Source organism: Chenopodium quinoa, unplaced genomic scaffold (assembly GCF_001683475.1).
Source record: "Chenopodium quinoa cultivar QQ74 unplaced genomic scaffold, ASM168347v1, whole genome shotgun sequence".
In the NCBI taxonomy this organism is placed as follows: domain Eukaryota; kingdom Viridiplantae; phylum Streptophyta; class Magnoliopsida; order Caryophyllales; family Amaranthaceae; genus Chenopodium; species Chenopodium quinoa.
Window position 1 is genome coordinate 491,400 of NW_018745240.1, and position 72,089 is coordinate 563,488.

The window sequence follows — 72,089 nt, forward strand, 5'->3', positions numbered from 1 at the left end:
CATGCGATTTATGGAAATATTCAAAACAGGGTATCAAGACCATGTCTTGGATAAAGAAACACTTGTTAAGTGAACATTGAATATTTAAATCGAAAATTATCCCTAATCGAGGTCATTTAACTGATGGACGATTAATGACCACTGGAGATTAGTGTGTAATATGATTTACAGCGTCATTTCTTATGCTGCAAGGACATAATAGTCATAAATCATTTGCACAGGTGCCAGTTTGGAACTGCACCGGATAGACCTATGAGAGTACTTTAAGAGATTCAAAATTGTCATAAGTAAATTTCTCATTATAGCTATCGGAACTTATTTCCTCGACCATGAGTATTGTGAAGTTTTCTTGTTTGAGTACTAGTCTGTTTGATGTTACCTAACGTCTGCTGTAACTGGGGATCATAACGGGAACACTCGGGAGATTAGGTCCTCTTAGTAAGAAAAACTTACAGTACAAGACTGGGAATGTCCCTCTATTAACAATAGGGAACATGTCTTTGTTGTTTACAAGGCCGCTCGAAGAGTGAAACTGTGAAAATGCATGGTCGTGCTCAGATGGATTTTAGAAATCATTTGCTTATTGACAATCAAACTCGGAGATCGAGAAACACTTCTGAACGTAATAAGGATGACGATGAATCTTACCTTCTAGCTCACAAAGAGACATTAAGCGACATAGGAAATGGGCTATACACCATATGCACACTTGTCCGGAAGGACAAGTGGGAGATTGAAAGGAACGGTGTCCTTCCAACAAGTGTATTATTCTAATAGAGGATTCAGAATTATTATTACAGAGCTAATTCTTCAGTAAGGTCAAGTGATCGGAATGCCTAAGTGGAGGCCGCTTCCTATCAGTAATATTATGGTATAATTAATATTACAGCTTAATCTTAACTGAACCCTTCGGGTCGAACCCAATCGAACAACCGATCAAAGACGACGAATTAATCCGAAGGATTCAATGAGTCGTCGGAGTTTTACGGACACAGACGTCGGATATCGAGCCTAGGGCGTCGAGACAGAGCGTGGAAAAATCACAGGCAACAAGTACGAGCATAGCCATAACATCACATTGGCCTAGCCATGTGAGTGCTAGGCTAGGCTAGTTCATCGCAAGCCTAGGCGCACCATGTGTGTGCTAGGCGCGCCATGTGTGCTAGGCGCACAAGGCAGCCCATCGCAGCAGCATGCTTGCGTGTGTGTGTTCCTTCGCATGGCACAACACCACCGCAACATGTGTGCTTGGGTGCCTAGATGTCATCGCAGCCTTCGCATGGCATAGCATCACTATCGCAGCCCATCGCACAAGCACAGCACCATCGCAGTGCTAGGCACTTGCGTGTGTGTGCGTGTGTGTATGCCTAGGGCTGTCGCACCATCGCAGCACACAACATAGCACTATCGCATGGCTAGGCCTATGCGTGTGTGTGTGTGCATGCATGGCATCGCAACGTGTAGCGTGCTGGCAGCCTTGCACATCAGCACCATGCCACGCATCGCCTAGTGCGTGTGCGTGTGCGATGTCTAGGGAGCAGCAGCACTAGCAACGCCCAGCGCTTATCAGCCCAGCAGCACGCAACACGCATGTGCTGGCTGGGGGCTATGCGTGCTAGCTAGGCCAGCTGGTGCGTGCTGGCATGCTGGATGGCTGCTAGCCCAGCTTCCTTGGTGATGCCGGTTTTTGAGAGGTGGCGACCAATGCTTGGAGCATGCCTTAGGAAGCAAGGCAATGGTCCCCCCCGAGGGACATGGTCCTCACTCAAACCTCTCTACCCTTTTGCCACTTGTTGCATTGTGATTGCATTTGATTAATTATTTAATTTAGAATTAAATAAATTTATGCATTTGCACATGATCCTACATTGATCATGAACAAGGGGTTTAAGTCCCCATTCCCTATAAATACCCCTTGAGTGGGATTTTGGGAATACACACTTGAGTGGAACTATATAGGCATCTCTATTGTTGAGAATACCTTAAGTTCGTAAAACTCCAAAGTTTATATTTTGTCCGGGTCCTGACTAACCTTCGGGGCTTAGGACGATCGGGTCGGGTTCGAGGGTACGAACCGTCGGAGGCCTTGCATTTGCGAGGTTGAAGTAAGAGCTCTATTAGCGAGCGAAGCACGTTCTAGGGTATAATTCTTTATCCCTTATTCTTTTAATTACGTGTTAATTATGTTTTGTATGCTTTAATTGCTTTAGTTATCGGAGCGGGTCTTGGGGGGTTTCTTTCCGCGTAGTGAGGGTCACTACAAAACCCTACATGATACACAAAAGCCCGAGTGCAGATCCTCTAGAACTTCTCTCCCCCTTTCTAAGGTAACACATTTTAGCAGCGGCTGGAGGTAGCCCTTCCTGAAGAGTTCTCCATTAAGGATCTTAAAACTTACGGCTCGCTTCTTCAATGTAGCCGCTTCCGAAGGTGTATTCGGCAAAGTGTCGTATGCCAGATAAGCCCGGATGGCATCCCTTCAAGTTGAGCTTTGGTCAAGAACTCCGATGGGGTCATGTTTAATGCTTCTTTTTTCCATGACTTCCCAAAAGACTGACCTAGGCGTATCACAAGAGGCGGATGATACCAACTTAGATAGTGCATCTGCCTGATTATTTTCTAACCTGGGCACCTGACTTAAATGAAATTCGTCAAGTGTCTCGGCCTTATCTTTAACAACCTGCAGGTGTTTGATCATTGCCGGATGGGTGGCCTCATAGTCACCATGGTATTGGCTAACAATTAGTTGTGAATTAGAGCAGGCGTCAACTTTTCTTGCCCCTGCCGCCTTACACATGCAGATACCGGCTAGCAGGGCCTCATACTCCGCCTCATTATTCGAGGCTTAGAACTTGAACCGTAGTGCATATTCATACTTGTCCCCTTCCGGAGACTTGCAAGTTACGCCTGCACCACAGCCGTTCATAGTAGAGCTCCCGTCTACATATACCTTCCAAACCTGATCAACATTGTCCGGCTGAGCCAGCCTTGTCATTTCTACAATGAAATCGGCGAACGCCTGTCCCTTCACTACCTTTCTAGGTTCGAAGGTAATTTCCAGACTTTGCATTTCAATAGCCCATTTGAGCATTCTGCCGGATGACTCAAAGGTTGTCATTGGCCGCTTGAGGGGTTGGTCCATGTAGACCACCACCGGATATGCCAAGAAGCAAGGCTTTAACTTCTTGATTGCCATGAAAAGGGCAAGGACAAATTTTTCTACCAAGGGATATCGTAGCTCAGCATTTCGAAGAACATGGCTTATGAAATAGACCGGGAGCTGTATGCCGTCTCTCTCAGCTAGGAGAACGGCACTGAGGGCATGATCTGAGACAGCAAAATACATATAGAGAACCTCTTCTGCTAGAAGGCTAACCATCCATGGCAATGATTGGAGGTGCTCTTTCAATTTCTAGAATGCCACCTCAGCATTTTCCCCCCATTCGAATCTAGTCTTCTTTTTGATTGCCTGAAAGAATTAGAGGCACTTGTCACCCGACCGGCTGAGGAATCTCCCCAATGCTGCCAGACAACCGGTAAGTTTTTAAACTTCCTTGACAGTGCAGGGTGACTTCATGTCAATTACCGCCTGTACCTTTTCCGGGTGTGCCTCTATCCCCCTTTGATCAATAAAAAATCCGAGAAACTTCCCAGACACAACACCAAAGACACACTTATTGGGATTAAGCATGACCTTGTGCCGCCTAAGGGTGGTGAATGTTTCTCGGAGGTCGGCATGGTGATCCGTCTGTAGCTTAGATTTGAATATCATGTCATCAATGTACGCCTCCACAATCCTCCCAATTTGATTAATGAAGACTGTATTAATCATTCGTTGGAAGGTAGCAGGCGCATTCTTCAGCCCAAACGGCATCACCGTATAACTGAATAACCCTTGATCAGTGACGAATGTCGTCATCTCTTGATCTTTCTTCCACAAGGGTATCTGATGGAAGCCTGAATAGGCGTCCATAAAGCTCATCAAGGCATGACCGGCTGTAGAGTCGACTAGACTGTCGATCTTTGAAAGTGGATAGCTATCCTTCGGACATGCCTTGTTCAGATCTGTGTAATCAACACACATCCGCTAGGTACCATTCGACTTTTTAACAAGGATAACGTTTGCTACCCAATCCGGGTAGTAGCATTGCCGAATGAACCCAGCATCCATCAGCTTCTTGACCTCGATGGCTGCCGCCTGAGATCTTTCCTCGCCGTGGTTCCTTTTATTTTTCCTAACCGGCTTCTTTTTTGGATCCACGGTGAGTTTATGGATAGCAAGATCCGGGTTGACGCATGGCATCTCTTCCACTTCAAAGGAAAAAATGTCTTTGAATTCTTTCAACAGTTGGTGCAAATCTGCGCCCAACTTGGAAAAAGCAACCGTCCTTACTTTAACGGTTCGTTTCGGATGGTTGTTGTCAAGAACAATGTCAATATTTTCACCAGACGGCTGGGGAAGGAGATCATTTGACCGTTCCTTGATTAGTGATTGCTATTGTTTCTCTTTTTTTACGGCCACCAGGTGGTCCGCCTTTCTCTTTTTGCCGACTGCTTTGGGAGCAGGCGCAGCTTCCTTGAAGTCATCAAGGTTAACAGGTTCCTCGCCTTGGTCGGCTGCGGCCACAGTAGGCCTGACGTCTGAGAGATAGCACTCCCTTGCCGTCTTCTGATCCCCATTCAGGGAACCCACTGACCCATCATCCCTCTCAAATTTGATCAGCATGAGGGATGGGATGATGACTGCCTTGGACTCGTTGAGGGTTGGAGGGCCCAAAATTAAAATATAGGCGGTCAATTCCTTGACCACCAAGAACTTGACAACCATGTGTCGTCCCTCCCCCTTTTCTCCTAGCCAGATGGGTAGGTCGATCCTTCCCATCGGATACACTACCCCTCCCCCAAAGCCAACTAAGGGGCGAGAGACTTTGTGCATGCTGCTAGGTTTTTACTTGAGCTTCGCCAAGCATCGATAGCTGATAAGGTCAGACGAGCTCCCGGTATCAATAAGGATTCGGCCCACTCGTTAGTTGGCAACCTTGCATTCGATGACTATAGGGTCATCATGAGGCCGCTTGACCTTGTCCCGATCCTTCTCAGAGATGATGACCTCAGGGAAGGTGTCTTTTGACGCCTGACCCTCATCCACTAAGTTGACCTCCAGCTTTCTGATGTTGTCCTTGGTACCCAGGATGGTAGGACCCCCTCTCGCAAAGCCACCTGCTATAATAAAGATTTTCTCTTCGTCAGTGTCAGAGCTTATAGCAAGGTTGTCAGGCTTCTTGGACGGTTGTCCACTGTTTATTCTGGGGTTACCCTTGGATTTCAGAATATAGGACTTCAAAGCCCCCTTACCAGCTAGACGGTCCAGTACACGCCTGAGGCTATAGCAGTCATTGGTGTCATGGTCTATATTTTCATGGAAATGACAATACTTGCTCTTGTCCTGGCTTTTGATAGGACTTTTCATTGCAGTCGGTTTTTCAATAGTCAACCGGTCTTTAATCTCCATGAGGATGGAAGAACAGTCCTTGTTGAATTCGTACTTGGGGACGTATAACTTCAACTCTTTCTTTTTCTTCTAGGACGGCTGACCAGAATGATCTGCCACCCAGAATTCTTTTCTTTTCTTGCTCTCTTCTATTTTGGCCGGCTGAGCTAACCGACTCTCTTTTTTGTCGGACTTTTTAGGATCTGACGACTGCTTGATGGCACAAAGCTCCGTCACCTGTATATAAGCTTCGACTTCCATCAGAGCTTCTTGTAGGGTAGCCACCCTCTTTCTGACTAAGTCAAATTTGAAAGTCGACCTATCTTTCAGACCCTTGAAGAAGTCTGTGTAGGCAAATTCGCCAGATAGCCCTTGAATCTGAATTCTCATCAGATTGAACCGCCTGACATAGGACCTTATCCCTTCTCTATCTCCCTACCGAATAGCTCCCAAGTCAAGACTTGTCTTTTTGGCTGGGATGTTTATAGAGAAGTTGGACGCGAACAGGTATGCCAGCGTCTTGAAGTTGTTGATGCACCCGGCTGGTAGATTGTCAAACCATCGTAAGGCTATGCCCTTTAATGTAGCCGGGAAGCATTGACACCAGGCGGCGTCATCCAACCCCTGTAAGTACATGAGGTTGGTATAAGCCATTAGGTGGTCTTCCGGGTTGGTGGTACCGTCATGGGTACCAACCAACACGTTCTTAACCTTGGTCGACTGAGCCACCTCGGTTATCTCCCTAGAGAACGCCGACGGCTGTTCCCCAAGGTTTAGCAGCCGGAGCTGCCAGTCCATGGGCTGGACGTTTTGTGCCGCCTGACCCCCAAAGAGGGTCGGCTGCATGGTATGGTGATCCATACGGCATGTATGGCTGTTGGGGCATATACGGAGCCGGCTGGATAATCTGAGGGCAAGTACATGCAGACATGCCGCGTGATTAACTCTCTCGGTTTGTTTCCGAATACTTTATTGAAGTATTCTGGAAACTGTCTGGGTAAGTCGACGTTGAGGCCGACTCAGACAATTGCTGACTTCTCTTTTGCTGGATTAACATTCGGGCATCTGAGTAAGTCCTTTTTTATCCATCCGGCTGAACTTGCCGGATGACCTTCCTTTTCCCTGATTTAGGGAAACAGAGCTTTGAAAGGTCGATCATGGACCCATCCGCCCCCTTTGGTTTAGGGTGAGGAGTAGGCACACGATCCTTCACATGCTTCTTCCTTGAGGGAGAAGACATCTCGGCCGACTGACCCCTGTTGGTGCCAGTTGACTTGTTTTAAGGTCCTTGATTTCCCCTTTGAAACTCGTCATGGATTTCATGAGTTCGTCTCTTGTAACGGGGGTGGTACCCTCTGCCGCCTGGGGTGTCCCAACCGACTTGACGGTTGGGCTGCTTGGACTAGCTTTGTCTTCGCCCCGTTCCCTTGTTTCCTTGGAACGGGTGCGTCTTGTTCTGAATGACTCATCTGGAGCCACATAGGTATCGACTTCAAGGTTGTCACTACTATCTTGGTACGTGTGGACCTGGGCTTCGACCGTAGGCCATTTTCCTTCAGCAGGCGGTACAGCCTCTGATGCCATCTCAGAAGTACTCTCCCCACAGACGGCGCCAAATGTTTCGGGGTTTTTGGAGTCCCTCGGAGAGTTACAATTCCAAGAAGGCGCGTCGCCCGTCTGTACCTGCAAAACCACGGAAACTCCGGTTGGGTGGAGTTCTGCCTCCGACGATCAAGTTAGAACGTGTCCGGATGTATAAAAGTGCGGAATGTAAAGGTTTTTCTCTTGGATTCCGGGAGAATTTTGCAATTAATATTGCTCGGGTTTTGTGTGTATAGTATATTTATGAATGTGTAATAAATGAAGATTTTCCTCTATTTATAGTGAGAGGGGATCAGTTCCCCTTTCACAGGTTAGAGTGCCACATGTCGCCAGAGGATTGGTTCTCTCAGAACCCCTCTGATGCTGACACGTGTCTGCACACAATTGGTCCACGTGGACAGAGGTATTTTTACCCTAAACAAATATGATTTATATTTTAGTTTTCAATATACTACAATCAAATAAAAAGTATTCCCTATGTTTTATGAAGTATAATGTATATGTATAATCTATTTGTCAAAGTTTTATATAATAAGTGTTGGATATAAGAAACTAATTATCACATGCGATTTTTTTTGTATACATTTCAATGTAATTTTTTTTTTGTATACATTTCAATGTAATTTTTCATAAATATTGTTACTAATATAAAACTAAGTAAATGAATGGTCAAATACGAGCATTGGAAAGCAAGCTATGCATGGAAATGGAAAGAACTCTATGAATGGAGGGAGTATTCTAGGTTTGAAAGCTAGTTTTCCTCTTAATAAAATATAATAAAAATATTAAAATTGCTGCCAAGTGGATTCGATACCCTGACCTGCACACACATGCAACAATTATCTTTACAACCTCCTACACCACCGGAGCAACGCTGATTACATTAAATTTATATGCAAGGTGTAATAATTATATAAAAACATTTCTGTAGCATTTTTACAGTTTTTTTTTTTGAGGGGTAGCACGTGCTACCCTTGCTCCAACGTAGGTAATCATGCTCATTGCTGATTCTTATACTAGATAATCATGCCTAGATGTTGTAAATATATTAGGGTTTGGTTCCATAAATTATTGTTGTGCTTTGGTGGTTTTGAAGCATGATATACACCCTAATGCTCATCGAAATTGCTGCTGTAATCGTTGTCGTTGTGCTGTGGGCTTGCAGCCCTATTTTCCTAGTTTTAGGTTGCTTTTGTACCTAAGGTGGTGTAGCATCATGTTAGGTATGTTCCTAAATAGTTTACTCATGTTTTTATGGAAGATATGTTCCTAGTTTTAGGTTGATTTTAACCACTAGAATGCTCTAATTGCTACTGCTATAACCACTGATGTTGCCATGTACTTGTACAGCCCTTAAGCATGTTATTTGCTTGGTTTCTAGGCCTTTCTTGTTGACTTATGATCGGGTATCATGTTAGGAATATCCCTATGTTTTTGGGTAAGTTTTGATGTGATTATATGCCTAAAACTAAGCAAAGGTGCTGCTGCCAGGTCAGTTTGTTAGCTGTGTGAATTGAGTGGTTTTAAGTGATGTATTGCACAATTTTTATGCCTAATCTTGTACCTATCCCGACCTATGATGTTTTTAGAGGTGTATGATAATGGGCTAAGTTTAATTGGGAGTTTGAGGTTGGTTTTGGGTGAATTTATTTTGCAATGTGCTGCTGTAATTCTAATTAAGGGCTGCTGCATTGTCATGTTGTTTTTTAGCATGTTAAAGTCATGAATTTAACCCCATATTGAATGTATATATTTTCTAATATGTGGATTAATACGTCATAATTTTATTTTATCATTTTGGCATGATTTGAGTGTGTTTATGAAGTGTTAATGAAGTGCTATAGCTGCTGCCCTTTTTTTTTTTTTTTTTTGCGGCGTCGTTGTGCTTCAAAGTAAAATTTAGCACCGCTTCACCAAGGGTTGTGTACGGAGAGTATTGTATATTTTGTTATAATTAGCTTCGTACCCAAATCCAGACAATAAGAGTGACACCTTGTTATGATATACAAGTTGTTTTGTATATTTTGAAGAATTTTGAAGTTAAACTCTTCTGTAGGATTTTTGTTGAATTTTGGTCTTAGAAGTAAAGACTTGTAATATTTTAAATTGGGGTTGATGATCCCTAAATGTGTTTGGATGATTTTGAAGATGTATTTTTACAGTTTTATATGATTCGTGAGTGTAAAATAATCATTGGGATGTGGAATTCAATGGTTGGAACATGCCAACATCTTGGGCTGCGGAATTCGAGATGTAATTTCATTCCTAGGTTAATTGTTGTCGTCCGCAACTACTCGGGCTGCGGAATTCGAGTAGAAAAACCGGGAGTTTGGCCATTCTTAGACGCAGACAGCTGTGGAATCATCTGTAGGTTCGGCCTAACAAACCTTTGGTGGTGGGCTGCGGGATTCACCGGCGTTCATATTTTATATGCTTGCCTCACTATGAATCAGTTTTCGAAAAGTTAAAATTCCTTGTTTTAAAATTCTTACTACTTTGAGAAGATGTTCTCAAGTCAAGTCAAGAATTTTTCTTAATCTCTTTAAAGAACCTTTATAGGTGTTAATTAATGTTGATATGAGTTTATCGCTCTAATTTAATTTTTATTTTTTTAATTTTTTTTATTTTTTATTTTTTATTTTTATTTTTTGTTTTTTGTGTGTGTTGTTATTCTTACTCTGAAATTTTGTGGTAAAATATTTATGTTGTTTAATATGCTTGTTTTGTATTATAATCATGTTGCATATTTTGAACTGTACCTCATCTTGTTTATCTTGTATATGTTATTAAGTTATTGTTTGACTTGTATGTTGTATTGCTTATATGCTTTACCCTATGCCTAGCTTTGTGTTTCTACAAGTTTTGGGAGAACTGCTAGTTGCTTTCCACTGATTGTGGAACCTAAATGTCATTTGCAGGTGAAGAGTAGCGTAAGTTGAATTTGGGCTGAGAGCAGAGTGTTTAGTTTGTTTCTTAACAGTTTTATAGACTTCCTTATGTTATCTTTAGCCCTTATGTTTTGGGATAATCGGATTTGAGTATGTAATACCCCTCAAGATTGCTTTAAAGGGATTTAAATACTACTTATATCAACAAGATGCATCTTTTTTTTAGGGGAGCTCATATGCTAAGATACTTCTCATTTAAGCGTGCTTGGCTGGGAGTAGTTTTGGGATAGGTGACCTCCTGGAAGTTTTCCCAGGGTGCGCATGAGTGGGGACAAAATGCGTCGGAAGAACTTGTGTTGGCCTGTGAGGACAATTGTTGACCCTTGATGCGCATTTCGTGACAATAGGCCCCTCCCTAATTTGTTTGGGGTCGGAGTGTTACAAATGGTATTAGAGCAAACCTGTGAGCACATGTTGATTGTGGATAATTAATCTTATGTCAATCGCCTAGCAGGGGAGAATTCTGGGGCTATATGGCCATATCCAGACTAGATGTAACACTTTGGCTACCCAGTTGCCATTAGGCGTAATACTGGAGTCCTCAGGATTCCAGCGCAACGAGGGCGTTGCCGTTCTCAAGTGGGGTGTATGTAATACCCCTCAAGATTGCTTTAAAGGGATATAATATACTACTCATATCAACATGATGCATCTTCTTTTTAGGGGAGCTCATATGCTAAGATACTTCTCAGTTAAGCCTGTTTGGCTGGGAGTAGTCTTGGGATGAGTGACCTCTTGGGATCTTTTGATAAAACAATAGATAGATTAAGAGTCGGTATTTGTATATTAAATGATTATTGAAGTGTCTAATAATAATCAATTATGTAATATTAATATTAAGGAATGAGATCATATTAGCAATGCTAACGACATGGAAAAAGATGATGATAAAACGAAGCTTAGTTTTAAAATCTTCTTACAAGAAATAAACAAAGTATAAATTTTTTTTTATGTTTTATTATAAATATGTTATAAATTTTTTATTTAAGTTTTTTTTTTTTTTTTTTTTTTTTTGAAGATTTAATATAATTATGTGATTTATATCTTAGTCTCTTAAAAATTAGGATAAATTAGACTTTAATCCTCTTAGGTAACATTATTAGAGTACAAAGAATATCATTTAGGAATGAAAAAAAAGTTATCGTTCTCTTCTCTTTATCTTTCTTACAAAACAATGTATTGCAGATATGTTAACGTGTATAATTAAACAAATTTAACATGATTCATGACTATATATTGAGTACTAGTTTTGTGCCATCGCCCAAATTGTTGATAATATTTCAAATAAAAACTTTTTTGCTTGAATGTTAAATACGGTCCTATAATCTTTTGATAATTTAGGATATTTAGATATATAATGTCATATCGCTTATTTAATTAAATAATAGTGTACTTTTGAACCTTTTTTTTTTTTTACTAATTCTCTATTTTTTTTTTAGAAAATAAAATTAAATATAGTATAAATGGATCTTATTTTAAAGAACTTTTTAAAACAAATTTGATGATGAAAATAGAACAGGGTTATGGAATATTTATTTAAAGTTATGATTAATTTTGTATATAAGAAATATTAGAATTCTATCGATAATAAAACTCTATACAACAATTTCATCTTAAAAAAGCTATCCAAAAAATTGTTTATGTGGATACAACAATTTTATCTATAGCATCATATGTGTCACAATAATACCTATTTTTCACCTACGTGGCCCGACACTTGGCGAAAAAGTAGAATGCCAAGTGTCGCTGTCTCGTGACCTGGTTGGAAGACCAACTTTATATATTAGTGACTAGTTTTGTGCCCCGGCGATGCCCAGATGGTTGATAAAAGTTTATGATAAACATTTTGGATTGAATGTTAAATACGATCATATAATCCCTTTTTTGATAATGCAGGATATTTAGACATACTGAATTGAAATATATTTTATTGAACTAAAAGTATATTTACTAAAACAAAAATTATTTTTCATGATTAAAACTTATTTTCACTAATTATCTATTGTTTTTGTAAATAATTAAATATACTATAAATGGATCTTATTTTAAAGAACTTTTTAAAACGAATTTTTTGATGGAAATAGTACTAAATTATAAGATATTTATTAAAAGTTAAGATTAATTTTGATATATGAAATATTAGAAGTTTATCGATAATAAAACTCTATACAACTTTTTTATCTTTAAAAATCTATCCAAATTTCGCTTACTTTTCATCATATGTGTCACAATAATACCTATTAATTTTGATACGTGACACTTGGCGAAAAATTGGAATATCAAGTGTCGCTGTCTCATGGACTGACTGCGTGCGAGACCGGCTTTATTAATTAGTGATATGATATGATGGCGATGCCCAGGTGGATGATAAAATATTAGAATAAACTTTTTGGCTTGAATGTTCATTAATACGATAATGTAATTCCTATCACGTATAATTATATAATAGTATATTTCTGTAGTTTTGTTTGTAAATAGATATCGATGTTATTATTGACTTGAAATTATTGTTATTGAACTTAAATTATTTTTACTGAACCGAAAGTATTTTTACCAAACTAAAATTATTTTTACTGATTCTTTATTAAAATTTAATATATTATAAATGGATCTTATTTTAAAGAACGTGCAATGCCCGGGTTGTTTGTTAAATTTTTTTATTTTTTTTTATCTATATGCTAAATTTTAAAACATATCATTAATATAAACTTTTTATCTATCCAAATAAATCATGTGTTTCAATAATGGTTATTTGTTACCTACGTGCACCACACTTACGAAAAGTTAGAATGACATATCTCGTCCCCTGCTGGCTAATCGAACCGCTTAAGTTTTGTTATATCGCGTGACTTTGATTAATCGTATATCTTTATATATTTATTAATGACTAACTTAATTTTTATGTCAATTAACAAAATATATCATAAATAGATTTATTTTGAAGTATTTATTTTTTTTTAAAGGAAATTTTGAAGTATTCTTTATCACAAATATTATGATAAAAAAAAAATTAAGGATAATCATAGAGAGTTATAATCTAATTATTAATTTGAATAAAATTATATTTTAATTTATAACATTGGTATTTTATCGAAAATAAAACTTTAAACCAATAATTTTATCCTAAATTTTATCCAAATTTTATTGAAATTAAAACTATAAACTAACTTTTTTATCGTACAAAATCTATCCAATTTTTTTTATTAAAAAATATATTCAAATAAGTCATATGTGTCAAGATAATTATCCTTATATGGCGCCTATGTGGCTCGACACTTGGCAAAAAGTTAAAATGCCTAGTGTCGTTGTCTCGTGGCAAGGCTAAAAGTTCCGCTTTATATATTAGTTATAGTTTTGTGCCCGGGTGATGCCTGAATTGTTTATAAAAATTTATGATAAACCTTTTTGCTTGAATGTTAATTACGATCATATAATCACTTTGGATGGTGCAGAATATTTAGAGAAACTATGTCATATCGCTTATTTATATAATAGTGTACTTGAGTTTTGTTTGTAAATAGATATTTATGTTATTATTAACTTGAAATTATTTTTATTTATTGAAATCAAATTATTTTTACTGAACTAAAAGTATTACTACCAAACTAAAATTATTTTTAATAATTAAAAATTAAAGATATTATAAATGGATCTTATTTTAAAGAACTTTTTAAAATGAACTTTACGATGGAAATATAATTGAGTTATGAGATATTTTTTAGAAGTTATAATAATTTTGTATATATGAAATATTAGAAGTATATTGACAATAAAACTCTATACAACAATTTTTTCTTAAATAATCTATCCATACTTAGCATCATATGTGTCACAATAATACATAATTGTCGCCTACGTGGCGCAACACTTGGCGAATAACTGGAATGCCAAGTGTCGCTGTTTCGTGGCTTGGCTGCCAGACCGGCTTTATATATTAGTGATATGATATGGTATGATTTGTGAATGATAGAAAAAATTTAAACCTTGTGATTGGGTTTTTATAAGCTAAGTTCCCATGGTTGTTGAGTTTCTAAGTTGTGCACATGCTTTTTCAAAATTACAAGATGTGTCCTCCAACATAAGGTGTTTATGCAATCGTACCCTTTGATGTTAACCCAACGTTAGTAGCTGTATTAATTGTAAGTACCCCACTTTGGAGATAAATTTCACGTCCAAATTGGGTTAGAGTTAAGTAAGGGGATTAACATTAAACAATTTTTTCGCATTTTCTCATCTACTTTTTCTTCTTTTTTCTTAAAGCAATTGATGATATATCAAGATCTCGGTGTACTTCTTTTTTCTCATTCGTTTCTTACTATTTCTAGTTTTTATACAATTACTAACGTTGAGTTAACGTCAAAGGGAACGGTTGATTAAACAACTAAAATTGGAGGGCACAACTAGTAATTCTAAAAAAGCATGGACACATCTTAGAAACTCAACAACCTTAAGGGCATAGTTTAGAAAAAAAAAAAAAAAAAAAAAAAAAAAAAAAAAAAAAAAAAAGAATTATACAAGTATAACATGTCTCTTCAATCGGATTCATAACCAAAAAAAAAAAAAATTATTAATTAACCTTTTCTTTAATTTTTATTTTAGGATAAAAATCAAATTAAGATCAATCGTTACTCGTTAAACCTTCTTAAATCTTAATGTACTTCTCAAAGAAGAAAAAAAATATATATTTTATATTTTCTAAGAATAATACCGAGCACTTGTATGTTACTAATAAAAAATACAGTATTCATGATTGCTTAAGTTTTATTGATTTTCTTGATAGCCTACAAAACCTAAATAATATAAAACTCTACTATAAGTAATTTTTCTTATTCCTAGACAATATCAAATTACATATTAAATTACTATAAATAAATTTTCCAAATCCTAAACAATATCAAATTACCATAAATCTCCCGTCAAAAAAAAAAAATTTACCATAAATCTTTTGTAAAAAAAAAAAAAAAATTAACATAAATCTATCGTCTATCTTAGAATATCCATAGATCCTAAGATCTATATGACTTTCCTTTATTCCTAAGTTAATTTTGCATATAAATAAGACCATCATGCATCATCAAGGACATCAACCCCACAAACAAAAAAAAAAAAATCTCAATTCTCTTTCTCTTCTATAATGAAGAAAGACGCAGACTTGAGGGTTTCCTGTAAAATTTCTGGTGCAAGTGAAGAGCAAGAAATGGAAGATGATATGCCTGAGAATAGAGCTTCTGACAGAACAGTTTCTGAATCAGAGAAGGTTGGTACTGGTAAGAAACAACGGTACAGGAGGAAGACTGAAATTCTTGCCGAGGATGAGGATGAGGATGATGATGAGTCAGAGGAAGAAATACTAAATGATCAGAGAGAGGGAAGAATTAGAGACATATCAGAGAACGGGATGCTGCTCGAACAAGGAAGTTAAAATTATGGAAATTGGAAAAGAGGGAAGAGGAAGGTGAAGTTGGTGCACATAGGATTGTTTCAAGACAAAGAGTACTTGAAGAAAAGGGTGGAAAAGAAAGTGGAAGAGCTTGCAGATGAGATAGAAGATGAACAGAACATGTTTGATAGTGTTGAGCAGACTGAATCAGAGCATCGTGAATTAAGGTTCAAGAAGGAGCTTTATCAGCTTATTGTCTCTATAAGGATGATAGATGATGGTACCGAGAGAAGGGAGTATATAATCCTGGATACATATGATCAAGAAGTGAACCAGAAGAAAAGGTTTGCTGTAGCTTTACAGAATTCCAGAGACGGTGAATCCAAGGTTAAGAAGGTAAATCCATTTGCTGAAAAAGAACTGTGGGAGAAGCACCAGATGGGAAAAGCAACCCTTAACTTTGGTTCTAAAGACAAAAGCATGAATTCAAACAGCTACGAATATGTCTTCGAAGATCCTACTGAAATCATAAATACAAAGTCACACAAGCACTCAAAATATTTCTTTCAAGATCAGATCGAGTTGAAACAAACAGATGTAGTGGATGGAGATAAATTTGAATCTGATTTGGAGAATATTGAGTCACAGGAGCTCAGGGAAGAGCAGAAAACCCTGCTAATCTATAGCTATAGCGAAGATTAATTTAATGCTATCAGAGATCACCAGAAGCTCATAATTGTTGGACAGACGGGGTGTGGAAAGACAACTCAAATACCACAGTATCTCCATGAAGCTGGATATACAAAAGTTGGAAAGATTGGATGTACTCAGCCTAGGAGAGTTGCTGCCATGAGTGTTGCTGCTCTTGTTTCCAAAGAAATGGGTGTGAAACTTGGACAAGAGGTAGGCTATTCCATTCGTTTTGAAGATTATACATCTGAGAAGACACTTATTAAGTATATGACAGACGGTATGTTGCTCTGTGAATTTCTTGGTGAACCAGACCTTTGTAGCTGCAGTGTTATCATGCTGGATGAAGCACATGAGGACAGTTTCCACAGACATACTATTTGGCTTGGTTAAGGATGTTGCTCGCTTTCGTCCTGACTTGAAGTTACTCATCTCAAGTGCAACTCTTGATGCTGAGAAGTTCAGCGACTATTTTGATTCAGCCCCTATATTCAATATCCCAGGGAGGCCTTATGAGATCAAGATACACTCCACTAAGGCACCAGAGGCTGATTACTTGGATGCAGCGATTGTCACTGCGCTGCAAATACATGTCACGGAACCACCTGGTGATATTCTGATATTTCTCACAGGACAAGAAATTGAAACAGCAGAGGAGATATTAAAGCAATAGGACTAGGGGCCTTGGTACGAAGATCGCTGAACTCATTATATGCCCAATTTATGCCAACCTACCGACACATCTGCAGAACAAGATATTTGAGCCTACTCCTGAAGGAGCACACGAGGTTGTGTTGGCTACAAACATTGCAGAGACATCACTAACGATCCAGGGCATCAGATATGTTATAGATCCAGGATTTGTGAAGATGAAGTCATATAATCCAAGAACAGGAGTGGAGTCATTGCTGGTGAAGCCAATCTCAAAGGCATCAGCAAACCAACGTGCAGGTAGATCTGGACGAACAGGTCCAGGTAAGTGTTATAGATTATATACTGCTTATAATTACCAGGAATTGGAAGATAATACTGTCCCAGAAATTCAACGAACTAATCTTGCAATTGTTGTGCTTACCCTCAAATGTCTAGGAATTCAAGAGTTGTTGAACTTTGATTTCATGGACCCACCACCATCTGAATCATTATTGAAAGCCCTTGAGTTGCTTTATGCACTGGGTGCTCTGAATAAGCAGGGTGAGTTGACTAAAGTTGGAAGAAGAATGGCAGAATTTCCCCTCGATCCCATGTTATCGAAGATGATTGTTGCTTCCGAGAAGTATAAATGCTCAGAGGAAATTATTACAATTGCAGCAATGCTTTCTATTGGCAACTCAATCTTTTACTGCCCCAAGGATAAACAGATCCTTGCAGACACTGCAAGGGTGAGATTCAGTGAGGGAAATGTTGGAGACCATATTGCTCTTCTCAATGTTTACAACGAATGGAAGTCATATGACTATGGAAGTATGTGGTGTTTGAGAATTATGTTCAGCTCAAGAGTACGAAACAAGCAAAGGATATAAGAGATCAACTCAAGGGGCTTTTGGAGAGGGTTGAAATAGAAGTCACATCTAATCTGAATGATTTGGAAGCAATCAAAAAGGCTATCACAGCTGGCTTCTTCCCTCACTCAGCAAAGTTACAGAAAGATGGGTCCTATAAGACAATTAAGCATCCTCAGATTGCATACCTTCATCCTAGTTCAAGCTTAGCACATATACATCCACAGCCAAGGTGGGTTGTATTCCATGAGCTGGTTTTGACAACCAAAGAATATATGAGGCAAGTAACTGAGCTGAAACCAGAGTGGCTGATTGTGAGCGCTCCTCACTTCTATAAGAAGAAGGATGTCAAAGACTCTGACACAGAGAATGCCAAAGGGGGTAAGGGGCTTTCTGCTTTAGCTGAAGGAATGCTCGAGGAGATGAGTTACAGAGATTTGTGTAAAGAATGAAACATAAACGAAGAAGCTTATGCTTCATCAATTTGCATGAATTGAAATCAATTATATGAATGATCACTAATTTCTGACACAAACATTAAAAATTCAAGAGGCTTGATCTCTACTAAATCAAACTACAACATTACAGTTAAATATTGTGAATATTGTGAATTTATTGATTAATATTCCTTCAATTCCTTTGTGTTTGTACACACTTTCTGATTCCCTTTTCTCTTTCTCTCCTTAACTAACTTCTTAAGGGATCTCCAACAAAAATATTTGTAGATGTACATTTTAGACCATAAATATTTTGTTTGTATAAGGAGTGAAGGAATTGCGGCAATCTACAAAACAGAAGAAGAAATTCTCCAGTTAATAGTGCAGAGTAATTTGACCTTTTTTTTTTACAGGAACATAGAATGGTTTAACCTGGTATAAATCACAAGAGCTTAATAGGGGAATAAATTTAATGGATGAGTTTGCTGGGAAGCAGTTTATTCTACTAGAGTAAAATTATGTATTGAAAGTATTGTTCATCCATTTACAAGTATGGAAGAAGGAACCATGGAAATCTAACAAGAAGCAGAATAAATTTGGTTTACTGACCTTACTCTTACAAGAAAACGTTCATGTAAACTACAACTTTTTAGACCTTAAGATAGAACTATTATGATACATCTTTCAATTTTAAGCAGGGAATAAGTATTAAGTTGTAGTAACATAGACACTAATGGGGTATTGATAGAGTAAGGTGAAATATACAAAAAGATTAACAATGAGGATACCCGAAAACACTGTAGCTTCTTTGCAACAGATATTGCAAGGTCGGACAAGGTTTCATAAAGAAATGGTTTTGGCCAATTCATATGAGCCATAGTAACTGCATCATTAGCTTCAACCTGCACAAATAGCCAAAAATTTGCACATCGGCACATTCAATAAGACAAAGTTACAAGATGAAGGTTGCCCCAAATAAGGTTTTGTGGAAAAAATGGAATAACAAGCTGAAACATTTCTAATTAGCACATACATAAATTAAAGTAGTATTCAGGACAACCACCCTATCCCAGAAGCAAACAGTAACAAGGTTTTAACAAAGTGCTGATATCGTCACAACTTACACCTACTTAAATGCCAAATGATTCACCTTGATCAGAAATAAACAAGGTAAAATAATACAATAATATTAAAGCCAAAATCTATTAGGGCCATAACAAAGGTTCCCCCAATATCTGCATCTAAATTTCCATAGGTTTTCTTAAGTCAATGAGAGAATACACAGCATTTTATCAAAGACTAAGAATGTTGATTTTGGGGTATTATTATGCAAAAGAGATGGCATAATCTTATAAAATTGCTTAAACCAACATTGATAACAACCACGATATTAGATAGAAAATTTCATTAACAAGTTACAAAAACTTTTCCAGTAATCTAACACCATGTTCAGTAAGTAAAGCTCAAATGATGATCCAATTTTCCTCATTCAACAATACTTTCATCATGATTCTTGAACACTTGCAATTAAAAAATTGCACGATTATACTTCAAACATAAGACCTCATTTTGCATCTTAATCAACCAACTTCGCATCCAAAACACTCACAATTATAAAATTAAACATTTATACTTCACATACAACATCAATTTCGCATATTTAATAAACAGACTTCACACTCAAAAGACCAAAACACTCTTAAATACAAAATTAAGCATTCATACTTCACAAAACTTCATAAAACCTCAATTTCGCATTAATATAATACAATTTTTGGCGAAAAATTCAAAATCTACAGTTAAAATCTACTCAACAACATCACCAAAACCACAAATTCAGCTCAGAATAAGACATTATTCAAAACATTTAAATCAGTATAATTCGCAGTAAAACGAGCTTACTCTAAAATTCTCAATCAATCCTTGCCACGTGGACGGCGGAGTCGATTCGCCGAATCGAGTTCACCGTTTTCTCTTGGTATTCGATTTCGCTGAATAAAATTCACAATTCAAATCAAATCAAAATCACTAAAAATTATAGAAAATTAGGTAAAATTAAGCTATTTTATAATGAAGGAGAGAGAATACGGAGAGAGTTGTTCGGCGCCGGATTCTTCGATGATTTCAAGGCGTTTTATTGGGAGTTTGTTGAGAGAATTCCATGTCACCTTCGTCCCTCCATTGTTGAGCTTTCGCCGGAGTTTTAAGGTTCTAGGGGATTTTATGCACGAATGAGCTTAACGCCTTAACGTCCTCATCTGAGCCCCGGCCCCGTTTAGTTTAACTTTTTTTTTGTTTTGTTTTTTTTTTTTTTTTTTTGGAAACAACCGGGAGCCGGTTGACCAAATGAAAGAAGCCTAGCTAAGTGATGAGCAACAAAGTTCCCATCTCTTTTTAGAGCACTTACAATGGTGGGCAAAATAAAATGCTCATGGGCATTTTTGTGGACATTTTGGTAGAAGTAGTCTTGCAATGGTGGGCAAAAGTGGAAATGCCCATTGGCATTTGTTATTTTGCCCATGAGATGAGCAAAAAATAGGATGAATAGTAAGTATGTGGGGCCTACGAATTTGCTGACCCAGGCAAAAAATTTCGGTGACCAGCATGCAAAACGCTGCGTTTTGGAGTGCAGCAAGAAGACCCCCGCATCAAAACGATGCGTTTTGCTGAGCGGGAATTAAAAAAAAAGGGAAGTGGACTGACGCGTACAGGGATTTGACGAATGGCAGCTCGCCACGTGGCGTGTGCAGACTCTTGACCTCCTAAAAACTAGCTGTTGCAACGGTTATTTTTTTGTAATTCAGTTTCTACAAAAAATATTGAATAAAAAAATAAAAAATTTACCAACGGTCATAATTTTTTTTCCTCTATAAATAGACATGCATTTTGATATATTTTGGTATAATTTCAAAAAATCCATAAATCCTCTATATTCTTTATTTTTCTAAATATTTTGCAATTTTAAAAGAAGATTTTGTTGTATTTCACCCATATTCAGGTAAATATGTTTATATATATATATATATATATATATATAAATTCAGTTATTTATTAAAATTAGTATATACGTGATTTTTTTGCAAATAAAAAAATGTAGGTCATGTAATGTAATTGCAATTATATATATAATTGAAGAAAGTTGTTGATATTTTGTCCATACATTACTAAATTTGTAGTTAATTAGTTTGAAATTATTTGTTAATTTTTTTGAAATTTGGGTTGTTGTTTTGTATATGTGAAGTAATTTGTTATGATAAAATATATTGTATATGTTATTTTTGTGTAGGTACTTAATTTCGTTACATTAAATTATGTATTATATGTTTTGTTTATATGTTGTTGAATGTGAAAGTTGTATATTTAATAAATGTGAAAGTTGTATATGTGATTTTTTGGCAAATAAAAAAATGTAGTTCATGTAATGTACTAGCAATTATATATATAATTGAATTTAGAAAGTTGTTATTTTGTCCATCCGTTCATAAATTTGAAATCAATTTAAGTTGTTGTTTTGTATATATATAATTTAATTTAGAAAGTTGTTGTTGAATGTGAAAGTTGTATATTTAATAAAGTTGTATAGTTAATTTCGTTACATTATATTATGTGTTTAGGGTAAAATTACCCATGACAAATGGACCAATCCGGACCTGCCACGTGTCCACCACGTGGGCCAATCAGCGTCCGCCACTTGTCACCCTAAGAGTTCCAACATGGACTAATCAGGTCACATCATGTGGCCCATTATCCGCCAACCTGGAAAACGGCCATCGCAGGCCCAATTCCCGAGGCAAGCCCAATCAGTCCTAGGTTTTCCCAGAAAACCTAGTATTGGGCACGTACTTCGAGGCTATATAAACATGTCATTAGCCTCCATAAACAAGAGGATCATCTCACCTAGAGAAGTCAAAACACATTGATCACTCCTCCCTTAGAGGAACCAGATCTCCCACCTTTACTTTCCGCATTTATTACTCCTCAAACAAGTACTAACTTGACCGTTGGAGGCGGAGCTCCCACCACAAGGGGTCTCCGTTGTTTTGCAGGTACAGGCGCAAGGATACCAGTACCGGAATTGTAACTCTCCCGCAGGACATCAAAAAACCCCGAAACATTATGTATTATGTGTTTTGTTTATATGTTGTTGAATGTGAAAGTTGTATATTTAATAAATGAAGTGGTATTAGATTAGTTTTTACTATTTGTTGTCATTTTAATTTGTTGTTTAAATTAACTTTTTTTACAATTTTTTTTTTGTGATGCAGAATCTTTTAATGGATCCAAACAACCCAAATTTCCGTCAACAATTTTCTGGTTTTAACGATGATTTCCTAACTAATCCCGAGTTTCAATTGTTCTTGCAAAGATTGGGCAATACGTCTTTGCAACCACCTCCACAATATCAGACACCCACTCAGTTTCCCCTACAAAACCATGTTAATGAAGAATGTACACCTGAAACTGATCATGATAGCAACACACAATTCGATGAGAGCGAAGAGGAAAGCGTACCAGAGACGCTGCAGTATCCTCCACCAGTTCCCAGACTGAAATCCAACTAGGTTGCTGCACGAGTGACTCGAATTTGGTCTGTTGCGGAAGACGAAACTCTTATTGGGTTGTACTTGGAGATCAGCGAGAATGCTATTAAAGGTACGAGCCAGAAAGCAACTTCCCTTTGGTGCGATGTACACGCAGCATATCAAATGGCTCATGCGGAGAAGCCGCATATACTTCCACCAAGACCTATGAAGAGTCTGACGTCGCACTGGAGAAGGTTGGCATCAGACACACTACAGTGGATATCTTGCTATGATGAAGCGGGTAGACTTCCGGAGGGAGGGAGTGGTTACAACAAAGCTGACCGTATAAAAAGTGCGTCGAAGCTTTTTCATCTCGCCCAAGGTCGCAATTTCGCTTTTCCTCACGCGGTTGAAATGATTAATAAAGATCCAAAGTGGAGGCCAAAGCTGAGATGGTCCTTGTCAAAGGAGGAAAGAAAAGCTGCTTGTGATGTTGAGGAGCAAGGTAGTGCTGGAAGTGGGAAGAGGTCCAAAGATGATGGAGGGGATGAAACCCCTACGGATGGTTTTTCATCTAGAGGAATACAACGACCCAAAGGTGTGAAGAAAGCAAAGGCCAAGCGTAAAGGGAAAGAAGTAGCTTCAGAAAGTGCTTCGTCTGAGCTTAGCAAACGATTGAAGGAATTTGCTACAATTCGCGAAAGGGAGGCCATTCTGAAGGAATAGAGGATCAAAATTGAAAAGGATAAGGAACAGAGGAAACGGGAGGAACTTGACATTCATAAGATGAGAACCATGTTTGATATGCTGTAAACTCTAAAGAATTCGCCTATGCCACTCACTCCTGAAGAAGAGTCGTACAAGAATTTTTTACTGGGTAAATTACAGGGCTTTTAAGCATGTTTGGTTGTAGTAGGTGTACGCTTGTATTAGTTAAGTTTTTAATTATGCGCAATGTAGTCTTTTATGTTTAACTTGTATTAGTGGTGTGTTTAATTTCAATGTCATATGTAAACTTGTATTCTGATTTTCCAATATTGAATGACAAGTTGTTTAACAAGTTGATTTCAGTTGTCATTGTTACCGACATAATTGCATTCAATTGTTGTCCTTGGGTAGTCACTTTTTTTTATTTCACTTTAACTTTGGGTCATTCATACCAACATAATTGCAATAACTCTTTGTCATTGTGTAGTCACATTTTTCTAAATTCACTTTGTCAGAATGCTTTAACTTTGGGTCATTGATACCGACGTAATTGCAATTAGTCTTTGTCATTGTGTAGTCACATTTTTCTGAATTAACTGTGTCAGTATGCTTTAACTTTGGGTCATTGATACTGACATAATTACAATAAGTCTTTGTCATGGTGTAGTCACATTTTTCTGAATTCACTTTGTCAAGATTTGTCATTGTCAACTAGCATAGTATACCAATTTCGTGGCTGAAAATTTGATTCCTTTAGTTGGTGTGGTCATTCAGATTTATAACCACATATTCATTTGATATATTTGCTATATATAGTAGGCATGGCACATATCCACAACCACACCAATTCTGAAAATTACAATATTAATACATGATGTATTCCAGACCATCATCAAGTTCAAGTTCAAGTTCATCTTCTTCAAATACTGAAGAATATGATCAACTCGTTGATGAACTCTTCACATACCAACCCCCATCTTTCCTCATGTCCCAAACACAATCCCAACCTACTTCAAAAACACGTAGAGGGGGTACAAATAGAAGAGATAGGGAAATGGGACATGCCAGGCTGTTTAATGATTATTTTTCCGATAATCCTGTGTACAACACCACCCAATTTAGAAGAAGATTTCGTATGCAACGACCTTTGTTTTTACGTATAATAAACAAGGTCGTTGAAGGTGTTGTTTACTTCCAGCAGCGTAGGGATGCAGCTGGAAGGTTAGGCTTATCACCTCTGCAAAAATGTACAGCTGCGATAAGAATGTTAGCCTACGACATGGCTGCAGACGCCGTGGATGAATACGTTCGAATCAGTCAGTCAACCGCTCGAGTTGCCCTTCAACGTTTCTGCGCCAGGGTCATTGATCAGTTCGGAACTGAGTACATGCAAAACCCTACATCTGATGAATTGGCCCGGATACTGCATCAAAATGAACTACGTGGTTTTCCAGGCATGATAGGCAGCATTGATTGCATGCATTGGGAATGGAAGAACAGTCCAACGGCTTGGAAAGCGCAGTACGCCGGTAGGAACAAGAAAGCAACGCTAATACTGGAAGCCGTTGCGGATCAGGATTTATGGATATGGCATTCCTTCTTTGGTATTCCCGGATCTTGTAATGATCTTAATGTGTTGTACCATTCACCAGTGTTCGATGAGGTTCTGCATGGTCGAGCTCCTCTGGTAAATTTTACAGTTAACGACCATGAATACAACATGGCTTATTACTTAGCCGACGACATTTATCCGAAGTGGGCAACTTTTGTTCAGGGTATCACATTCCCTCAACTTCATAAAGATAAAATGTTCGTTGACCACCAGGCTGCTGCTCGAAAGGACGTTGAAAGAGCTTTCGGTGTTTTGCAAGCTCGATTTGCAATAATACGAAAACCGTCACTGGCGTACGATGAGGACATACTGCGGGACATAATGAAAGCATGTATCATTATGCACAACATGATTGTTGAAGATGAGCGCCACAACTACACTCGAGCCAAAGTTCTAAGAGCCTTCTACGAAGAAGATCAACAAGAATCAACACCAGCATCAACGTCTACAATGCCACCGTTTGAATTCAATGTAGCTAGGCCGACCTACCGACTTTGACTTTAACGCATTTCTACAGCGAAAAGCTTCCCTCCGTGATAGAGAAATTCATCTATCTTTGAAACGTGATTTAGTCGAACATATTTGGTTACAATACGGGCCACGTAATTAGGGAAAAATTAGCACGACTTTAGGCCAAGTACTATGGCCTACCTACTTTTTCCGTACGCAGTTGAGTTATTTTTTAATTGTTTTATTTATTTTATTTTCTAAGTTTAATTACGCATGACGTTGCAAATGTAATTGGTTTCTAGTATTGTACCGCTTTTTAAAATAAATAAAAACATTTAAGAAATTTTGAGCTTTTTTTTTACAATTATTTCGTATAACGTACTTAATTTAACGACAAATTTTAACGATAAAAAAGACAAAAAAAAAAAATTAAGTTATAGAAATTTAAACTAGTTTTTATTTATTTGGAGTAATATTGTTAAAATATAAATGAAATTAATAAATAAAGAAGTGTTGTGTAGGAGAGAGGAAGTAATGGTGGGGTATTGAAAAAGTAAGAGAGAGAGAGTGGTGGGTGGACATTTTTTTTGCTCACCATTGGGAGAGAAATTGTGAAAAAAATTTGCCCATGGGCAAAATTGATTTGTTGAGAGAGAAAGTGGGTAGAGAGATAGTGGGTGGGCATTTTTTTTTGCTCACCATTGAGAGTGGTCTTACATGAGACCAAAAAACATAATCAATGGTGGAAGAGAGACAAAATATCTCGATTCGATCCTTGTAGATTAGATCAGATTAAAAGAAATTAGATCAGATCAAAAAGTATAATTTTTGAAAGGAAATTTTGAATTTTAACACAACAAAATAATTTGAAAATGGATTTTTACACTACAAATAAAAAAAAGTTTATTTTAACACCACAAAAAATTTAAAAAATTGAATTTTACCACCACTTTACTGATTTCATCCAAGAATCCGTTAAGTGGGGTCCCAAATGACACGTGTCGTCATCTCAATGGTTAAAAAAAACAGAAATAATTTTTTTTTTAAAAAAAAGGAAAAAAAGAAGGAAAAAGGAAAATTAAAAAATAAAAACCCTAAAACTAACCCTAGCCCCACCAATGACACCACCTTCTCCAGCGTTACCCAGCACAGCCACCTTTGCCGCCCCACCTTATGTCGTACCCCATCCCCTAGCCTCACCAGATCCCACCCCCTCCCTTTTCGCCATCCCTAACCCGCACCCCTCCCCCACCACCGCCAATAAACACCCCTCCATCCCCAATAAATGGCCACGAAATTGGCCGATTTTGGGGCTAAGTGGCCTAAATTAGCCTATTTCGGCCATTAGTGGCAGACTCCGTGGCCATTTGTTGGGGGAACGGGACATTTTAGGGAGGTGATGGGGCGGTTTAGGGCTGGGCGAAAGGGAAGGGGCAAGTTCCGGTGATCTGTTGACAAGATCTAGTCGTATCACCTCATCAAAAGAAATTCCTAAGTCCTCTAACTAAAGCAGATAGGGAAGTAGGGTCGAATTCACATGGAAACAACGTTCTTTTATTCCTAATAAATTAATATAATCTAAATTATTAAGTAACAAGTATGAATTTTATGTGAATTAATCTTAGGGAACTAATTAAATAAGCAAGTAAAGTACAGGGAATAAAATCAATATAATAAAGCCTAGGGCATAGGCTCACCAATAAATAATATTTCGGGATGAAGGACAACAATCAATTATCAGTGTATGAATTAATCAGATTATAAAGGGATTTCTCTACATAATACAATTACAGAATTAATCTAGCGGTATTAAATCGCGTCTCTTGAATCTTGCCTTAACCGTTAATAAATTAACCTGCCTATTGAAACTAAGCCTTAACATCAATTCTCATTTGTCGAATCTCGAATAAATATTGCATAACTCATACAATTAAACCAGGCCTAATCTAATTGCATAGCATTAAATCAATCAATAGGAAATTAATTCAAACACCGATAATCAACAATAATAAATCATCCCCTTCACATTATTTACGGATCCCCAAGAACCCTAGAAAATAAACTACTCACACATAATTAAATCTAAACTAAGCAAAGAAATTAAGTAAGAAATAATTAATCAAAGCAATATTTTGGATCTAAGAATGAAGATCTAAATCTTCATATTTTGGATTTTTGTCAATATTGTAACACCATCAGACAAAATGGAGTCACGCAGGACCAAATCAGGGAGATACTTTTTCCTTTTTCTTTATCTGGTAAAGTTAAATTGTGGTATAATGGATTGAATAAGACTGCCCTAGGTATTACTGACTGGAATTCTCTTGCTATGAATTTCTATAATATATATTACCCTGCAAAGAGGACAGTTTTGTTGAGGAGTTTGATCCTAAATTTTTCCCAAGAAGTGGATGAAACTTTATATGAAGCTTAGGAAATATTTAAGGATTTGCAAAGAGAATGCCCCCATCATGGGATAGCACAGTGGCAGATAATCCAAGCCTTCTACAATGGGCTTGGAAATTCATCAAGATCAATCCCGGACTCAGCAGCTAATGGAAGATTTATGAATCTTCCAGAGGATGTAGCAGGAACAGCTATTGAAGAGATGACAATTCATAAAATTCCCAATATGGAAATTCTAGAGGTTTTGCAAACGAAGGGAAACATAATGTCGATTTTATATCCTTTGTGCAAGCTTAATTAACCTCTATTTTTCAGAAATTAGATAATATTAGTACTGATATTCCTGCTTCTGTAGCTAATATTTCTGTTGTTGGTACTAACTCTGCAATATTTTGTGAAAATTGTGGTCTTGTAGGTCATTGGGCGCAGGAATGTAGGAGTTCACTTGAGAAGATTAATGCTTTTCAGACCTATAAGCAAATTAGTCCATACTCTAACACCTACAATGCAGGGTTGAAAAATAAACCAAATATGTCGTACAATAGTACGAATGTGCTTAACCCTCCTCCAGTGGTACAACAACCACAACAGAGGTACTACCAACCTCCACATCAGAGATCACAACAGCTTGTTATTCCTTCTTCTGATTCTGGCTTATCAGAAATTAAAAATATGCTAGCTCAAATGCAAAAGCAATTATAGAGTAAGGATGCACAAATTGATTCTTTGATTGCACATAATAAAATTATAAATAATCAAATTACGCAGATTTCCTCTACTCTGCAAACCCTCCAGCAGGGAGCCCTGCCAGCATATCCAGTACAACCTATAGATCACGTGAATGCAATTACTCTAAGAAGTGGTTCAAAATATGATGGGCCTTCTATGCCCAAAGATGATGAACCTATCATTACAAATATTGCTAATCCTGATTTTGTTATACCAAACACTGTTGTTACTACTTCTGTAGGGCCCTAGGGTAAGACTAACTCTTCTAATGATAAATTGCAAGGCAAAACTCGAGATAAGATCGGAAAAGTACAAAGCTCTGAAATCAAATTACCCTTTCCAAGTCGACATCTCAAGAATAAGTTGGATAGTTAATTTAATAAGTTTCTAGAGGTTGTCAAAAATTTGCAGGTAACAGTTCCTTTCACAGATTTAATTACTCAAATTCCTGCATATTCTAAATTTATGGAAGAAATTTTGACTAGAAAAAGATCTATTAGTGAGGTAGAGACAATTGCTTTTACTGCAGAATGTAGTGCTATATTTAAGAATAAATCTTCACCTAAACTAAAAGATCCGGGTAGTTTTTCTATCACATGTCATATTGGTAATATGATGATTGATAAAGCTTTATGTGATTTTGGTGCTAGTGTAAGTGTTATGCCATTATCTATGAGTTCTAAATCACATCTGGGTAAATTAAAAGCTACCAATATTACTCTGCAAATGGTCGACCGTTCTATTACATACCCTTTAGGTATTTTAGAGGATGTTCCTGTTAGAGTAGGTAAATTTTATATGCCTGTTGATTTTATCATTCTAAATATGGAGGAAGATGTGAAAATCTCGATTATTTTAGGTAGATTGACCGTTCCTTCATACTGCACGGGCAATAATAGATGTGAAAAGTGGTAAACTCACACTATCGGTAGGGGATGATAATATTACTTTTAATCTGAATAATGTCCCTAAAAGCCCCATGTTAGAAGAAAAGTGTTATAGTGTTGGTGTGGTTGATGTAAATAATTTTTCTAATAAGCCCCAAGCTCTCTTTAGAGATCCCTTGGAGGTGGTATTTTGTGTTGCATCTTCCGCAGGAAAAACTACTACATGGAAAGATGACGTGGATTCTATAGAAAGAGCTCTAAATTGTGTAGGTCTTGGGTTTGAAGATGAACAAGTGGAGAGAAAGAGAAACAAATTGCAGAGTTTGAGCCCGTAGTGAAAGTCCTACCCGATCAAGTGATATTTAATTTGCTTAATCAAGGAAAAAAACGAAGAAAATCGAGTGTAAGAAGAAGTATCATGCAACAAGTCGTGAAAAACCACGTGGTCGGACTCTAGGGGCGGGCCCGGTCAGGCGCGAGAGCGCGACAACAAAATTAGGTTACTTCAAAATGCCATAACTTTTGCGTTTCTTATCGGATTTTTGCGTGTGACCTATTGTTGGAAAGTTGTTCAAGTCTACTCCAATTCAACTAGAATCACTGAATTATCATTTATACATCAAAAGTTATGATCAAAATAGTGCACCTGACTCAATTTTTTTATCTTTTTCCCACTAACACTTTGTTTCATTCTTGCCCAAATTTGTTCCAAAGAGATGCATTGCAATCCTCGAGGCTTTGGTGACATTGATGTGGTGATGATGATGAGTAGTAGTCACCTTGACTACTAACTTCCCCTTAAGACATTGAGGACATTGTCTGATTTAGCTTAGGGGGAGGTTCTTGTGTACGCATGGTATATCTTTCACCCTCTCTCTTTTAATTTATTTATTTTTTTTCTCTTTTGGTGTGTTTAGACTAGGTTTTTTTTATTGCTTTCTAGGTTAGTTCTTACTACTTTTTAAAAAAAAATAAAAAAAATCCAAAAAATATGTTCCAACGAATTATGAATCATGCCTGTGCCCCTTGATGAAAAATTTTCAAAATTGTTTTGATTCTTGGTTATTGATGATAAATATTGTGGATCAGTTGATCATGATTTAATATTTGATTGGCATGAAATCTTAACATGAGTCAATTTTGCCCAACTACTTGTGAATATAGTGTTTGACTAGTTGATTTGGTGAGGAATGTGTGTTAGTTCCTGGTATGTCAATGAAGTTGAGTATTGGTTTTTAACTTGGAGTAATGTTTGTATGACTCATTATTATGCACATTGAGGAGGACGAAGACGTTTGTTCTTTTAGGTGACCTTTAGATGATATTAGATACATATGTTCCCTTCTTGCTACCCATGTTGTAGCCTTGACTTTTCATTGTTTATTTAGCCACATTACAAGACTAATTTTTCCCCATTGGTTACTAGTCCCAAGCTTGGCCTGGGGGAGCTATTAGGGAGTGAGGTGAGGGAGTTTGTAGTGTGCTTATTTATTGCACAATGTGGGTGGGTTTTGAGAAGTTGTTTCGTTCTTGATTGTGGTTTATTTTTGATGAGTTTGAAAGTTGAAATTCCTTAAAAAAAATAAAGCATGATGAAAAAAAAGAGAGAATAAGTTTTTTTAAAAAAATGTGAACTTCAAAAGAGGAAAAAAGAGCAAAAGAAAAAAATTGTTTCAATGTTAAAGTGTTCTAATTGAAAGTTGCTCAAGAAAAAAATTCAAAATAAAAAAAAATTCCAAGTTGCAAAGAAAAAAAAAAATTCAAAGTTTGTTTGTTTCACTCAAGTTCTATAAATTCATGTGTATGAGTTAAGTTGTATGTGTTGAAAATATTGTTAATATTGGTTGGTTTGTTTGGTGAATTTTTGTAGAGTTGAGTTGAGTTGTGTTGGAGATGATTTGGTCATCATTTATTTTTGACCTTGATTTTATTTATTAGGATTTTGGCTCCCTTAAGCATGACTTTGCTCTCACATTTTCCCAAGTGTTTCCTATCCTTTTACCTTAGCCTTACATTATAAGCTTTGAAAACCTTCCAACCTTTGTGCATAGAGTTGTATGAATGTGAAATTGGTTGTTTATCAATGCAAAGAATGATTTGACATATTCCAAGTCGACTATTAGGTTGAGTGTATGTCTTCTTAAACACACTAGTGCATGAGTTGGGATGACATTGTTCACATATAAAAGGGGTGGTTGGAGAGCGATCGAGTACATCTTTATCAATGCAAAGAATGAGAGTTGAGTGTGTGAGCACTAGTCTTGAATTCTATATGCTCTTGTGGTTTGCTCTATTTGACAATTGTTAGGGAAGATTGGTAGTTAGATGGATTTGATTGATTGACTTTGATACATATTTCTCAGATTTACCTTGAATCGTATTTATTGATTTAAATTGTATTTCGGGTGAAATATTGATTTATTTATTCATTACTTTGCTTAGGGACAAGCAAAGGTTTAGCTTGGGGGAGTTTGATGAGTCTATTTTATATATTATTTTATTCCCTGTCCCATGGTCATATTTGTGCTTATTTGAGCTCTGGGAGCTATTTTTATTACTAATATACATTTTCTAGTGTTTTTGTAGAGTTGATATTATTTTGTAGGAATATGCAGAATTACGGCAATTCCCAAACTTATTTAAGCCACTACGGAAATATTAGAGACGAATCGTATTTTATGACCAAATATTTGAAACCTAAGGTCGAGCTAAAGGAATTTTGGATCGACGATTAAGGGCTCAATTTTAGTGAAGGAGTTCAAGTTTAGCAAACAATATACAAACCAAACAAGTTAGGATTGGGCCAACCTTGAGAGCAGCCCAAGAAAAGACATACTGCTGGGTGTGAGTTTTTGGCGGGCCTGATCGGTCGGACTAATAGCCTGATCAGGCGGGCGTGATGCAGGCCTGTTCTTTAAGTCGGTGAACTTTGTTCAGCTTAGGGGGTTCCGTTATAAAGAGGGAGTAGTAGTAGGAAATCAGCTATTCATTGTTTTTAGGGGGATTTCATAATTTATTTGGGGTTGACTTTATTTTTAGCTTTTACGGAACTTTGGCTCAAGTTTTCTTTAGTTTAGTTTTATTGTCTTCCCTTATTATTAGCTAGTTTATAGTTTGGTTTTTCTTCTTTTATGCTTTTTAGTTTTAAAATGATCAGGCTTTCTTTTTCGTAATTTATGTTCTTCGACCTTTCATACTAAGTTTTAATTGTTAATTTGTTTCTTGTTAATTTATTAATATTCTTGTTTTTATTATGTTTAATTTAATCGTTTTGATTAATTTAGTTTTAATTATGCACGAGTAGTTTATTTCTAGGGTTGTGGGGATCCATGAATAATATGAAGGGATGATTTATTATTGTTGATTGTTAATGTTTTGGGTTAATTTCCTATTGATTGATATAATGCTATGCAATTAGATTAGCGCTGGTTTAATTGTATGAGTTACGCTAAATTGATTCGAGATTCGACAGATGAGAATTGATGTTAAGGCTCAGTTTCAATAGGTAGGTTAATTTATAAATGGTTAAGTCAAGATTCGAGTGATGCGATTTAATACCGCAAGGTTAATATCGTGATTATAATACGCAGTGAACGCCCTTTATAATCTGGTTAATTTATGCATTAATAATTGATTGTTGTCTTTCATCCCGGAGTATTATTTATTGGTGAACCTATGCCCTAGGGTTTTATTTATTTGATTTTCTCTTGGTCTTATTTGCTAAGTTTAATTTGTTTTCTTAGATAAATTCACATAAAATCATATTTGTAACTTGATAATTTAGATTATAATAATTTATTAGGAATAAAAAAAAACATTGTTTTCCTCTGAATTCGACCCTACTTCCCTACCTGTTTTAGTTAGTGGTTTTAGGAATTATTTTTGATTACGTGAGACGACTATAGCCTGTCAATGGTTTGATCCAATCTAACTCCCCATAGTAAGTCAGGGTCGAGTAAGTCTCCCCTCCTACCTTTGCTTGTCCCACCTCATAACTCAGCTTTCTTTATGGCTATCCTAGTGATTGGGCCACCGAAATAGATTGGGGTTTTAACGTTTTTGTCATAGGAATTCCCATGCCGGTTCAAATGGTTGGCAATATAACAGACAATGTTCAGTTTACCCAACCCATAAACATAGTGGCCTAAGATAGCAAGTTCAAAAGATTGGGCGTTATAGTCCTAGAAAATTTTTGGAAGATTTTAGGGACGGGATGGTGGAAGGAAATGGTACTAGCATGTTGGGTGTTAGGGCAAGGTTTTCCCGTCAAGGCATAATAAACCAATTCAGCTTTATAATTTTCATGTTGCAAATGGAAAAGGGATGCGTCAACTTCAAACAAATTAGCAAATTCAACAAGTGTCAATTCAATATTTCTATTGCTCAACCTAAAATGCATCATAGGACCATTTTTAGCTTTACCAATACTTAAGGAAGACAAAAATTCACATGTGTTTTCATAGTAAGTATGATAGTGCATTTTCACAAATTTTCTCATTCTTATATCATTCATGAATCGCCTAACATGATCATAAACACCTAATGAAGTAAGAGTTTCTCGGTGTAACCACCGAGTAGAAATTACCTCCCTCTCATAGAGGTTGAGCAATCTCGCCTTTTGTTCCGGGGTGGTAATGATGATCGTCGGCCATTCTTCCTTGAGTTGTAAGGATTGATCAATTTGTGGTGCGGCCCTTGATCTAGAACCTTCGCCCCTTTGCATGCTTGATCGTATGCTAACCACGATTGAAAATGGGTCTAAAATTTTTTGTTTCATAAACAAACAAAGTTAGTATAGGGATGAAGAGGGTGAAGAGTAGATGAAAAATATGGAAATATATTTGAATTTGGGTAAGAAATGAGGTAGAAATCTTAGATAGAAGGTGAGTGAAGAGAGTTTTCTAGAGAGAGAAGGTATGGAGGTTGAGTAGGAAAAGGAGGAAGAAAGAAAAAGATGATGGAAGAAGAAAGGAGAAAGAAAGAACGAAGGAAAAGAGAAGGAGATTCGAGGGAAGAAACACGCGCCCGCCCGGGCGGTTGATTGCCAGGTTGGGCGAAATTTTAGCCTTTGAAAATTGATCCTCGTGCCCGGTAGGGCAGTTAATCGCGCGGTTGGGCGATCGAACTTCAAAATGTCAGCCTTCACTCGCGCCCGGTCAGGCGCTGGTCGCCCGGTCGCCTGCCCGGGTAATCTTTTAAGGAACTTCTTTGTCGCTTGATCGGGCGATTTGATCTTCTTTTTCCATGCTATTTCTCGCGCCCGGTCGGGTGATTTTTGCTCTGAAATTAGCTTCCTTTTCGCGCTCAGTCGGGCAATTCTTCGTCTTCCAGATGCATGCTCTCGCGCTCGATCGGGCGCCCACCGCCCGGTCAGGTGCGCATATAGCGTTATTCTCTGATTCTTCTCTTTTTCTTCGAAATTTGGCTAACTCTTGGCTCCAAACCTATACAAAAACACTCTAACATGCGTAAAATTCCTTCTCTTCTTTTTATAAGAAAAAAAAGAAAAGAAAAATTACTCTAGAAAGCAAGTAAATACGGGTTGCCTCCCACAAAGCGCTGGTTTATCTAGGTCTTGCACGGCCTCCTTACCATATGTAGATCAAGATGAGGTAGAATCGATTAGGTGAAGTAATTCAACTACACCTATCGTAGCCCCTTCATAGTATATCTTCAACCTTTGGTCATTTACCTTGAAAACACCTCATTTTTCATCATATAATTCCACAGAACCAAATTTATTTGCCCTTTTCACAGTGAAAGGACCTGACCACCTAGACTTCAACTTTCCAGGGAAAAGTTTAAGCCTAGAATTAAATAACAAAACCTTATCTCTTTCTTAGAATTCTCTCGGAAGAATCTTCTTGTCATGCCATTTCTTGGTTTTCTCCTTGTAGACACATACACTATCATAGGCTAACAATTGAAACTCATCTAACTGGTTAAGTTGAAGAAGTCTCTTTTCTCCCGCTACCTTGGCATCCATATTGAGCCATTTGATTTCCCAATAAGCCTTATACTCTAATTCCACCGGGAGATGACATGCTTTCCCATACACAAGTCTATAGGGTGAAGTACCAATGGGGGTCTTAAATGCGGTTCTATATGCCCAAAGTGTGTCATACAACTTATTACTCCAATCCTTCCTAAACTTTGCTACCACCTTCTCCAGAATAGCCTTAATCTCTAGGTTAGAAACCTCAAATTGGCCACTCATTTGGGGATGGTAAGCTTACCCTGTTTTATGGTAAACACCATACTTCTTTAGAAGAGTATTTAACTTCCGCTCATGAAAGTGAGATCCTCCATCACTAATAATAGCTCGAGGGACACCAAATCTAGGAAAAATGGTTTTCTTGAAAAATTTGTGGACCACCTTAGCATCATTGGTAGGTGTGGCAACGACTTCTACCCACTTAGATACATAATCTACAGCTACAAGGATATAACGATTCCCTTTTGGAAAAGGATAAGGTCCCATATAATCAATACCCCAAACATCAAAAATTTCAACTTCTAAAATACCAGTTAGAGGCATCTTATGTCGCCGCGAAATATTGCCAGTCCTCTAGCAAGAGTCACAAGATAGAATAAAGGAATGAATATCCTTAAACATGCTTGGCCAATTGAAACCCGACTCATTAATCTTTGCAACGGTCTTGTGGGGCCATGATGTCCACCATAGGGTGAGTTGTGGCATCTAGTAAGAACACCATGAACTTCCCATTCGGGAACAGACCTGCGATTCTGCGCACTCCTACGAAACAAAAAAGGTCATCCCAAAAATAATGTTTCACATCATAAAGAAACCTCTTTTTCTGTTGGTAGGACTTGTCAGGAGGTAGTGTGTCGCCTACCAAATTATTGGCATAATCTGCATACCAAGGGTGTTGCTCTACAACTGCAAACAAATGGTCATCAGGAAAGGAATCATCAATAGGAATGGAATCCTTACCCTCATCATACCTGATCCTCGATAAGTGATCTGCTACTACATTTTTTGCTCCCTTTTTATCTTTAATTTCAACATTAAAATCTTGGAGCAAAAATACCCAACGAAGAAGCCTAGGCTTCGTTTCCGCCTTTGCGATCAGATATTTCAAAGCTGCATGGTTGGTAAAAACGATTAGATATGATCTAAATTTTTCTAAAGCATAAATTACAGCAAGAAACTCCTTCTCTGTGGTAGCATAGTTGACTTGAGCCTCATCTAAAGTTTTACTTGCATAGTAAATAGCATGCAAAACTTTGTTCTTCCTTTGTCCAAGCATGGCTCCTACTGCAAAATCATTGGCATCACACATAATTTCGAAAGGGAGATCCCAATTGGGAGCACATATGTTAGGTGCCGATATCAAAGCCTGCTTAATCCTGTAAAAAGAGTCATGACACTCGTCAGTAAAATCAAATGGGGCATCCTTGAGTAAAAACTGAGTTAGTGGTTTAGCAATTTTGGAAAAATCTTTGACGATAAAACCCCGCATGACCAAGGAAACTTCTAACCCCCTTAACATTAACTAGTGGAGGTAATTGCTCAATCACTAAAACTTTTGATCTATCTACTTGTATACCCTTATCAAATACAGTATGACCTAAGACCACACCTTTTGTCACCATAAAGTGACACTTTTCCCAATTTAAAACCAAATTACATTCTTCACATTTTTTCAAAATTTTAGTGGGACTAGCTAGACATGCATCAAATGAAGACCCATACACACTAAAATCATCCATAAAGACTTCCATGATAGACTCTATGAATTCAGTAAAAATGCTCATCATACAATGTTGAAAGGTAGCAGGGGCATTACATAATCAAAAGGGCATCCTACGATATGCAAAAGTACCATAAGGGTATGTAAATATTGTTTTCTCTTGATCTTCAGGGTGAATTTTGGAATTTGGAAAAATCCTCAGTACCCATCCAAATAACAGAAAAATTTATGATTAGCTAACCTTTCTAACATTTGATCAATAAAAGGGAGAGGGAAGTGATATTTTTTAGTGGCAATATTTAATCTACGATAATCAATGCACATACGCCCCTCTGTTACAGTTCTAGTGGGAAGTAATTCATTTTCTCATTTTTTACCACTGTCATCCCACCCTTTTTAGGAACCACCTGTACAAGACTTACCCACTTTGAGTCAGAATTCAGATAGATAATACCTACATCAAGTAATTTCATAACCTCCTTCTTAACGACTTCCTGCATGTTAGGATTTAACCTCCTCTGCGATTGAAACATGGTTTGTGATTGTCTTCTAAATGTATCATGTGCATGCAAAAGTTAGGGCTATTACCCTTGAGATCATCAATATTGTACCTAATTGCTCTTTTGAGGGTTCGGAGAACCTCTAGAAGTTGGGAAGTTTGGGGGTCATCGAATGCAGTACTAATGATCACGGGGTGCAATTCCTATTCATCTAAAAATACATATTTCAAGTGAGAAGGGAGAGGTTTAAGTTCAGGTTTCTTTACCTCCGAGGAGTACGAAACCTAAACTAATTTTTCTACCTTATCTCTCTCCTTAGGGTCAAGCTGCTCATTTGCTAGAGCTTTTTCAATAAAATCCACCTCATTGCTCTAAATGCCATCATCACTTGCAGTAAAATCACAACAAAGTACTTCCTCTAAGGGATCCCTTGCAAGGACCTGTGGTAAGCTATCATTGCAAATAATATCAATCACATCAATAATATAGCAATTGTCCTCTAATATAGGAACTTTCAAAACTCTCCCTAAAGTAAAGGTGATATTATCATCCCCGACAAAGAGAGTGAGTTTTCCATTTTTGACATCTACAATGGCTCCTGCAGTGAGGAGGAAAGGTCTACCTATTATTATAGGAATTTGTGTATTTTCAGCCATGTCTAAAACAATAAAATCTACAGGGATAAAAAATTTATCAACTCTGATAGGGACATCATCTAGAATACGTAATGGTTATTTAACAGAATGGTCTGCCATTTGTAAAGTAATATTAGTAACTTTTAAATCACCCATGTTAATCTTTGAACACTAGAACCTAAATCACATAATGCTTTATTAATGAAAAGATTTCTAATATGACAAGGTATAGAAAAACTACTGGGATCCTTTTATTTTGGTGGAGATTTATTTTGTAGTAATGCACTACATTCCTCATTAAAAGCTACAGTCTCTACCTCATTAAAGGCTCTCTTCCTAGTCAATATATCTTTCATAAATTTAGCATATGCGGGAACTTGTGTAATTAATTATGTGAAAGGAACTGTTACCTGCAAATTTTTGACAACCTCCAGAAACTTACCAAACTACTTATCTAACTTACTCTTAAGGTGTCGATTCGGGAATGGAAGTTTGATGGTAGGGCTTTGGACTTCTCCAATTTTATCTTTATTTTTACCCTTCAATTTATCAGAAGAGTTAGTTTTTTCCCTAGGGCCCTGCAATATTAGGAACAACATTATCAGGAATAACAATATTTGTAATGATAGGTTAATCATCTTTGGGCATAGAAGGCCGATCGTATAATGAACCACTTCTCAGAGTGATTGCATTCGCGTGATCTGTAGGTTGTACTGGCTGTGTTGGAAAGGCTCCCTGCTGGCGAGTTTGCAGAGTAGAGGAAATCTACGCAATTTGATTATCTATAATTTTATTATGAGCAATCAACGTATTAATTTGTGCATCCTTACTCTGCATCTGCTTTTGCATATTAGCTAACATAGTTTTAATTTCAGCTGGGGTAGGATCAGTAGGTGGGGCTGGAGTTTGTTGTGGGGGTCTCTAGTTAGGGAGTTGATAATATTTCTGTTGTTGTGGTTGTTGTGGGGCTTGTTGTTGTGGAGGTGGAGGGTTTAGCACATTGGTACTTCCGGTAGGAAATGTTTGGGTGGTTCCGGAGACCAGGATTATAAGTGTTGGAGTATGGGTTATTTTGCTTATAAGCTTTAAAGGCATTAACTTGCTCCACGGGACACCTAAAATCTTGTGCTCAATGACCTACAATTCCAAAATTTTCACAAAAAGCATCAGAATTAGTATTATTAACAGCAAAAACATTAACAACGGAAGATGAATTAAAAGTAGTAAGATTGTCTAGTTTCTGGCTAATAGAAGTCAATTGAGCTTGCAAAAAGGATATACAGTCGATATTATGTTTCCCCTTATTTGCAAATCCTCTAGGATTCCCATACTGGTAATTATGAATAGCCATCTCATCGATAACATTGCTTTCTACATCCTCTCGTAAATTCATGAATCTTCCATTTGCTGTAGAGTCCAGAATTGATCTTGAAATATTTCCAAGCCTTTTGTAGAAGGCTTGGATTAACTGCCACTGTGGTATCCCATAGTGGGGCATTCTCTATGCATATCCTTAAATCTTTCCTAAGCTTCATATAAAGATTCGTGAGCATCTTAGGAAAAATTGTGGAGTGAGCTTTGCAACAAAGCGATCTTCTCTGGAGGATAATACTTATTATAGAAATTTAAAGCAAGTGATTTCCAATCAGTAATACCAAGTGCAGTTTTATTCAATCCATTATACCTTAATTTAACTTTACCACATAAAGAAAAAGGAAAAAGAATCTTCCTGATTTAGTCCTGTGTGACCCCAGCTTGTCTTATGGTGTGGTAATATTGGCAATAATCTAGAATACGAAGATTCGGATCCTCATTCTTGGTGCCGCCATATTGCTTCCTTTCGATCATGATAATAAACCAAGGTTTGATGTCAAATTGCACTTCTTCGAGATCTTGTGGAGGGGTAAGATGTGGGAGCTCTGTTAAGGAAGGCTGCGAATAATTGTTGAGCTTACGAGGTGGAGCAGCAGTCATATCTGATTCTTGATATGTAGATAGATCTTTGTCGCTTGAATTAGATGGGGGTTCCAAAGGTATATTACCTTCAGAACTAGCTCATACTTGACTTAAAAGATTCTTCTGTCTATGGAAAGAACGTTCAATTTCAGGATCGAATGGAATGTAACCTGATCTAGAACCATTAGGCATAAACACATAACTAAACAAACTAATATGAGAAAATATCCCAACGAACTTGCGTTCTCTGAGACTAAAGAAAATAATTTAGATTACAAAAATAATCAGAAATTAAAATAAAACCGTTTTCCCGGCAACAACGCCAAATTTTGACAAGATACTAGTCGTATCACCTAATCAAAAGAAATTCTTAAATCCTTTAACTAAAGAAGATAAGGAAGTAGGGTCGAATACATTGTTCTTTTATTTATAATAAATTAATATAATCTAAATTATTAAGTAACAAGTATGAATTTTATGTGAATTGATCTAAGGGAACTAATTAAATAAGCAAGTAAAATAAAGGGAATAAAATCAATATAATAAAGCCTAGGGCATAGGTTCACCAATAAATAATATTCCGGGATGAAGGACAACAATCAATTATTAATGAATAAATTAATCAGATTATAAAGGGCTTTCACTACGTATTACAATCCCAAAATTAATCTAGCGGTATTAAATCACATCTCTTGAATCTTGACTTAACCGTTTATAAATTAACCTGCCTATTGAAACTAAGCCTTAACATCAATTCTCATATTTCGAATCTCAAATCAGTATTGCATAACTCATACAATTACTATGCCTAATCTAATTGCATATCATTAAATCAATCAACAGGAAATTAATTCAAACACCAATAATCAACAATAATAAATCATCCCTTCATATTATTTACGGATCTCCAAGAACCCTAGAAAATAAACTACTCACACATAATTAAACCTAAACTAAGCAAAGCAATTAAACAAGACATAATTAATAAAACCAATAAAATTACGAGAAGTAAAGGGATGAAAATCGTTACCAAAATAAACGGAAATTATGAATTGCATAAACCAAAGAATCTTGAGAGAACAAATTGCTAAGAAAACTTGAACTCTAAAATCTGGAAATTAATTAATGAAGGACATCCTAAACTTCCTTAGCAAAAGAGTATTTTTTATTAAAGCAAGAATTTCATAAAATAAAACAAAAGCTAAAAACGCTCCTAATCACTCTACAAAAACACGCGCCCGGCAGGGCGTCTGACTGCCTGGCCGGGTGTACCTCTGGGCTGCTGTAGCTGCTATCTCTCACTCGGTTAGGCGAGTTACCGGGCATGACCTTGGACTCCTCGATTGGGCTCTTAGCTTGGCCCTATCTGTACATTTTCTTTATTGAATCTAATAACTTCGGTCCATTGCCTCAGTTTCTTCTTCCTTATCGAGCCCTTAATCACCGGTTTGATTACTACAATACGGTCCTGGGTTTCGGAAGATGGTAATATGAGTGCGCTCCACATCCAATGCTCGTAGTGGCTCAAATAATCTCGAAAAATGCTCAAAATCCGCAGTTTCTTATAAAACAATACCAAAGCTACGGAAACACTAGAAAACGCATATTAGTAATAAAAATAGCTCTGTAGAGCCAAAATACTCCTAAATATGACCAAAGGACGGGGGGGGGGGGGGGGTAAAACACTATATAAAATAGTCATATCATCTAGAGGTGGAGCATGTTCAGGCGGGGGTGCGCGGCTGCGTTGGGTGACGGTGGAGAAAGAGGCGCCAGATGCTGGTGGTGGGGCTGGGGTGGCTAAGGTTAGTTTTAGGGTTTTTTTTTTTATTTTTCTTTTTTTCAACCAGTTAGATGATGAAACGTATCATTCTTGGACGGAATAAGTTAAGTGGTAGTAAAATCTAAATTTTTAATTTTTTTGTGGTATTAAAATAAACTTTTTTTTTTCGTAGTGTTAAAATCCATTTTCACGTTATTTTGTGGTTTTATAATTCAAAATTTCCTTTTTTAGTTTAGACCATATAATATTAATTTTCTATTGCTTGTTAGAAATTTTTTTTTTTATTATTTTTATTGAATCTATAAAATAAAATAAAAAAATATTATATATATGATTTTTGCCGGATAATATGTTAAAGAATTTTTTTTAATAGTTTAAACACAAATCCTTAATCATTATTTGTACTTTTTATCTGATAATTGAACTTACACTCTCAAATCTCATTGGTTAATGTTTCAATCTTATTTGGAAATTTTAATTCTAAGATAAAATGTATTTTTTTTTCCGTTGGTCAAAATAATGTCTTTGTTTATGTTATATCATTTTTCGGATATTAGGATAAAATTTATAATGTGAAAAGATATTTAATTGTTATTTAAATAATTTAAATAAAATCACTTTTCGTAGAATCGTAGTTATTTTATCTACAAGACTCATATAAATAAACTCTCAAATTCCATTCGTGAATTTTGCTTATGTGGCAATTTATTTTTTAATTATAAAATAAAATGTGAATCTCTTTTTTCATTGGTTGAAATAATGTCTTTTCGTATGTGGCATTCCAAATGCCTTGAAAAAAGCATACTTTATTTATATATACTAGATATAAGCCCGTGTGATACACATTTTTGTAAAAAAAAACAAATCTCACAAACGATATTTTTAGATAGTTATTTGGAAATAGATTTTAAAATTAATAACTAAATTATAAATATTGTATCTTAATCGTCGGATTTTAGAATAAAATATTTAATGTTAAAAGATATTTTTTTAAAAAATATAATTTAAATCCTAATTTTTCTTATTAAAACTAAATTCTCAAATCTCATTCGTTAATTTTTCTTATTTAGATTTTTAAAAAAAAAAAAAAACTTCGTGTAGCATTGTTCTCTTAATTAAATAAAAAAAATTGATCTTGTTATCTAATTTTATATTATATAATACGAAGTACTCTGTAAGTCTATATTACACATACTCTTTTTTGGTAACAATTTTTAATGTGAAAAGAATTTTGGTTTTTAAATAATTTAAATAATCCTAAATCACTATTTGTATTTTTTTACCCTATGTGCCACATAATATTAAACTCTCAAATCTTATTTATTGGTCGATGTTATAGCCACATGGTGTGGCCAACTACACATAAAATGCTATCAATAATTAATGTTAAAATATATTTTTTTTGTTTTTTTTTAATAATTGAAATTCTAAATTATTGTTTTGTTTTTTTTTTTTGACCTGGCACTTAAAATTAGCTATCAAATTGTTTCAAAAACTATCGAATTTCATTCGATAATTTTGTTTATAAGACAATTTATTTATTTAATACTAAAATAAAATGTAAATCTTTTTTTCATTAGTCAAAATAATTTCATAGTATATGTAATTCGATATGATGGATATTAGAATATAAATTTTGATGTGAAAAGTTTATTTTTTTTTAAAATTATTAAAATGCTAAATCATTACATTTGTAGATTTTTTAACCTACGTGGCGTGTAAAATTAAATATCTCAACATCATTCGTTAATTTTGCATACGTGACAATTGATTAAGAATGTGCGATGCACAATTTTTTAATATATCATTTTGTGTAATTTTTAGTTTTTTTTTTAAAGAATTTAAATTTATAATATTTAAAGATAAATTTAGTTCTTTAAAATAAATTAAATTTTTTAAATAATTTAAATACTAATAAATCAATATTCGTTGTTTTTAGCTACATGGAAAAATCCTTTAATCTCATTCGCCACTTTTGCTTAGGTAGCAATTGAATATTTTAATTCTAAATGAAAATACAAATCTAATTTTTAATTGGTCACTTTTGTATGAATTGAAATCAATTATATGAATGATCACTAATTTCCGACATAATCATTAAAGATTCAAGAGGCTTGATCTCTCCTAAATCAAACTAGAACACTATAGTTAAACATTGTGAACATTGTGAATTTACTGATTAATGTTCCACAAGACTATAGTGAATTTATATTGAGCTCTCCTTCCACAGACATGGATATTGTGAATTTAATGATCTCTCCTTCCACAAGACTACTTTTAAGCTGATAGGGGGAAAAGGTGAGAGAAAGTGAGATAGAAATTAGGGATTTTAAGACCCTAATTTGAGATAGGAAAGGGAAAAAGGAGAGAGAAACTTAAGAATTATCTTCGAACTTCATTGTTGATGGATGATTGAAGATTATGTTGAAGTTTTGGGAAAAAATTGAAAACAAGAGAGAGTGCGAAGAAGAAAACGGAAAAATGAGGAGAAATTATTAAATAAAGAAAAAAAATGTTGACAAATGAAAATAACACAAGTTTTAACAACGTTTATTTAACCTAATAGAAGGATTAATATTTAATAAATAACACAAGGTTTAAGCAGTATAACCTTAAATTTTAGCAAAATAACATAATGTTCAATCCAAAATAACATAATGTTTAATAAAAAAAAATAAGGAACTAATTTTTAAAATTAACACAAATTTTAAGCAGAATAATTTTTTTTTTGATAGAATAACATAAGGTTAAATCCAAAAAATATAACTTCTAAGAAAAATAACAAAATAATTAATTAAAAAAAAAGACACATTATTTGCATAAAAATAATTAAAATATATTAGCAATAAACTACACTAGTAATATTATGTGAAATACATTAAAATAACACGATGTTCAGATAAAATAACACAAGGTTTAAGCCAAATAATACAATGATTAAACAATATAACAAAAGGATTAATATATATATATATATATATATATATATATATATATATATATATATATATATATATATATATATATATATATATATATATATATATATATATATATATATATATATATATATATATATATAAAAGAAGCAAAATGTATTTAAGAAAAATTGTACAAGTATCAACAAAATAACAAAAGGGTTAAGCAAAAATAATACAACAGAACACAAAATAACAAAATGTACAATATAAAACTAACACAAGTTCTTACAAATATAATCCAAGTTTTAGGTAAAAATAACATAAGTTCATAAAACAATTGTTTCTATTTAAATAACACATGTTCAATTTAAAATAACATGGTCTTATCACTTTTGACTTCATTTTACATCAATTTTTTTAAGAAATAAAAATTACAATTTAAATATAAAATCAAAGTTGTAATTGAATAATTTTTGTAAAGAATAATAATAATTGAATTAAAAATCAAATATATTTATTTATTTTGTTTTAATCTTCTTTTTTGTGCATGACTAGGTTTGGTGCCGTGTCATACACGGTATTTTTTAGTATTATATATCATTATCAATTTTACTCTATTTTAATTACTGTAAAAAATTATCTAGGGTCTAAAAATATTGTGAACTAAACTACAAAAATATTTACTAAAATAATCATGCATGAACTGATTAGTTAATTTTTTTACTTAGATGTTATGCATTTGTAGGGCTGGAAAAAGCTAACTCGACCTGACCTGATAATCCAACCCAAACTCGACTAAAAAATAACGGGTTAGGGTTGGGATTTTTAACCCGAAATTTTAAATGGCTCTATACAAACTTGACATGAATTAGATAGGTTAGGTTAAGGGTGAAATTTTTAACCTGAAAATGACCTGCCTAACTCGAATTGTTTGGTGGGACGAAATTTAAGAAACTCAATTTAAAACAAAAAAAAATGAACATTATGAAAAATAACCTTTACAATTTTTAAGCAAATAGGGGAGGATTTATCATTTAAGTGCTTATGGGATGTGAAGACATTTGACCCAAGCCCACATCCATGCCTTATTATAAAACCAACCCATACTCTAATCATAATGTCACTATGTCAGTAGTCTCCACTATTTTCTCCCTCTTTAATGATGGCTAACACACCTTATCTGCTTTTTCTCTCTCTAACACTCCCCTCCTTGATTCTCCCTCCCCATCCTCTCTGTTTCACTATTCATGTACAAGATTTGGATCAAATTTCAAGCTCTTAGCTCTGCACTTTATACTGCAGTTTGTGAATATTGATTTCTAGTTTATGCATATTTAATTGATTATTATATATATCAACTTATTAATAAATTGTGTACAGACAAATGTATTGAAATGAAATTGAAAGTATCATCTTAAAAAAAAAAATTGATAAACAAAAAAATTAGTTCAAAAATCAGGTCAGATCGGGTCAAATTCGGGTTGACCCGAACCCGAAAAAATCAGGTTAGAGTTGAACATTAATTTTGACCCGAAAGAATAAACAGGTCAAGTTCAGGTTAGGGGTTTATAACCTGAAACCGAATTGACCCAAACAAGAATCCGATCTGACCTAATCTGTTTGCGAGTCCCATGCATTTGATCATATGATTATTTATATGTATTTACTAGCTATAGTACCGAGCAACACACGGGTTTTACTAGCTTTTTTTTAGTGAAGTACAATATTAAATTAACAATTATATGCTATAAAAAGAACTATAGTATCCTTTTATACTACTTATTTATGCTCATTTTTATACCAAAATTACTTAATGAAGAATATATACATATAAAAATATTTCATTAAGTGTGTATGGAAAAAATATAATTTCAAAGTGGAAGGTAAATATTATAGGCTATAAATTCTATCTCATGAAAAATTGCCCAAAAAAAAAACATAAATAAAAAAAAAAGTTACAAAGAAAGAAAGAAAAGGAAAAATAAATTGGAGGGAAAATTTTCAACTAGTGGATGACATGTGTCATCACTGGTTTCGCTTTTAGTATTAAGTTATTAATTTTCTTGTTAATGAAGTAAAAAATTTAAAGCTATATATCTACCCGTGGTTTAATTTAATTCCCTTTTTACTCACTGTTAAAATCGCTCTATTATTTTATCCAAAATCAAGCCATTTAATATACTAATCCATATCTTCCATATATATATATGTGTGTGTGTGTGTGTGTGTGTGTGTGTGTGTGTATGTATGTATATATATATATATGTATATATATATATATTTTCAATTATATTTTTACAATATCTTATATAAATTAAAAAATTAATAGTCACCAATCAATATATTATGTAGTTATTGATTGATTTTTATTCAGTAGTTATTGATATCAAGGTAATTAGTTAGGAAAATATAATTTAAAACAATATTTTGTTATAACTATGGCATTTAATATTTTAATCTATATGATATTTTTCGTTATGAAGCTGTTGAGGTAAATATTGTTCTTTACCAACAAAATTAAATACTCTATCTTGTTCTAGAGTATTAGGGGGCTGCCCCTCGAGTTACCAGTTTCAAAGATTGATAACCTTGCTAACGCAAAACAAAATAATAAGGAAGTCTTCCCAAAAGAAGTAAAACAAGTTAGATTGCTCAAAGAAACGAGTAGATAAACATATGACAAAAGATACAAATGCATTCCATTAATTAAAGGATAGAGTCACGTCTATAATTTTACAAGTTGAAGAAGAGGTTACCTCCATGATCATACAATTGGAAAAAGACGAACGATCTTCAATACATGCTATGTGATAAACTACACTATCGATTGGCTACTAAGCCAAGAGAAATTATGAAAGCTAAGAAGAAAGCTTAAAAGAAATGAAATGCTGATGTTGATTGATTTACTGATGCCATCTTTCGATCCTTGCACTCTATTTATAGGCAAAATGGAGCGGTTATGGCTGACTCCCATAATTGTTGTACAGTTATGCTTCTTAGCGCCAATACTTCTTTAAAAATTAAAATCATCCAATAGCCTCCTAATCCGGCCTATATGTTATTGGGCCTTTACATAATACCAGCCTTATTGCTGAGATGTTTTTTTTTATCAAATCAGCCCAAAGACCTTTTACTAACTCAGGAAACCTCATAACTTGGTCAAAGTTAAGAAAGTAAAAAAAAGTCAAAAATCCAATTTTTGGGTGTAACAAATGCCCCCCTAATTTGGGTGGTTGATGGCGTTTGAAACCAACCAAATTATGACTTTTCAAATATAAATATAAAGCATTGTGTATATCTAACTCTGTAAGCATCAAACACAGAATATAAACATTACTTAATATTTATAAAGATAAGAATAGTTACAAAATGAGAGCATTTCAAAACTTATAAGTTTTGAATTGTGTATGCTCTTTCAAAAGGACTAAAGGCTAAATATATATAGTGATATACTTATTAAGACGCCTTTTAAAATCCTGGATCATCTTAGAGTGTCTCTAGTGTCCTTTTCATAATAAGGTCCTCCAAATAATCTTCAAAACCCCCATCTTCAGCAGGACTCATCAGACTTCAATCCACCACATTGCGGTAGACGGTTGGATTATCCCATTGTTCGCAAGCACACCAATATCTGAGCACATGGTATTCTCCTTTCAGCCCTCTAGTCACCTTGAAATGGTAATGTCTACCACAACGGACTAGTAGCCTCTTCATGATTAATCTCTCACATGTAGGGGGATGAACATCTCTCACTTCTCGTGCCCAACCCTTTCACACTAACGCAGCGTTTGCCTTGTTATCATCTTCCATGAGCTTAGGCAAGATAAGATTTCTGAGAAGACCAGCATCTGAACCAATAGTGAAAGCATTGGCGATGACAGGACCTACAAGGTCTCTTAAGATTACTGGTTGCTCACCCGATATCTTGTTAATTCTTCTATTGAGCATTCCCCGGCCTATTTCTCTTTTTTTTTTTTAATTTTGAACCTATTTAGGATATCGATCGACAACCAAATGATGATTTGGACAAACACTAGGGTATTTCAAGGAACCATATTCCTCCATAAGGTATTCGACACTGTTCTTTAGCACAAAAACTAGCCATGGTGCAATCGCTCCGTTTTGTACTGATCTAGATCCTCTTGTAATTCTTCATTATCTTGTGGAATTTCTTTAGGAATTATTTCTTTCGCCATTGAAGTACTTTTATGCGAGTTTCTCAAGAAAGGGAACAAACTCTGACCAATTAATTTTTAGAGAGAGAAAGTAAGAGAGAGAAATAAAATTGGCTTAATGAAGAAAGAAAATTTTGAGTGAAGTGACTACTTGTATTTACAATCACTCCTGCGTCACTCCCTTGACGGTTAAAATTCTCCGTTACTTCAATACATCGTTGTGAAACCACGTAACTCTCCTACTTGTTAAATGTCGTTTATCTAAAAATCATATTAAGGGTAATGAATTTGGAACTAAACCGTCACGAAAATTACATAGTAACTTTCACTTTCAAGTTAATAATTTTACTGATCATTTAATTTTATTGAGAACTTAAAAGTGTCTTTTCCATTAAATGACAATAAATACGGTTGTATGTCACTTGGTAAATCGTGAAAAAAATTATAATTACAATCCATATATTTTAATTTCTAGGAAACAAATCAATTGCATTGCTTGATCAAAAGAAAAAAATATTCATAATTTGTATTGATCATATAATTCAAACAAACCCAAGATCAGACATAAATAGAAATCCAAATTTTTAAAGAGTTAAGACATGATCAAAAACATTTTTGAGTACTTAGTTTCAAAATAACTAAGAACATGTAACACATCATGTTTGAGTACTTAACTCCCTAACCAAAAGTTAGTTCAATTGGACAAAAGAAATCAAATCGAGCAAATCCTAGCCTTTGATTAATCCGAAGTGTGATTGGGGCTTTAGGGGCATTTGTGTGCTAGCTCATACATATCTTAGGACAGATCAGAGTTATCTCCTTTCTTTATTATCATCATCCTTCCCTAGCTTCTTGGTGGAGACCTCTTTGCTTTCCTTTGTCGCTTCTTCTTTGAAGGTTCACCTTCAACTCTCCTACGCCTGTGGCTTCTCTTCCTCTTCACTGGCTAATCTCCAAAAACTAGATAAGGATTAAAGCCGAAACATGCATTGCCAAATCTAGCTTGGTGATGGAACTCAGTATCTTCTGCCTTTTTAGCATCCTTCTCCACTGCATCCTACTTCTCTAAAGCTAACACCTTTAGCTCCTTACTATCCTCATCTCCCTAGCTTAGCAAAGCTTCTCTTTCTTAAGGAACTCCATGGATATATCATCTACATCTAGATCAACTTTTATCGTCCCCTTGGGATGAGACTCGGCTGTGCTAGAGGTTGGACTCTCCATAACTATGGTGAAAGAAAGATTTTTAGGAAGATTTGAAGTAGATTTTCAGACAAAAGATTTTTTTTTGAGAGAGAAGATACACCTTGCGTGTTTTGAATAAAAAGTGATTTAATGATCTCAACCTATATTTTATAAGTTGACATAAATGTTCTAATCACTTTTAGATTGTATAATTTTCGAAAACTACCTAGCAGTTACCCTATAGGGAGCTATTAACAGTGTTATTTAATAAACTTTGTCGATGGGTAATTTAGTAATTTCTTTCTTTCGTCGCTTGATTTCCAATTATCAAATTCAGCCCTAAAGCGTTGCGTTTAAGGTTGCGCATCTTAATTTCAATTGAAAATCAATTTCTTTTTAAGCAGACTCTGCCAAACCATTCGTATCGTTTTATGTCTGAACGAAATCAAACAGCACAATTTAACTAACTCTCCAACGCTTGGAAAAACCATAAAAAACCTTTAAGATATCCTTTACCCAATCTCATAACCAATTCACTCTCTAATCTTCCAAACTTAACCCTCCGTTCTTTGAACTTTGCGAAGTACAAAATGACTTCCCTTCCTTTACAAGAAGTGCTCAAATCCTTTATAGTAAATGAATATTCAATTGAGACTCATGAAATATGCAAATTGATAAGCAAATACCCTCAGAACTTCAGATCTGATTTCCTATGGCATATTTCATCTTCGACCGCTAAAGAAGGTGTCTTGGAAGGCACTACTTATATAGGGTCAACGTTTTACTTTGACCTTTCATCTTCTGATGCTCTGTAAGATTTTTAAAAGGAAATTCAGCCTAAGTTAACGAAGTGTATCCTTGGTAAAGGTTCACCCCGCCCTCTGCATTCAATGAATTGCATCCAAACGGAAATTGGGTTTTAAGCCAGAATCCAATGAAAGGTTGGGTGCAAGACCTGATAGCTAAGGGTTGGTTTATGTGGCTTTCCAAATTCTAGTACTCATGGGAAAAGAAGATAATTTTTGGTTTCCTTAGACTGGTGACGTATGGCAAGATTCCATTCAACGGTTCGCTGACATGTGCCCTTATATCGCTCTGGTATCCCGTGTTAAACTATTTCATCCTACGTCAGGGTTGCTGGCAACGTCCAAGAGCAACAAGATCGACTTCAATTCCTACATCTCATGCTTTGCATCATCATCATATTCTGCCAAGGTATCGTAGGAGGAAGAGGTACTTTTTATTTTATTCACTCTTACTTGTTTAATGATGTGCAAATCTGGTGGCATATCTGCACTGTTATTGCCACTTGTAGTGAACATTTCCCATAGTAAATCTTTTGTAGCTCTAGGTCCAATCTTGTTAGGACTATTGTACAAATGTCTTTTTAGATGTAGGGAAGCTCTCAATGAACGTCAGAGCTTAGAAAATGTGGGTGGACCATTGTGGTTGGTCACTTGTTGGGGTCATCTCTACACTAACTTTAAGTATGGAGAAGACCGAGGTAGAAGTTAAGAAAGATATGGCAGCTAAGTCAGCTTTGTATGTATCCAAACTTGACTGTAGGGAGAAAACTTTGAAAGTGAACTGTTGTTCATATGCAGAGATATGCTTTAAGTATTTTGACCACCAAAAAGTTCATGAACCCAATCTTGTAATGCATTGTCTTCTAGAGTTAGACCCTTTACCTGTTAGTTTGTATATCAAGGATAATCCGGATCCTAACAGTATATGGGTCTTTGATGCAACTCCGGAATGGCTAAAAAAGGTAGGCATGAGGGTAACCTTTGGTGAAGACTCCCCTTTTTGGTGTTCTGTGTAAGCTTCCAGAGATTTACCTGCAGGAGAGCCAGAACATTTTGGTTTTGAAGCCTACAACCCTCATATGGTAGCTAGACAATTTTGTTTGTGCTAGTCTCATGCTATCCCCCTATTCACCACATGTAACATTCCTTGGGATTCTCGGCCAAAATTCCATGAAGATTTTTGGAAGAACGACTTCCTCACATATCCTAAAGTCGTTTTCCAATCTAGGAAATCAAGCGATGTGGTTTCCTTGAGTTATCTTGAATGGTGGTATCATCGACAACTTCAAGCTCATGCTATTGAAGATGCCAAGGCACACTTTGCTGTGAGTGTGGGAAACTATAAAGGTATAAGTTCCTCTAAATGTTTCCTTCACTTGCTTCTTATTTTCCATTCACAATCTACTTTTTAGGTAAGAAGAAGATGAAAGGAATGGTGTCCTTCGAACAAGTGTATTATTCCGAGGTCAAGTGATCGAAATGCTTAGCTGGAGGCCGCTTCCAATCAATAATATTAATGAATAATTAATATTACAGCTTGCTCTTGACTGAACCTTTCAGGTCACACCTAATCGTGTAACCGAACCAAGATGATGAATTAATATGGAGGATTAAATAAGTCTATGGAGTTTTTACAAACTAAAACGTTGGATTCCGAGCTTAAAGCGTCGAAGCCGAGCGGCGAACGTCGAGTGAAATTTAGGAATCGACGAGATGAGAAATAAAGTCAAACAACAAGTCAATACATAGCCGTAGCCTCGCATTAGCCTAGCTAATTGAGGGCTAGGCTATATAGGGCTGCTACCCTAAACGCTAGCAAGACCGCAAGCCCAAAAGCCTATGCGGGTGCTGGCTGGTGCTTGCTTGCTGAGCTCGCGTGCTAGCAAGGCCAGCCGTACGCTAGCGCACTGGGCCTCGCTGGCTACTACTAGAGCTAGCTAGCCGGGGCTGCTTGCCCAATAAGAGCAGCAGCAGCCCCGCATCGCACAACAGCTTGTGCGGGTTGGCGAGGCATGCTTGTGCGGGCTGGTGCAGCATGGGCCAGCAAGGCAGGCCCAGCCAAGGCACTAGGCATCAGCGCGACAGCCTTGGTGGCCAAGGCAGCCCGCGAGCTGCCGCATGCTAGTGCGCAGGTTTGTTGAAAGGGATTTGCCTTGGAGAGCAAGGGAGGTGTGGTCCTCACCTAACCTATTTCTCTTCTTGTGACACTTGTTTCTTGCTAATTGAATTGTTATTTAATTTAATTTAGAATTAAATTAATTCATTCATTTTCATATTTCACTAACTCTCCCACATGGAAAGTTGATGGAAACTCTTGGGAGCTTTTCCCTATAAATATCCACCTTGGGTAATGAGATTACTCACTTGATTAGAACTCAAAAAGAATCTCCCAAAGAGTGAGAAGCATTAAGTTCGTAAAACTCTAGTAATTTTGGTCTAGCCCCGTCTAAGCTACAGGGTAGGGGCCTGCTCGGTGATAGATGGTGTGCGACGTTGGAGGTCTTGCATTTGCGAGTCTTGTGGTTTTGGAAGTCCAAGCTCGAGATACGAGCGAAGCTCGCGTTAAGGGTGACTTAATCTTGTCCTTACTTTCTCTCTCTTCTCTTTATGTGTTTATGCTTTCTTTAATTGAATGCTATTTGTTATGTTATAATTAATATGCATGCGATCCATTTTGCGGGTTTTGTTTCCGCGCGGTGCGGACACTGCAAAACCCAACAGCGGTATAAGAGCCTCTTGCATTGCATTTAGTTTTTACAACTAAAAATTAATTAAGGGGATTTAAAATGGATTTAAATTTCTGGATTAGCAACCTAATTAGAATAGGATCTCGGTTTTAATTGGATTAAAATCATATTATTGCTAATTTATGACTACAAACCTAAATTTTGGCTTAAAAAAGTGAATTTTGGGTGGAATCGATGTTCGAAATAAACCTTTATCCACAAAGTGTTTAAAAATTGGCTTCCAGAGGCCAAAATCTGCCCAGAAAGTGGTTTTTCGAGGGGTTTTTCGTTTGGAATGATAAATTGTAAATCTTTAACCCTTGATTAATTATGGCGTGTAATTGTTGGATTATGTGTTTGATTATACCATTAATCTTCTGCAATTTTACTCCTTATTAAGCATGTTTATGTTGTAAATTGGTTGCTTAATTTGGATAGCTCTTAATTTCACATAAACTTTGAATTTCTCATTCTTGAAAATACATTTCTTAGAGTGTGAAAGTTTATGGTGAATATGATTTTTGAAGCCCTAGAAGAGATAAAGATTCAATCTTTAGTGGTTTAAATGGTTGAATCTTAACTTGCTATAATCCATAATGAACAAATTTTGGTTTTAATTATTTTGGAAGTTGATTAAAATCTTAAATGTTCATACTTGTGCTTGAAATATTATTCTTCATATTGGAAGGTTGTAATATTTCATGAGTAAGTGTTGGATAAATTATTTCATTAGATGATTGATTATTTATTCAAATAATTTTGTCAAATCTCATTATTAATTTATGTTGGTTAAATTAATTATAAGACAAACCCTCATTTTATTGCATCAAGTTGAGCCAAAATTATCTAAAGAATGGTTCTTGAATTAATTTTTTTTTTGTGCATTAAAATTGAATTTAATTAAGTTTGACTTGTTTCAATTTCAATATTTCTCAAATATTAGTTCTAAAATCCAATTTAGAATTTATTTAGAGTCACACAAAAATTCGGAATATAATCCTGAAGCACAAGCACAAAATCGAAGCTTTAAGCTTCGAGCACCAAGCTTGCTTAGCATGGACTGCTTGTAGCGCAACATGTTGCTGTCGAGCAAGGTGAGTGTGCGTGCAGTGTGGCTGCTTGGTGCGGGGAGGGTTGAGGAGGAAGGCATCACGGCGTGGTAGCAGCAACAGCGTGTGCGCGCGCCATGTGCAAGCTGGCTGCCAAGCAACGCCCAACAACAGCTAGCACATAAGGTCGGGGCTGTTAGGCAGCGCCCAACACTTGCATGCATACGAGCGGCCGGGCTGCTAGGCATGGCCACCCCATGGCCTTAGCATAGTGCTAAAAGGCCGGTTTTGGTTTAGTCATTATTTTTCCTTGTTTTTGGTTTTGTGTTTTTGTTTAAAACAAGGCTAGGCCTCGGTTTTTCACGTACTTGCAAATTTTTGACAAAATTTTGATTGATCGGCTTAATTGATTTTAATTGGATTAATTTTAATTAAGTTGGATGTGGAATTTAGTGGGAGCTTCATTAATCGTTTTGAGCTTTATTAAGCCTTGTTTGTGCTTTTGTTATTGCGTTAGTTCACATAATCGGAAAAACAACTTGACTAGTTTTAATTAGGTGCGTTAATCGGATTAACCACCCAAGTTTAGTAACTAGTATGCGCTCGTTTTGATACAATATTTTGTATTGTTTGAATTATATGTAAAATGCATGGGCCATTCACTTTAGAAATGAATGGATGAATGGAATATTGTAGATTTTCTAATGTAGGTTTTACAAAATGGCAACTAGTATGACCCAACTAGGATAGTAAATATGGACTGCGTTCCGTTTTGTATTTTTGTAAATCTAAATACGAAATGCATGCTGTTAAGTATTTTTGTACTTAAATTTTTTAGATTAGTCCTAGTTTTTCTAGTAGTTGCATAATTGGTGGTTATGTCTCAAGACAGGGTTTCTAAGAAGACAAAGCCAAGATGCAATGAAGGCCTTTGAAGATTGGATGCTTCAAGTTTCAAGGGTCTCATGCTAATTTGCCAATGCATCTTTATTTATGCCTTATATATTTTGCTTATATATAATTGCGGTATTAGATGCATGATTAGGATTTCGAATCTTGAATGATTAATTTAGTTCACTTAAATAAACCAACATAGAAAACCTAAGTCCCTATAATATTGAGTTAAAATTTTCCATTCCAAAATGACACTTACTGAACTAATGAGAATAGTAACGGGTTGTGCCAAAGCAAGGCATTACTACTTTCCTAGGGACGTAAGGTATACTAGGTATACGCGTTAGTTTTGTTTAAACTCAACGATATCAGTAAGGAGTCCTTAGATGTCGTGGCAATGGAGATAAACGTCAAGAAAACATTAGATGCGACGTTTTATCGAACCAAGAATAGCTTAGAGCTATTAGCAATTGGATTTCTTACCTTAAAATATTAAGTTTTTAGACAAGCTAAAGCATGCTTAATCACTTTTTAACTTTTGGGGTCTTGGAATCGTTTTATTCTCACCTAAAAGGGACAGTTTTAATGTGTGAATAAAATGTTGATAAGTGAATTGAAATTGCTAGTTTTCATGTATTTCAAAGCTTATTATATTATCTTGATAAATGGTTATACTTTGAACTTAAATTTGTATAATTCTAAATCGAATTATAATGTTTCCAGCGATTGGTAACAGGAAATCTTTTGAGAATGGTTCTCAAAGAATGAAAGCGCATTTCTAAAATACGACTTCTCATAAATGACTATTACAGCTAAGTCTGAAAGGACTGTTGGACATCATGTATTTAAAATACTAGGTAGTTTTTATAAACATGAAGTATTGAGTTGAAAACTCAAATTGTCACTAGTGACAACCAACATATCTTTTCGCTTTATACACTAATGAGTAGGGCTCATTGATGTAGTAATTCAAGTACGAATTAAAGTAAAAGATGGAACTTTTTTTTATTGTGCATTAGATATTTGATTATGCATAACAAAATATAAAAGTAAAAATATTTAAAGAAAAGGTTCTTAAAGTTATGAGATGATGTAGATAAGAAATATAAGAAACAAGGAACAAAGAAAAGGAATTTGAGATTCCAATTCTACCTAAGAGTTTATATTATTGTAGTTAAACTTAGAAACTTATCTTCACAAGTATTAGATACTGCTTGAGAGTTCCTCTTCGAAGTGACCTCAAAACAAATGGAGTTAATCTAAGCTATTGACTTACGAGCTTGGAATGAAGCAAGTAGGTGCTACATCAGCTGTAAGGTCATCTGCTTTGTTTAAAGACCTTTTAAAGCTAAGGCTAGAACAAATAATAGTTATTGTGTTCCATAATCAGCAAATGTTCAGTTTACACACGAAAAGACTCACATTCAAAGTAAAAGAACAATAGTTTTTGGTTTTATTAGAATGGCATGGTTGTTTAGGCCGTCAAGGATGCTTGATTATAAACAAACATTTTCCTAACGTAAACTCATAAGGTTCAAGGCATGGACATGGTTTGTGTTCCGTCTATCTTTAGCAATGTCACATCAACAAGAGCATACTCAAGGCTCTATTAGATAGACTCTTGAAAGTTGATCGATTCAGAATCGTTCTAAGGCAAGGAAGTCTTACTTGTTGTAACCGACAAAGAAAGGAGCTTTTGTGCTTGGTATAGACAATTGACTCCGAAAGCTAAAGAGAATTACATTACTTCAATGTTTTCACAAGAATTTGAAAGAATATGGCTATATTCATCAAATGTGAACAAACTGGATCTTAAATAGCTCAAAAGTTCAGTGAAGTATAGAATCGACTTGGAAAGATATCAAAACGTCTAGATTAGATTGAGCGATGTTTGCTTGAGCCAAGAGTGATCATCTCAATGTTATGAAACTAGAATTTCATACTCAGCTCCACAAAGAATATAGTATATCTTGACGGAGATCTTGAAGCCGTTTGGAAATGACTCGAATGATGATGAATCACATCCCTTCCTATAATGTTCTTAGAGATATGCACAAAAATGACTAATGTTACACTAAACAAAATTGTCGAAGCTAAGAAAAGGTACCATATTCAGTTATGGATATAAATAGTTTCTAGCGTCTTTTCAAGTACATGTCTAGGCTTCTTAGCTTCAGTGGGAGCTCATTATCTCAATGGGAGCTAAGTGGCTCAATAAGGTCTAAGGTAGCTCAAGTGGGAGCTAACTGTTTATTTTACAACAAACTTTTACCCAAAGACAATATACAAGTCTCTTTGTAAGCATTCAAGTGAGACTAGGGGCATTACTTCCACAATCGAAATTGAGAACATAGTACTTGTTGCTCTAGTGGTGTCTTTCTAGAAAGTAACACATTTACAAAACGACAAGTGGGAGGAAAATGAACTCGATGGCTATCGAGACGAGCAACAAACCAGAACTGAGAATCTCAGAAGACTTTAGAAGGCTTCATGAGAATCATTGATCAAGAATACTCAAGACTTTACAAGTGCCTTAAAGAGAATTCATTACTTTTAAAACTTTAAAAGTGTTGGAGTAAGATCAAAAAAATCAAAGGGCTTTAGAAGCGCCTTGAGACTCAGTGTTTGATGCAATTACCCTGTATGGGTATAGAATTCACAAAAGGCTTGGATTGAATCCTGTAAAGTTTATATTAAGTTAGAAATGAACCTAAGACTTACAAGTATACTATTTACTATTGGATAGAAAGGGAATAGTGTCTTGTAAGATAGCTACAACAAATCCGAATTCCAAAAATGGTTAGAGACCATAAAATCAGAAACCGACTCCATGTTTGAAAATCATGTTTGAAACTTGATTAATTTGCATGAACGGTAAAGATCCATCAACGCAAATAAGTTTTCAAGGAGAAAACTAACAAATATGGAAATATATATGCATACATAACTAGATTGGTTGAAAAGGTTACAATTAAATTCACGGCGTTGATTTAATAAAACCTATTCACCAATTGGAATGCTTAAGTATTTTTGTGATTATTCTAGCAAAATTGCGCATATGAAATATGGCAAAATAGATTTCAAAACCGCCTTCCTAAAAATGGGATTTTTGAAGAGACTATGGACACAATCCAAGGGTTTTGTAAATATAAATAATGCTAGATTTGATAACAAGCTCAAGAAATCCATTGGTGGATTGAGGGAAGCATTTAGAAATCAGAATGAGTTTTCTCATAAAGTTAATATAAGGTTTGGCTTATTGAGAAACATGGAAATTCTTTGAATAAGAAGTTTAGTGGGAGCTAAAGTTAATTTTTAAGGTCCAACAAGACGTTTACGAACTCTATTGTAAAATGACTATCAAATGCTAAATCCTTATATTTGAAAGAATTTTTCAATAATGGAACAGTCTAAGACGACACTTAGTACATAATGGGAATTAAGATCTATTGAAAAGACTTAATGAAATTTTTGAACGAGTAAAAGAATTTACCGTGTTAAACATGAAGGACCCGAAAAAGCTTTCGACCCATATGTATAAAACTAAGCAAATGTTTGAATTAAGTATAAGCTAGGCGAATACTAAGTCAAACAAGAAAGACTCTAGTAGAGACTTTCAACCGTATCATATAGCAAACAGTTTTGCACGACTTAGTGAAACTGGATGAGCTAAAAGTCACACGAATGAGATGGAATTGGGAATATTTCTGCAATTGAATCCATCATGTGTGCTATGATACGGAATCGTCACATGACCTGCATGCTTAGAGCATGACAAGTTAAAAATACCAATCGACTTGAATCTAAGCAATGGATTGTTGGATTATGATCAAGACCATCCAAAGTACTTGGTTATGTAAAAAGATGAGTTCTTGATGCATGGAAACAAGTATAATTTAAGTATTGATGTGGCAAGCACAACCTCAACAAGGATTAGATCCTTGAAGAGGAAGCCATTTATAAGCACGAGGTTAAGACGCGTCGTAGCTTGAGAATGGCAACATGAACTTATGTCCATGTATATTATGTGGAAATTTCCGGTAAATTTCCGTAATCACAAATGATTCAGGTATCCAAATCATTGTAAGCCAGTTGGAGTAAAATCCAAGCAAAGAATCATTAGGAAATCTACTTAAGTATGTGTTGAGAACATTGCTGTCTTAGAGGCAATATTAAGGATGTTGTTCAAAGGATAGTTCATTGTTGAACTTTAATGATTATAGGTTGCCAAGTTGAAGGTCTTAAATAATGAAAACGAGTGGGAGCCATCACTTAGGCAATAAGTCCTAGATCACATGTAATCCATAACACCCCACTCAAATTTTATCATCTTATTCTGAAAGTGTTCAATAATGAAGATGCTATGATTTGCAAAGTAATGATAAGTAAACCTATACATTAAGTGAACCACAACAATCATAATTGCATAAGAGAAATCAAGCATATTATGTGTTGGTGTGATTTCTATAAATGTTTTGTAAGAAGTATTACTCTTAAAACATTTGGGGAAAACCGTTTATCATAAGATGAAACGTTGAAAAGTTTCATAGTGGAATAAATTTTTTTACTAATAATTCCACAAACTATATAATTGTGGTTTAGAATTAAACAATGAGTCCATTCAATTTGACGATATTCAAAATAGGTTATCAAGACAATGTCTTGGATAAAAAAAACCACCTATTAAGTGAACATTGAATATCATATCGAAAATATCCCTAATCGAGGTCATTTAAAAGTTGGACGACTATTGACCGTGCGAGATTAGTGTGTAGTATTATTTATAGCACCGTTTCTTGTGCTCTAAGGACAAGAATGCCATAAATCATTTGCACAGATATTAGTTTGGAACTATACCGGATTGACCTATGAGAATACTTTAAGAGATTTAACAATCGTCATAAGTATATTACTCATTATGGCTATCGGAACCTCTTTCCTAAACCATGAGTATTGTAAGTTCTCTTGTTTGAGTACTAGTCTGCTTTGATGTTGTCAAACGTCTACCGTACAAGGGGATTATAAAGGCAACACTCGGGAGGCTAGGGACTCTTAGTAAGGGAAGCTAACAATGCAAGATTGGGAATGTCCCCCTATAAATAATAGGGAACATGTCTTTGTTGTTTACAAGGCCTCTCGAAGAACGAGACTGTGAAAATGCATGGCCGTGCTTAGATGGATTTTAAAAACCATCTTTTTATTGATAGTCCAACTTGGAAATTTAGAAACACTTTTGGATGTAATAAGGATGACGAAGAATCTTACCTTATAGTTCAAGAAGAGGCATTAAGTGACATATGAAACGGGCAATACACATAGAGCACACTTGTCCGGAAGGACAAGTGGGAGATTGAAAGGAATGGTGTCCTTCGAACAACTGTATTATTCCGATAGAGGGTTCAGAAAGCTAATTATTTAATAAGGTCAAGTGATCGGAACGCCTAACTGGAGGCCGCTTCCGATTAGTAATATTAATGTATAATTAATATTACAGCTTGCTCTTGACTGAACCCTTTGGGTCACACCCAATCGCGTAACCGAACCAAGACGACAAATTAATCCAAAGGATTAAATATGTCGATGGAGTTTTTACGAACTAAGACGTCGGATTCCGAGCTTAGAGCGTCGAACGTTGAGTCGAATTTAGGAATCGACGAGACGAGAGATAAAGTCAAACAATAAGTCAATACATAGTCGTAGCCTTGCATAGGCCTAGCCAAGCGAGGGCTAGGCTATATAGGGCTGCTAGCGTAAACGCTAACAAGGCCGCAAGCCCAACAGCCTATGCGGGTGCTGGCTGGAGTTTGCTAGCCGAGCTCGCGTGCTTGCAGTGCTAGCAAGGCCAGCTGCATGCTAGCATGCTAGGCCTCGCTGGCTACTACTGGTGCTAGCTAGCCCGGGCTGTTTGCCCAGTAAGAGCAGCAGCAGCCCCGCATCACACATCAGCTTGTGTAGGCTGTCGAGGCATCCTTGTGTGGGCTGGCGCGGTATGGGCCTGCGATGCAAGCCTAGCCAAGGCACCATGCGCCAGCGCGGCATCCTTGGTGGCCAAGGCAGCCCGCCAGCTAGTCGCATGCTAGTGGGCCGGTTTGTTGGAAGGGACTTGCCTTAGGGAACAAGGGAGGTGTGGTCCTCCTTTGTAGTCCTCACCTTACCTCTTTCTCTCCTTGTGACAATTGTTGCTTGCTAATTGAATTATTATTTAATTTAATTTAAAATTAAGTTAATTCATTCATTTTCACATTTCACCAACTCTCCAACATGGAAAGTTGATGGAAAATCTTGGGAGCTTTTTCCCATAATTACCCACCTTGGGTAATGGGATTACTCAGTGGAGTAGAACTCAAGATGAATCTCCTAAAGAGTGAGAAGGCATTAATTTTGTATAACTCTAGTAATTTTGGTCTAGCCTCGTCTAAGCTTCGGGGTAGTGGCCGGTTCAGTGATCTAGGGTGTGAGACGTTGGAGGTCTTGCATTTACGAGTCTTGTGGTTTTCCATGTCCGAGCTTGTGATACGAGTGAAGCACGCGTCAAGGGTGAGTTAATCTTGTCCTTACTTTCTCTCTCTTCTCTTTATGTGTTTATGCTTTCTTTAATTGCATGCTATTTTGTTATGTTGTAATTATTATGCATGCGATCCATTTTGCTAGTTTAGTTTACGCGCGGTGTCGGACACCGCAAATCCCAACAACGGTATAACAACCTCTTGAATTTTATTTTTACAACTAAAAATTAATTAAGGTGATTTAAAATGGATTAAAATTTTTGGATTAAAAACCTAATTAGATTAGGACCTCGGTGAGAAGCTAGCTAAGGGGTGATTTAAATCTAGTAGGGAGAACGCGGCCTGTTTTGGTTGGGGCTAGGGCGTAGAATGAAATCACTAGTTCTCTATGCTTAGCTTAGTTTTTGTCTTTTTCAACCATGAGCATCTTAGAACGTGTTTTCCCTCGTCTAATTGAGAAAAGTGAGTATTCTTTGGTGCATGTCTTTCCCTCTTGAGTTCGAATGGAGCATTTTCCACCCTAAAACTTGATTGGTTTTCCTTAGCCTTGTCATGTTATGTTAGTCTTAGTAGTATTTGCTTTTAGTGTTTTCTTTTTCTCTCTTTAATCTTTCTTGAGGACAAGCAAGAGGCAAGTGTGGGTGATTTTGATGAGTTACATTTATGCCACTATTTCACCCCTCTTAGGGAGGATTTACCCTCATTTGTCACTTGTTTGCGCCTTCTCTAGTCATAGTTACCCTTATTTTGGTTATATTTGCTATCTCTCGTGTTTTTCTTCTTCTTTTAGTTCTTCTTGTGTTTTCTAGAATTTTTATCCTTGTTTTATAGGGTTTTTGTCGCTTTTGGATGAAGTTAGATGAGCTATGATTGGCTAAGGAGAGGAGAGATGCCAGTTGGAGAGGGTGCGCAGCTTCCGAGCAGACCAGGGCGTGGAGAGGTGATTTTGGATGTTCCATTTAGAACTTGTAGATGTCTGCCCGCGCCCTAAGAAAGTGCTCTCCATACACTACCGTGAGCGCGGCCTATGGCACCGCGGGTGCGGCCCTTTGCTAGCCAAACCTCCCCTGTTCTTGTGTCGCGGCCTCTCCTTATTTGAGAGAGGCCTCTCCATCAGCCACCGCGGGCGCGGTGATCCAGGCCGCGGGCGCGATGATTGAGGTCTTCTTGTCCGTACCCAGTTGAAAGAGAGCGCGGTGCAGCTAGAGATGGCGCTGCTTAGTATGTTATTTTCGAATTTCTTTAGCACTATAAATAGAATTTTTCATGAATTTGTGAATTATCTAATTTCAAATATTTCCTAGAATTTTGCAGAGAGAAAAAGTTACCTAATCTTCAAGTTTCATTATTGTAATCAAGATTTTCTTACATCTAATGCAGGTAATTTCATGTTTTCTTCATCAATCAAGCTTCATAGTATTAATCTCTTAGCTATTTCCTTTTTGTTTTGTTTGAATTCTTTTGATTGTGTTGATCTTCATCTATTTCCATGATTTTACTTGTTTGATTGATTTACTTTGATTTTGAATCATGTTTTGTTTTCTTGATATTGAATTCATGCTTAGAGTAGTTTTGATGGATAATTTCTCTTCTCTAGCTTAGTTTTCTAGCTAGGGAAGGGGGTGAAGATCATGATTAGCTTGGATAATGTTGATGATTGATTGGATATTTCTTTGAGTTGATGATTTGGTGCTCAAATTTCTTGGAATTATTGTTGTGCACCTTTAATTCCATTGTTTGATTTCTATATTGGATACATGGGAATGATCTATTTTACTGTTGATCTATTTCATCAACTTGCTTGAATAATTGCATGGAAATGAATTATTTGGGAAGAATTTGTATTCCTTGGCATTTATCCATGTTTATCTTCAATGTTTCCTTTGTTGAACATGATTGTAACCTCCTCTCCCTAGTGATTTGATCGTATCTCTCTAATCTAGTGTTTCAACTTCATTTTAGTTCATTTAGTTTGATTTCATTTCATTTAGTTGCTTTTATTAGTTATGGTAGCCTTTAATTCTTCATAGAATACAACAAAAATTTGAAATGCCCCTCTTTACCTTACAATAGATTCTTGATTTCACCCTAATCGTGCATTTCTCCCATTTCTTTGTGGTTCGACCCTTGCTTATCACTATCTAGGTAGTGTGAAGTGTAGGTTTATAAATTGTATGATTTGATCTAGGATAGTAGTTGGCGACCTATTATCCGGCCATGACCAGCTTCCTCTTATTTTGTTCAAAGGCCTCTTGATGTTTTGGTTCCCACTTAAACTCTTCTCCTTGTTTCAGTTTAAGAAGGAGAAAACATTTTCGTCTTCCCGCACAAATTAGTGATAAACCTTGAAACATAATTAATTTGCCCAAGAAACTTCTAGAGTTCCTTTTTATTGGCTGGAGGTGACGCTTTAAGAACATTCTTAGCCTTGTTCTTAGCAACCTCAATGCCATTCTTATGGACTAGGAATCCCAAGAAGTTACTGGCCTTTACCCCAAAGGCACACTTAAGAGGTTTCATCTTTAGATTAAACTTCCTCATCCTTTCAAACGCTAGAATGAGATGTTCCAAATGCTTTGATAAGTCATGGGATTTTACCAAAACATCGTCTATGTAAACCTCCATAAAGTCGCCAATCATTTCATCAAATATAAGATTCATAGCTCTTTGATACGTTGCCCCTGCATTCTTAAGCCCAAATGGCATCGCCACATATTCATAGAGTCCCAAAGAACCTGGGCATATAAATGCAGTCTTTGAGTGATCATCTTTAGTGATCCTTATTTGGTGATACCCGGCAAAACCATCTAGCGTTGATACAAACTCATATCTTGATGAAGCGTCTATCAACATATCTGCTACAGGAATGGGGTACTGATCCTTTGGGGATGCACTATTGATATCTTTTTAACTTATGCATATCATGATCTTGCCATTCTTTTTAATCACAGGAACAATGTTAGTTATTCACTCCGCATATTTGGTGGGTTGTATGAATCCTGCCTCCAAGAGCTTGGCAATTTCTTCCTTTATTTTCAGAATTAATTCTGGTGATAAGCGTCTTGGATTTTGGACTATATGATTGTAACTAGGTTTGATAGGAAAGCTTATACTGGATGGTAGAAGGATCTATACAAGACATTTCGTGATGCTCCCATGCGAAACAATCCTTGTATTTATGAAGTATGTCAATTAATAATGACTTGTCCTTGTCGATTAATTCCTTACTTACATAAGCGAATCTAGGGCAATCATTCATTCCAAGATTGAACTCTTCTAGAGGATCATGGACTTCCTGTTTGATATCTTCACTCTTAGCCCGTACTTTTTCATTCTCTTCTCCACCATAAAACTCTTTGTCTGAGCTTGGCAATGATTGAGTATGGTCATCAGAGTTTGAGTGGTTTGATAAACATTCAGGAGTCTCAATGTTTGTGTTAACCTCTATATTATGTTGCGAATAATAACTTGCATATAGATTTTGAAGAGCTAATAAAGTACCAGATTTGAATTTGCCTTTTATATAATTATCCATAATATTTGTTCAAACTACAAATGTACATAGAAAAGATACTAAACATATCCGATCTTAAGTACTTTAAACTTTGAACTGGTGTGGGGAAATTTTCATCTCTTTCCTTACATGTTGGTCATGTTTTTAAGCATGGGGATGCTCCAAGGAAAAGAAGCTAGAGAAAAAGAGTCGCCAAAAAATTTTAGGAACTTGTAAACCGTTCACGGGTGTGAAGATTACACCCCATTCACGATAACGGAGATCCTTAACTCCATAGTGGTTCAAAACCATGACTAGATGTACGGGGATGATGGTACGAATCCAACCTAAAAGAGATTGAACCCGCCCTAAATAGGCCTCTACTCAATTCTTATGATATTCATGTGCGCTTTTCGATCAACATACATACATCAAGTTAACCCTAAACCTGTTTTATCTACGTTGGTTGATTATTAATGCTTAATCAAATCTAGTATTGGTGATCACTTGAATTAAAATCATATTAGCCTAAATCAAATTATTAATTATCATATTAGGCGTGATTTTAAGTACAAATTCCCTTTAAACCTGCAAAAAGGGGCGTGATCAAGCAATAACAATAAATCATAATAATCAAGTCACATATGATCAACACAACGAACATCATCATCAAAACATCGCTAGTAAGATCCTAGTCATGACACTAAACGGATTAAATAACAAGTCCTAGCATGTCACTAATAACAAGATCAAAGCATTATCCTAAACATTATACTATAAATCATAATAAGCATGCTAAACATGATACTAAAACTTAAAATAACATTGTGAACATGATTTCTACTAAAAAATAAAAGGAATAATTAAGTAATTGAATTACTCACTTTGATGCCTCAACCTTCTTGCTATTAAAACAATGTATACGTTAGTAAATGTCAAGAAAGTTAAATCAATAAAGTAAATAAATCAAATATGAATTGATATATAGATTTGGAACCAAACCCTAAGAACTATCAACCTTTCACGTCGAGGTTGAAGGCAACGTCGATTATGGTTAGGAGTATTCGAATCTCGTGAATGAGGTATTGTGACTGATTTGGGAGAGTATCAAGGATGTGTTTAGGCTAAGGCTAAGAACATGGATGTTTAAGAACTTCGAGGATTATGATGATTAAAGCTAAGGATTATGATGGTTGTTGATGATCTGAAAACGGGGAAAATGACCTCTATTAATAGGGAAAAAAGAGAGTCTGGACGATCAGATTAGATCAGAAGTTCCAAATAAAATAGAACTGATTTTGTCGCGGCGCGCCAGTCTCCATTGCGACGCGATGAAGCTGATGTGTCGCGTTGGTTTTGTCATTCTGCGATGATTTTTGTAGATAATAAAGCCGCACGGAGTTTGATTTCTAATGGAATTAGATTTGTGAAATGTATCTGGACGTCTCCATATTTGAATTGAACAAGAATTATCGAAAGGAGAAGTTTTATTCGATTTCGAATTTTTCGATCTTTAAAAGATAAATTAGAACCATATAGAGACTTCTCAAAGAGTCCTAATTGGTTTAGGATTAGGAATATGATATTTGGACCCTCATTTGATCATTGGGTCATAGGTAAGGTGCACCTAGGTTCGGTTTGGGTTTGGTTTAGTATTTTGACCATAACTTATTCGTTTTAAGTCGGATTTGGGCTTATAATATGTCTTTGAAAAGTTCTTTTCAAACCTCATCCAAATAAAAAATAATTGGAGCGGGATTATGGACCAAAATAATCTGTTTGGGACGTTTTTTATAATTTGAACATGAAATGAATGATTTTTTAGGACACAAAATGAATGTTTTTAGGTTTAAAGGCACGAAATGAGTGATTTTGGATTAAAACATTTTAAGAAAGGTTATAAATATGGTCAAGGCTTAAGGAAACTTCATGAGACTCTTCAACTCTTTACCGAAATCGTTAATCAAAGACGTGAAAGGTACTCATCACTGGGTTTGGTTTTTGGGGAGACACAATCAGGTGTCTACAATTGGACTCTGCAGGTGAATTATGTTTATCTTCATCTGAATCTGCCTCTTCTATCTTAGCGATTGCACTTGATACCACTTTCAGTCTAGGAACTGACTGGGAATCAAGTTTGAGTACAATCTCATCTGTCTTTGGTGTTAACTTCATAAGAACCCTGGGAAAATCTTGGTTAATATAAATCATAAAAGCTTCTACATCAACACAAACTACCTCGTATTAATCACCATTCCATAGTATTATTTCCTGATGCAAAGAAGAAGGGATATCATACGTTTGATGCAACCATTCTCTACCTAGAATAGTATTACATGATGCTTCTCCTTTTACTATAAAAAATGCTGAAACAGTCTTAGTGGTACCTACTTGGATTTCAATTCATGCCAACCCTTCAGTATGTTCAGACTTACCATTGAAACCATCTATATTAATCTTAACACTAGTGTAGACACCTACTTTTGGCCTCTTGTCTCGACGGGAAGTGTGATGATGTTACAAAAACTCGTTCTTCATGCTAGATCAAAGTTAAAGTGTTTATGGACTTTGAAATGCATTATGAAGTAAGTTAGAACCCTTATTTGAGATCAAATTATCTTAGAACCTAGTCTGTTTACTAATTAGGCCTAAAACCTATTCATACATGTTTAATCTTGATTAATAACGGACCTAAATGCGTCAAATGCAATGATTGGATCAAATAGATCTTACATTGTTGAAAACCGAGCCAACCAGAATAATTAACAACCTAATATCCATTAAAGGCCTATACAGATGGATATTTATTTCAAAGAACTTTCCAATGGTATATTATAAGCCCAATTCCGAGTTCAAACGAAGAAGTTATCATCAAAATACTAAATCGGGCCCTAAAACCGACACCCTTGCCCTCAAACGGCCATATCTTTTGATCCACAATAGATTTTAACCTAATTCTAATGGAATTGGAATGAAGACATTCATAGATTTCCAATGATATCTTATTTTCATTAATTTGACTTCTTAATTAAAAGTTATGGAAGTTTTAAAAGCGCATTTTTGTATACGGAAAACCGCACCACGCGCAAGTCCTAGAGTTGCGCACGCCACTCCAGCGCGACTTTGAGAGTTGCGTGCGCCTCCTGACGCCGCGGCTCTGAAACCCTAAACCACTAGTAGAAAAAATGAATTAGGCATCGCACCTTTCGCATCGGTTCTTGAAAACCGGCGGCAAAAGAAATGGGCGGGATAAGCTAAATGACTTTTCGCACCGGTTCCTATTAAACCGGTGCGAAATCATCTTTTCGCACCGGTTCAAACCGGTGCGAATTACAAACGAAAAAAAGGGAGAAAAGGGATTTGCCACCGGTTCTAACCAAAACCGGTGCGAAATGTTAATAAAAATAACCGGTTTAAGGCTTTCTTTCTTCTTCTTTCTTTTTCCCCCTGCTTTCCCTTTTCGTTCTGCTCTTCTCTTTCCCTCCCATTTTCGCGTCTCCTGCTCTTCCTCCCAGCTTTCCCTCTCCGTTTTCGCATCTCCCTCTCGTTTTCGCATCTCCTTCTACACTCCATTGAAGTAGCTCGCTCTCTCTCCATTGAATTGGTTTACGCGCTTTCTCACTCCATTGAAGCAGCACCTCCATTGAACCAGCTCTGGCCTCCATTGAACTCACTTCGAGGTAAGATTTTTCTTATGGTTGTGCGAATTCATTGATTATCTTTCTCAATCTAGGGTTTGTCGTTGATTTTCTATTCAATGTAGTAATTTTAGGGTTGTGGTAATATAGGGTTTGTCATTGAAGCGTGCACGGCTACACCTCCACCCTAACGGCCTCCTTGTTACGGCTACACCTCCACCTATTCTGAGCTTTCTCACCTCCATTGAACCAGCTTCGAGGTAAGATGATGGTTTTACCTTTAGTTTGCCTGATGAACCATGATAATCTCTAATAAAAAGGACTATAGTGGACGGACTTGAATTTTCTTTACCTAAACTCCTTAAACTTGGTTGAAATGCTCTCTCTCCCCTGTAATTAGCAATTTAGCATTCCTTTTTGAGCAGCCTAAATGGCAATTAGCATGTGCATAACTTATCGACGATGAAAGAGAGATGCTTCAAATTAAAGTTTCTGTTCTGTTACAGAACTTAGGCATACCTGCTATTTCGAAGGTATGTATATTTCCCTTTTCTGTCTCTCATGAACAGAGCTCTTGTTGCTGCTCACTGGTTGTAGTTGCAAGATGGAAATTGCAAAATAGTGCATATTCCTAATGTTATCTTGTTCGAATTTGTCCTCTTGCTAAAATCCCTTGTGCTGGAGTTTTCTGCTTCAATGTTTTTGTCATATGCCTGCCTGTATTATTTTTCATGATTTTGACAAGTATGATGTCTTGTTGCTTAGAAATTTTTAACTTTTTATGAAGTGGTAATATTTGTTTGTTCTTTCCTCTTTGACTTTCAGCTGCCTATGTTGAGATGGAAGAGATCTGTTGTTGTTGCAGCAATGTGTATCCTTGTGGTTCGGGCTATAATTGTTCAAATTGCTTTTTATTTGTGTGTGACCTTGTATTTTATTTTTATTTTTTTTGGACGAAAATTGTAATATTACGGCTTTTTTTAATGAAAATATGTAACTTTATATATATGTTAGTGTTTATATATCAATTTAAGTGAAAAAAATGCAAAAAAAAATAATTTTTTAAATTTTTTTGGGAATTTTTAGCACTGGTTTTGGAAAAGAACCGGTGCTAAAAGTTTTTTTAAAATTTTTTTGGGGACTTTTGGCACCGGTTCTAAGTAAAAACCGGTGCAAAAAGGTCAGATTTTGGCACCAGTTTTCTCCCAAAACCGGTACGAAAAGCCCTTTTTCCCATCGGTTTTGAACCGGTGCGAAATCTATGGGGTTTTAGCACCCCCCAAATCCAACCCGGTTAAAAACCGGTGCGAAATGGGGGGTTTGAACCGGTGGGGAATTCGTATTTTTGTCTAGTGAACCTAGATTCCTATGCCTATAAATAGAGGTCTTCGTTAGCCCTAATTACAACAGAAAAATCAAAATTAAAACTCTAGCATCTTGAAATCCCTAATCTCTCAAGTTCTCTTACTATCATACTACTTTTCCCCTCTCTTCCCAACTACTCTACAACCCTAATTTACTCCATTGAAGCATTGGACGTACGAAGAAGAAGAAAGGTCCATAAACATCCAAAACCAAGATCTAGCAAACAAAGGAGAGTAGTTAGTTTCCTAAGCACTTAGATCAATCACCTTTTTCTTCTTGTTTTAAATAACTTTAATTGAATAATTAGTGCTGCTTTGTCACATTAAATAAGATCAATTAATTTATTCACATATTATTCTTTCGTTAATTAAAGACTAGAATGGGAATAATTAAATTGTTGTTTTATCACCTAATTCAAGGCGAATATTGTTTATTTTTTTGTTCTTTTCACGGATTTGAATTAAAAAGAATAACTACAATCGTTGCAATGTAGACTTTTTGTGATTAATGTTTGTAAATAAAATCAACTAACTTAGTTTTGAGGAATCGCGTTGCATATATTATTTGGTGATAAAATTGTGAAAAAGGAAGGGCTAGTAGAGGCCGCTCTAAGGCTAGAATTGCAATTCTCAAAGAGAACATTTTTCTAGTACCCTCGCTCTCGAACTCATTTCTGGTTTAGTAGACCAATTTGGGCATGGGTAAACTTATGATTCATGCTATTTATCCCTTGAACACTACTTGGGAGAAAGGTATGAACGAGATTTATGAGTTTTCCTAAAACTCATTGGTGACTCTCTATTGGTTTCTTATAAAAAAAATTAATGACGGACTCAATTCTAATTCAAGGTCTCCCAAACAGTCGGGAATTCAAATCCTAACACACCTTAAAAAAGTGTAAAGTCCTACGCTTTTAAAGGGTCAAGGGCATAGAGGAAGTGGGATCCCCAACGACGGGTTACCCTCCTCACAGTGGCGACTCTGATTTAGTCTCACTAACTAATAGCAAGATAAGAAAGGGTCGAACCCAAGAGAGGCGTAGAATCAACCACCGGGATACTACCGTTTAAATAAGCTAAATGAAGTCGATATTGGTTTGGTTTTAAGTAACTTCTACTAGTTCAAAACAATTAAAAGCTAAGGGGAGATTAACAATATTAAGAGGAATCTAGGGCTCGGGTTATATTACTCAACTTCATCACAAATCACAATTAGCATGCATCAATCAAGGTAAGTTAAGGGGATAAATTAGGGAAAGTCATCCAAGGCACCCAACTACTCTCTCAAGCTAGAGGGATTACATGAATCTTGAATACAACCTACTCTCGTGGTTACAAAGCATAAAACAAGTGTTAAAGCATAATCACGATCACATAA

At 36.0% G+C, this 72,089-nt stretch overlaps 2 protein-coding genes, 1 long non-coding RNA gene and 1 pseudogene across 3 annotated transcripts; 2 read left to right on the plus strand and 2 right to left on the minus strand.

Moving 5' to 3' along the window:
- The first annotated feature begins 14,183 nt into the window (after window positions 1-14,183).
- LOC110711133 lies at window positions 14,184-18,247 on the plus strand (annotated as a pseudogene).
- Window positions 18,248-18,626: 379 nt separating this feature from the next.
- Window positions 18,627-20,275, minus strand: LOC110711134. The gene is made up of 3 exons (XR_002509275.1): window positions 20,139-20,275; window positions 19,953-20,041; window positions 18,627-18,952 (listed from the first exon to the last, which is right to left on the minus strand). It is a non-coding gene; the product is annotated as an uncharacterized LOC110711134 (long non-coding RNA).
- Window positions 20,276-22,756: 2,481 nt separating this feature from the next.
- On the plus strand, window positions 22,757-23,299 carry LOC110711186 (glutathione S-transferase T2-like). Its single transcript, XM_021889565.1, has one exon. It carries the CDS (start codon window positions 22,757-22,759, stop codon window positions 23,297-23,299), a length of 543 nt encoding a protein of 180 aa, XP_021745257.1.
- An 11,905-nt stretch (window positions 23,300-35,204) lies between these two features.
- On the minus strand, window positions 35,205-35,582 carry LOC110711187. The gene has a single exon (XM_021889566.1). The coding sequence runs from the start codon at window positions 35,580-35,582 to the stop codon at window positions 35,205-35,207; it is 378 nt and encodes a 125-aa protein (XP_021745258.1).
- Window positions 35,583-72,089: the final 36,507 nt, after the last annotated feature.

What these genes read in the sequence shown, in the direction of transcription:
- LOC110711186 (XM_021889565.1), top strand. Translation starts at nt 22,757, where the DNA reads ATGGCTCATGCGGAGAAGCCGCATATACTTCCACCAAGACCTATGAAG.
- LOC110711187 (XM_021889566.1), bottom strand. Translation starts at nt 35,582, where the DNA reads ATGAGTGGCCAATTTGAGGTTTCTAACCTAGAGATTAAGGCTATTCTG.